This window comes from Sitodiplosis mosellana, unplaced genomic scaffold, assembly GCF_009176505.1.
Source record: "Sitodiplosis mosellana isolate CC-2019 unplaced genomic scaffold, AAFC_SMos_1.0 Smas_scaffold_6062, whole genome shotgun sequence".
NCBI lineage: Eukaryota > Metazoa > Arthropoda > Insecta > Diptera > Cecidomyiidae > Sitodiplosis > Sitodiplosis mosellana.
This window is the reverse complement of record NW_022601303.1, coordinates 2,151-74,239: the sequence shown is the minus strand read 5'-3', so window position 1 is coordinate 74,239 and position 72,089 is coordinate 2,151. Positions and strand designations below refer to the sequence as shown.

At 35.8% G+C, this 72,089-nt stretch overlaps 5 protein-coding genes across 6 annotated transcripts in view; 2 read left to right on the top strand and 3 right to left on the bottom strand.

Annotated features, from left to right (window-relative positions):
- The window catches only part of LOC129573385 (long-chain fatty acid transport protein 4-like), a 25,796-nt gene extending 21,460 nt beyond the window's left edge, over positions 1 to 4,336 (bottom strand). The window contains exons 1-2 of the mRNA XM_055453866.1: positions 3,820 to 4,336; positions 1,303 to 1,488 (exon numbers count right to left, since the gene is read on the bottom strand). Of these exons, the coding sequence (XP_055309841.1) occupies positions 1,303 to 1,320 (18 nt within the window). The 5' untranslated portion in view covers positions 1,321 to 1,488; positions 3,820 to 4,336. The remainder of the gene's footprint in view (positions 1 to 1,302; positions 1,489 to 3,819) is intronic.
- Positions 4,337 to 18,797: 14,461 nt separating this feature from the next.
- LOC129573329 (leucine-rich repeat neuronal protein 2-like) lies at positions 18,798 to 24,017 on the bottom strand. Its single transcript, XM_055453723.1, has 9 exons — positions 23,719 to 24,017; positions 23,137 to 23,586; positions 22,012 to 22,174; positions 21,664 to 21,815; positions 21,017 to 21,586; positions 20,416 to 20,632; positions 19,869 to 20,056; positions 19,541 to 19,674; positions 18,798 to 19,131 (listed from the first exon to the last, which is right to left on the bottom strand). Exons 3-9 carry the CDS (start codon positions 22,084 to 22,086, stop codon positions 18,983 to 18,985), a joined length of 1,485 nt encoding a protein of 494 aa, XP_055309698.1. The 5' UTR covers positions 22,087 to 22,174; positions 23,137 to 23,586; positions 23,719 to 24,017; the 3' UTR covers positions 18,798 to 18,982.
- Positions 24,018 to 34,454: 10,437 nt separating this feature from the next.
- Positions 34,455 to 44,329, top strand: LOC129573328 (protein twist-like). The gene is made up of 3 exons (XM_055453722.1): positions 34,455 to 35,000; positions 37,893 to 39,183; positions 43,381 to 44,329. Exons 1-3 carry the CDS (start codon positions 34,907 to 34,909, stop codon positions 43,535 to 43,537), a joined length of 1,542 nt encoding a protein of 513 aa, XP_055309697.1. The 5' UTR covers positions 34,455 to 34,906; the 3' UTR covers positions 43,538 to 44,329.
- A 10,009-nt stretch (positions 44,330 to 54,338) lies between these two features.
- On the top strand, positions 54,339 to 57,863 carry LOC129573350 (putative ankyrin repeat protein RF_0381). The gene is made up of 12 exons (XM_055453757.1): positions 54,339 to 54,389; positions 54,650 to 54,830; positions 54,917 to 54,929; positions 55,489 to 55,520; positions 55,589 to 55,699; positions 56,272 to 56,379; positions 56,445 to 56,543; positions 56,897 to 56,995; positions 57,071 to 57,169; positions 57,241 to 57,339; positions 57,413 to 57,502; positions 57,653 to 57,863. Exons 1-12 carry the CDS (start codon positions 54,339 to 54,341, stop codon positions 57,724 to 57,726), a joined length of 1,056 nt encoding a protein of 351 aa, XP_055309732.1. The 3' UTR covers positions 57,727 to 57,863.
- A 1,508-nt stretch (positions 57,864 to 59,371) lies between these two features.
- LOC129573337 (mitogen-activated protein kinase kinase kinase-like) lies at positions 59,372 to 64,158 on the bottom strand. Of its 2 annotated transcripts, XM_055453739.1 has the most exons (4): positions 63,788 to 64,158; positions 63,535 to 63,653; positions 60,526 to 63,345; positions 59,372 to 60,460 (listed from the first exon to the last, which is right to left on the bottom strand). In XM_055453739.1, the coding sequence occupies exons 3-4, from the start codon at positions 61,310 to 61,312 to the stop codon at positions 59,736 to 59,738; spliced, it is 1,512 nt and encodes a 503-aa protein (XP_055309714.1). In that variant the 5' UTR covers positions 61,313 to 63,345; positions 63,535 to 63,653; positions 63,788 to 64,158; the 3' UTR covers positions 59,372 to 59,735. The 2 variants fall into 2 exon arrangements, with proteins under 2 accessions (XP_055309714.1, XP_055309715.1); XM_055453740.1 differs by lacking the exon at positions 63,535 to 63,653.
- Between the last annotated feature and the right edge of the window lie 7,931 nt (positions 64,159 to 72,089).

Sequence of the window (72,089 nt, the reverse complement as noted above, 5' to 3'; positions counted from 1 at the left end):
TTAGTGGAGTAAACAGAATTTTTCTAAAATCAGAGGGGGGGTAATTTATTTAGCGCACTCAAGGGGGGGGGGGTAATGCGGACCCTGCGGATCCTCATCAGAAGCTATGTTCTCTGTTGTCATTTGTAAAAAATGATATTACATCACAGCCGACGAAAGAACACGATCGACGAAAATATCCCACTGTTGATAGTACGCAATTTCGAACTTTTTTTTCAAGAGTGAATGGAGTATCAGAGAAAAGAATACCACAAAATGGAGTATGTCAGAAAGCCCCAAGCCAAAAAAGAACTCAAACTTGAATATCAATCGAGAAAACCTTCACAGAAATGGATTAATTAATTATGATCCGAACATATGGAAAATTACCAGAAAAATATCAAAAATGATCAGAAGAATATTCAAAATGATCAGAAACTTTTTTTTATTAATTTGATCAGAAAAAAACCTTATATGATCAGAAAAATTTGGAAATTAGCCGAAAAATATCAAAAATGATCAGAAATGCTTTTTCCAAAATTGATCAGAAAAAAAAAGTACAATAATCAGAAGTATATTTAAAATTATCAGAAACTCTTTTCAAAACTTGATCAGAAAAAAAAAACGACTTTTCGGTTACATTGTCCCGTAATAACTAATCCATCATCAAATGAATGAACATGGGCTGGTTGTTTAATTTAATGCAAAATTCTATGACAAAATAACTGTTGTCAAATGAGAAACTTTATCAAAGCCAATTCTCATGTTTACAGCGGACATAAAACTGGTGCATGCAAAATATGCATTTTACGACGTCATTTTTGAACGATGGCGTCGTAAAATCATTTTGACTAAAATGCATGTTTTGCATACATCAGTTTTATGTCCGCTGTAAACATGAGAATTGGCTTTAAAAAATTTAAAAAACAAATCAAGTGATTCTTTATTTGATTTGAATAACAAATAGAAATGAATGATTTTTATAGATAAAAAAAATTCAAAAAACTGGTTTCAAAATAAAAAATTAATAGTAGCTAACAAAGAGAGATAACTTGTGTCAACTTGTGTGCAATCAACGAAGTTTCTTTTTAAATCAGAAAAGAAAAACTTCATTCGAAGAAGAGATTGTTACCGACCGAAAAGAGAATTGTGTTGAGATAGAAAGAGGCACTTTTCACAAGCACATTTACTTGTTTCAAACATAAGTATAAATATGGCTATGTTTAATATCCATGCTAAAAATGGTTACATGAAATTAGAAAAGTGCACGGTGCATTTGAATGCAAAGTCATTGAATGCAAACGAGAGAGTGTATTTGCTTACCTGTCGCTTGTTGTCCATATTGCTGATGAATATGCGATAGTAAAATAGCTTCGATGAAGAAAAAAAAACGGTTTGCTTGGTTTTTCAGTTGAAATGTTCGATCGTCATATGTGTGTATTGAGTGGTTTCCAAATGCTAATTTGTTGAAGAAAATGCGCAATGATTATGGTCGATTTTACATTGGAGCTACACAGAGTAGAAAAAAAAGCAAAACAAAGTGAAACCCAAATTTAGCAATTCAATTTCATTCAGTTTGTTTGAGGCATTTTGTCGTGGTTGTTATTTTATTTCTAAACGAATACAAGAAATGGAGAAAAGTCGTTTATTTGAAAATGCAGTGTGCATCGCACAGGTGATAGTTTGTTTGTTTGAGAAAATCGCAGTCGGTTGTTGATTCGATGAATCAACCGGTCGATACGCGTTACGTGACAAACAATGTTCAATGCGCCGGCATTTCAAGTCCGCATCATGCGCCTCTCAATATTAAAATTGTCCATTAAAAGTATCGTTGGATATTAATCACGTTATTGCTTCAATAATATTTGTTTGAGTAGCAGAAAAAAAAACGACTTTTCGTTACATCGTCGATCGAGCATTCGGCCAAATAAGCAGTATCGATTGCAAGTGGTGACGCCGTCTTGCATATGCGCGCGTAATAATGCTCCAATTATAATTATAATTATGATGGCGAGCAATGAACACGAACTCTTTTGGCTGCATAATCTAACGGTAGGTTTTGGAAAAGTGTGTGAACGAGTTAATGAGATACAGAGACAGACAGCGTCAAACAGAGAATGAGCGACAGCAGCAGAGAGAAAGAGTGAAAAACCGAGTTTGTTTCGAAGACAAATGCACAGCGAGATAACGATAGATAGAAAGAGAGCGTTAGAAAGAGCAAGAGTGAAAACCAATTGAAACGAATGATTAATCTCAGCTCGTATATGGCCATTTGGTGTCTGTGTGTGTCAATTATTTTGTTTATTACGTGGTGGATCGTCAAAATTGACTCGACAAGCGTGCTAATTTCATCGTTGTTGAACACAAAGAAATGATCTCTCAGCGATCACACGATCTTTGTTCCACCAATGGTGGTTGATGGACCATCATTCAACTCTAGCTGAAGATAACATTTCAATTGAGTTGCACAAGTGATTTCGATGATGGCAACGACGATAACGGCGGCAAAAGCCGTCAATTCATGAAAATATTTTTATCAACGGTCTGTATCAAAAGAAGAATCAAACCCACGGTTTTTCTTCACTATAAGTCTTCAATTGAAATTATGCAAAAGTCGGTGTCCGTTTTTTTTTCTTTCCATGACGATTGCACAGATCACCTGAACATTCCGTTAGTTTGAATCTACCAACAGTTAATGTTCAATCACGGTACTATCACACACTCACATTACTAGCTGTTACTGTCTTTATCTTATTTATCTCGCACCGTTTTGACCAGTGAAGACTATTTGAAATGAAGTATCTCATGAGTTCGTCCGAAACATTCGACCGGAGAATTTAACTAATTTCAGCAAATGACCAATTTTCCACTTTTAACCATAATCATGTTAGCTGAATGTAGTCACCGCTTTTGATCATAGGGGAAAAAGTGTATTTGAAACAATTAACACTGTTTCTTTATTACAGCAATATGAGGAGAGAATGTAATCATTTCACTCGCGGCGCGCTAGTTCTCTCTCTCTCTCTCTCTCTTGCTCTCTCGCTCTCTCTCGCTCTTTTTCTTGCTCACTCTTGCTCGCTCTCTGTCGCTCACACTCATTATCCATTTCGCACGACATTTGTGATGGAAAACCATATTTCATTGCTGAATTCCATTAAACCAATTAATTTAACCGGTGGCTTTAATTCGGTTTTGACTGTGTTTTTAAGCCATGATTAAGAAAAATGTTACAAAACGGTTTTCTGTGGTCACTTGATTAGTGATTTTGGTCATGCGTTGTGTGTCGCTTTTCTTTCGGATTTTCGTTCGAAAACATAACGGATTGCGGAGAAACTCATATATTCAACTGCATAAATAGTTCTTAGTATGTTGACTGGGCCCGAATCGTTGTAGCATCGTAATTTTTCATTTTCTTTCTCTATGTTTTTTCTTACTTGAAAGTAGAAAGTTTTTCATTGGACAAAACAACAGCAAAAAAGGCATCAGCCGCAGCAATGGTAGCAATGCCGTTAATTATTATAACAACTAGCCACCATTTCTATAGATACGGCCGCCGTATATGATTGAATGCCATTTTTATGATCGTCAAATGATTGTGTGCGAAGAGAAAAGTGTGCCGTTTTGGCATATAGATGGGAAAATTGTAGTTCACAGCCGCTGTTGTAGGGCTACAGTACGAAATTCTCAACAAACAAATCCACAATGCGAAAACATCACCATGAAACACAAAGAAAAACTCTTGATCGACACCACTTGAAAATGACCGATCGTCACTAATCTCCATTTCTGTAGCACAAAATGCACTGAACATTCAACAAATTCACGAAAAATAAAACTCACTCATTTGCTCAGTTGATCAACAAATTTAATCACTTTTCTTTCTTCTTCTTTTTCTTTTTTACTCTGAAATCAAATATTTTGCTGCGATGAATAAACAAATTCGATTGGCGAAATAAAATTTGTTTGTGAATTAAAAGTGTGAACAGCGGAAAAGTCAATCACTGTCTCGTTTGAAAAATTGCGCTCGTTTTTTCGTCAGTCTTTTCGCTTGATTGCACTGATAACACTTAAGCAATTGGCTGTCTCTCGTCTCATTTGATTCTCGAACACTTTCATCACCACATTTTAGTCAAAAACTTACGTTTTTTCTTATTTATCAAATTTATTTACGCCTTTTCGATGTCGTTAATCAAATTTTTGTTTGTTATTCAATGATTAATCAAAGAAAAACCCAACGAAATTGCAGGAGCAACCGAAAAAAATAACAAAATTTGTATGTGCGACCGTAAGTTGGCTAGAGCTCGCGCAGACTGTATGAGAAAGCGCGTGCGAATAGTCTTAGTATTTTAACCATACTACCGTCGTGTGGCCAGCATTGTTATTTGTTTTACCTGTTGATTTGTTTCATTCTGCCGTTGTATGCGAGTGTGTATCGTATCGTTCAACGTTGAATCCAACGTGCCAACCGTTTTCTGCTATTCCGTTGATCGTGTGCTTCGGACTGGGTTTCTTTCTATTTTATTCTCTTTCTCTTTTTCTCTCGCTCGATCGCCCCGGGTTCATTCGGTTTATAGCGTGTGAGCGCGCGCGCGCGACTCGCTTTTGCATTGCTGTGTTTATTGGTTTCGTGAGAGACGAAAAGAGACGGCGTTGACGATGATGATGATTGTCTCCTGTTCCATTGCTTGTGTACAATAATAATCGTTGCCAATTATTATCAAGACAATGGTATATACAGTTGGTTTGCAGTGATTCTATGCAAGTGCGTTTCACTCAGGAAAAACATGAAAAGCGTTCCGATCGAGGCTAACATTGACGCAAGCATCAAAGTGCATTCAATCGCGGCATATACACACAACACCGTTCAAGATGGATGGATATTTTTGGTTTTAGGTTTTAACAGGTTCAAAATACATCCGCTCAAGTGATATTTTCAATTTTTATGAAAAATGTGAAATAATAAATTGCCGTTACAATCGGTTCAACCGCATGAATCAACACTGTTGGTCCAACGATGACCGTACCATTTTGCTTTATCAGATACGGGTCGAGAGAGCGCAAAAACCAAATTGGCCACAACAATGCCAAGTGAAATAGAGAGGGTTTTCATCATGTTTTGAAACACTTCATTTTTATAGATCGAGAGCAGAGATTACTATGGGATATTTTTATTCATATGGGATAAAAATATCGCATAAAAATAACAGATATTTTTCGCGCGTTGTGTTCAACGAAACGCATAAATACACAATACCGATTCTGCACACACAGAGTCGCTGTTTTTTCATTATACTCTTCACACTTACGATGAGCTGCGCGATGCATGCAGTTATATGTTTCGCACTTTTCTTTCGATCGACACTCTTCATACCCAGCTCATTGACGTCGTTTACAAAAGACGGCACAAGCGATACACACACAGACATTGTGTTGACACACGAAGAGTGTTCAAAGAAAGAAGTGAGCGAAACATGTGCATGCACGCTCCGCGCAGCTCATCGTAAGTGTGAAGAGTGTAACGAAAAAACAGCGACTCTGTGTGTGCAGAATTGCTATTGTGTATCTATGCATTTGGTTGAACGCAACGCGTGAAAAATATCTGTTATTTTTATTCGATATTTTTATCCCATATGAATAAAAATATCCCATAGTAATCTCTGATCGAGAGCGTGATCATATCAACAAGTTGCCGCGCGCACACTTTTCGTCGCGTTGCTTTGGCTTTTTTTGGGATTGTCATTCGTGTGCACACGCGATGAGGTCAAAATTCGGTCACAAAAAAAAAATTTAGTGTGTCCGGCACACACGGGCATGTGCATCATATTGTTTATAATACCTAAAACTGGTTTTTTGGTCTAACATATAGACCATAGCATATGCAAATGATAAAGTGTGCCGTGAATTTTTTCGATCTAATTAACGAATAAAACGAAGGAATTTTCGAGCGACTGGCGATGTGTTTGGCTGGAGACTTTTTTTCAGATTGAACTTTGTCTTTGACGAGAAAGTCTTGGGCTTAGCAAATTGATTGTAGGGAATGTGATTTAGATCAATGGATTTGGTGAGGGAATGGGCTGATTTAAAGCTGTATTGTATTTTTTTTTTTTGGACAGATCTTGCACTGAACCGTACTAAATCGAACTAACACAAATCAACGCCTCTTCTTGTTCAATGGTTCTTCTTGGTCAATGGATCTCCTTTAGTCTCAATTCAACGCTTCTTGGTAACGAGATCTGATTTTGATCTCCGTCAGATTCATATTAAAAATTTGAATTTCATTTCAGACGAATTTATACACAAAATTTGCTTCCAGAATGTTCAATTCATATTTTTCATACCACAAATACCGGATTGAATCCCAGAATTTTAATCCATAATTTCCGATTCCGACTTTTCTGTGTTTATTCCAAGAATGTTGTTCCTGACATACATGCCCATTGCATGGACATAATGGATAAAATGCACGACAGTGTCATGAAAGCAATTGCTTCGACTTTCTGTTTCAATCTAGAACTGAATGACCAGACTTGAATCATATTTTGGTTAATTTTGGTTCACTTTTGGTTCAGTTTTGCTTCAGTTTCGCTTCATTTTGGATCAAATGTTGATTGTATTCGACTCAAAATTTATTGTCAACAAAAACCGACACGTAATTTCATCGTAAAAGACTCGATAATTTTCTATCATTCATTGATTGTTGAACATAATTACGAAATAAATTAAACGCCGGACACGCGACAAAGTGCACGTTCGCCTATGATCGCTTACCGTATTCCCATAAGAAAATATAAATGTTAATTGAAACTCATTACGGAATTAATTTGTTCTTAGCAATTATTGAATCAATAATATTGATTCTAAATCGTTGCACTGACTAATATCCACGATGTACGCGTGCGCCACTTCTGGATTAGAATTGTTTGAAAGAAGCATACGTGACGAACAGCATGCATTGCGGAATCAATTGAATTGCAGATTCAAATCTCAATTGAGATCAATCGATATGTGTACATGTCTGAGATAGCGTTTCCATTTCGTTTGCATGCCAAATACGCATCCATAAATTGACGATGCTCTGTGCCGCCCCAGTCTCTGCGACTGGAAAAAATGGAGCTCATGATAAAAGGGACAAATGACGAAATGCTCGTAAATTATAAAGAGGTTTCAAGGTAAATTTTCCGGTATTTTTAAATTTGAAAGTGATTGTCTGTCGACTCAAAGTGAATTTCCCTTAAATTTTCTGTGCGCGATGGCATGCGCGTGCGCGCAACCGTGGTTAAAACGAAAAAAGAGAGAAAAAAAATGGGTACAAACAGCAGTGGCTCTCATAAAATCGGCTATTACGAGTGCCTTAATTCATGCATTCTCGTTGTTCACTTATTAACGATAAAGTTGTAAAACGAGATTGCCCAGTTCGTGGGTTAAGTGTGCTCTCTTGGTCAGCACACAAAATTATTTGGACGACAATGTCAATTTTTTCTCTCGAACAAATCAACTTCTCGTTGCCGTGCAATATTGTACCATGTAATGTGCTTTACTGTGCAACCGTTTAACACGTATTATTATCATTTCGTCGGTGGGCTGACAACCACTTGAATGTGATTGTGTGTATTGGGTCTGGTTAGTTTCTGGCAAAACGACTAATGTCTTCTTCGAATGTGCAACGCGCGGACATATTTCATTTATTCACGTTTTTATTGTTTGTTTCACCATTGACATAGCCAATTAGCACTTGATGATATCGAGTGAATGATACTTTTGTAGTTGCTCACGGAAGGACACTCATTGCTTGTTTTGTACTCCGGCTTTGAACAGAAGCAGAAAAAAACAACTTGGAGCTGAAAAAAAAAGCGTGAAGCAAAAAAAAAAACTGGGGACTAAATAAAAACTTGAAGCCAATACTGAAACTCAATCAAAAGCCGAAGAGTACGAAAATTGTAAAAGTAAATCAAGCTGAGGTTTGCCGCTATTTGCTCACTGTAATTGGCTGAACGACCTTTTAGAATGTTTATTTGCATTCGAATTAAGAACAGTTTCGTTTCGTAAGCAAATCTCCCACGAGATACTGATGAATGCTAATTGTTGATTAGGAAATCGTCGCCAATTTTAACACGCTATCACAGAAACAACAAAGGAAGGAGAATTGAAGAAAATATGAATAATAGTAGGAGAAGGTAAAAGAAGCCGCAGCAGAAGCAGAAGAAGAAGAATAAAAAGAAGTTGAAGAGGGAAAAGGAAAAGAAGCTAAGAAGAGAAGAGGAGAGGAAATCGGAAATGAAATAGAAATAGAAAAATAAGTTCGTTTCACCGTAGAAAACTATCGTAGTTGATACAAAACATCATCGTTTGTCGAAAAGGAAGTCCAAAGTTGGCGGCACAAACTTTGCGCTGAAAATGATGTGACGAAGCTGAGAATGAACTGGACAAATATAAACAACCATCGAAATGGATTGCTTCAATGTCGAATGGCGTAATGGACGGTTTTTTTTTTGTCGCGCAGTAAACCGCACAACCAACTCAACAAATATTGTCAATCTTGCGGCACTGTAAACAAAACAACCAACAGCTTGGGTACAAGCTAAATGGTCAAGTGTTGCTACTTGGCTCAAGTGTTGATATGCAACTGCTAAAGTTTGTTGGTATGCAACACACCGAGAGCTGCACACGTCATGCACACACAATGTTCCGTGTGCATTTTTGCACGTCGATCAAATAAGAATATGCAAACAATGGCACACCGACACCGACCCCAACCGCAATTTCATTCATGCTCAAACAGTGCATATGCAAATCGAAAATGCACAATCACGATGGTGGCATAACGCGAGAGAGGGAGAATGAGCGACAAAGAGAGAGAATTGGATCGAAAAAGAGAAAAAAAAGAAAGATAGAGAGAGAGATAGACAGAGATAAAAGAAGTTTATATCGAGTTTATATAGACAAATTGCAATTGGTTTGAAACGAAGATCGCCCGATTCAAGCACTAGTCTAGTGCCACTAGAATTATGATGAGCGAAGAAAGAATGGAATATTAATTTCGATCATCGCAAAAAAAAAACACACATACATAGTCGAATAGAGTCGAGCGTGTGTCATGTTGAGCCGATAAAATTATACATAAAGCATTTTCGACTCCATGTCAACAATCTCTCGATCGTTGCTTGAACTCAACCGTTTGCGAACGCCACTTGGACTATGACTATTCTTTCTTTCGTTACGAGTTGCCCGGCGGAATAAAAAATTGTGTCGATGCCAAAAAGAGTTATAAATTTGCACATTACATTTGAAAAATAGATCTTCAATTGCTTATGATGAAAAGAAAATAGTTTTTGGTAGTCGTCAATTGATCGAAAAATTTAATAAATCGGATAGAAAAAAAAAACAGATTGTCAACATGATCTGTGATCGATTTTTTTCCCAGCAGATCGATTAAGTTTAAAACAGTTTATTTTGGAACATGTTATTTTTAAATCGATTGGAAAAAGCTCGGTTGTTTTCGATACGAGATCGTGTGAGTTGTTGAGAGATTGGAATTGTTCGTCAGCAAAAGCGACGGAGTAAAAAAAGTGCATTCCGTACATGAATTCACGGTAATCTAATTAAACGGTAAGTAGCTTGTGCCATCGATCGCACACCCATTGTTCCACGCTGAATTGCTGCACCGAAATGAAAGACGAAAAAAGAGCAATCGAAACCAAAAAACGAGCAGTGAAAGGCGCACAATCCCAAGAGCACACAAATTAACTGTCTTCGATCGGTTCGCATTTCGATTTAAGGAATGTCTATAGCGAGTTGCTTTTATTTCGCTTATTTTTAGGCACATTTTTTTTCTTCAATTTTCGTGTATACATTTGTGATTTCGGCGGATTCATCGTCGACATTGAGACCAAAACTGACTGACCACAACACAAAACTGGTTTGACTTTTACGCGACCGATTTGATTTGATTTTTATTCAATCAATGTGGTTAAAATAAATTATCATGGATTTTGAACGCGCACGCTCGCATCAGTGAGTTACGACGCATCTGACGATTTTGATTCGCATAACTTCAAGATCATGACGAATTATCATACGATTCTTTTTTTTTGACGCATGATAATTACTTTTGCGTACTGAGATAAGCCACGGCACGTTAAATTTGTTGCCATAAATTTGACGTTCATTGGAAATGACGTATGGGAAATTATGATGGGTTTTTTCTTGTAAAAAATAACGTTTTTGACCAGAATCAACGAATCGAACAATTTGCCCAAGAATTCAACAGATTAGTTTACATTTTTTTTTATCACCAAGCAAAACCACACGGTTTCGTAACAAATTTAGTCTAGAAGCACGATCACACGAAATGAACGACGTTTCTCGAATGTCATCAATAATCTTTAATCATCCGAACCTATTTAACATATTTACAGAAGAACGAGATTAAGGACATAATCAGTGTTCATGAATCAAAGTGCCCAGCCGACAAAGAAGAAAACAATTTAAAATTTCGTTTCGAGCATTGTGGCTTTTAATTCGAAGGAGGCCTTTTTAATGCTATGTTTTAATGTCAATTGTCTTTATTTGAATCTACCATGTTCCGTGCTCAGGGGGCTTAAAAGAACAAGACATGACTTTAGATATTAACACCTAAAAATTTGGAAGAAAAGGTCAGAAAATGCCAGAAAAAATGACTTAATTTCGTTAAATCAACGAAAAAAAAATCAAGAAAAAGAAAAGAACGAAACAATGAAGCAAAGAAAAAAGGAAAAAAAACCAAGCGAATTTCTTAAGATACAAAAAGTTGTTGAAAGTCATTGCACTTTGAATCAGCATAAAAAAAATGAAAAAAGGTAAGTAAAAATGTTTCAGAAGAGACTAAAAATCAACGACAGCAAAACATGCAGTATGATGAACTTATGATAACAGCATCGTGAACAAACTCTTTCGCTTGAGAATACGAAGATTCCCGGTTGTGAAAAAAGATCGACTTCAAGTTGGCCGAACTTTTTGACTGGATTATTGTACGTAGTGCGATTGGAATTCCAATCGATTCCAATTTACTTTGAACAAATACAATGAAGTTGGCCTATTTAGTCAGGGCGGCACTGCTTTCGAACAACTTCTAGATCCGTCACCGATCAAGATGTTCCGAAATAGTTGACAGTTGCAATCACTAGTCATTCATAAATTGTATTGAGTCGAGTTATTCGAAAAATTTTCACAATGGTTCTTATCGCGAACTTCGCATTGACTCGCAGAGAGATAAATGCGTCTAGAAAAAATCGAAACAAAATAAAAGAGAAAATATTTTTTTAAATGCAGGAAAATTCCGAAAAAAATCACTAAAATGGCAAAAGATATCAATTCAAAGATTCTTAAGAGGATATGATAAAACAAAATATCTGAAAACTCCAAAAACAGACGTGCCAAAAATACGAAAAAAATGGGACCTAAAATATGTGTGTGTACTTGCAACGAATACAGGATCGTTCTTGCTTATACGTATAAAAAAAATCGAAACTGATTTATAATCAAGCGGCGAAATCGTCGAATTTAAAAGCGCAAAAGCGTTGATTTTTTTTCCAATCATTTGGCCGTTTTTTTTAAGTTTATTTTTGTGAAACGCCGTTTAATATTTATAAGATAAACGATGATCAGCGAGTAATAAAAGATCGTTCATAATCATTTGTTTGTGCATCGGTCGTTGTTTTCTCTTCTGTATGAAAACAGTAAATAAAAACAGTGGAATAAGTCAACAAACTATTCGATCTCGATGACGCCCGGTGTTTTGTGGCTGCGGTTTCCGTTTCTCTGTTCTTTTAATTTCTATTTCATCGTTCGCAGATAATGGCTTGTTGCGGATGGCTGCGAATGTCGCCTGAATACCGGTTTAAGTACTTGGCGCACTTTTGCTGCATATTCACGAATTGACTCGGAGCTACAATCAGTTTCAAGGTTGAATGTTCACTTTTCAATCCACTCACTTTTGCATTTGTCTCGTGAGAGAGAGAGAGACACTTTCAACATTCAGGAATCGTATACAAGTTTTGCGGCTGAAGAGTTATAGTTATTTTTGGTGAGCTGGTTGTGTATTGCTTACGAAAGAAGCACGATTGTCGTTTGCCAAGTGAGAGACGGTGAGGCGGTGGCACAGTGAGAAACGGTGAACAAGAGACGGTCAAATAATAAGAACCGATTGTTCAGTTCGACTGAGATCGATTGATTCTAATAATGATGCGGGCATTTGGCTCGACGACGTAATTTTTCATCATTTGTACCATTTGTACAAGTGACCGCACACCGGCAAAACGGTCAAGTTCAAGTCATACCACCTTATAAAATACTCGTTAGATCGTTTTACAGTCATTGAACAGGTAAACAAAATACACACAGCATCATCATTTGTGTATTTTCAATTGTTTGTTATTGTTTTTCATTCGAATTATTTCATTCGATCTGTGTACGATGGCTTTTAGCACTGTGTCACGCTTTTTCTCTCTCTAAATCGCCCATGATCGCTGTGTTGCTCTCAGTTTCTTGATCGCTGCCTCTTACTCTCTATCTCTTTGTCTCTTTTCCTCTCTTTCTGTCTATCGTTCTCTCTTACTCTCTAGCTCTGTCTGTATGTGTTTGTCTTGCTTTTGGTATCTATCTCTCGATCCTTCTTTTTCCATTCCATTTCTATTTTATTCTTTTCCATCCTGCTCCCCATTCTCCTTTTGAAATTGTTTCAAATTTGTGTGCACATCACCTCTTCTTTGCACGGCACTTTGCGGTGTCTTTAACATCCAAATCACAACCAAGACATCACACCCTTTGACATCCCAATCATTTCGCGAAGTTTCACTCATCGAACGATATCGAAGATTCCACCGAATTTCATTGAAATTATTCGGTCGTTTGATTATTCGTTCAACTTACGACTTTTCCTCACAAAATGATTCTTTTCATTGACCCAGTGACAAAGTGCGTTCCGTACAGCACATGCACGGCATACACACACACACGCGTTTTCATTCATTTCAAACGAAAAGCCATTTAGCATTTATTACCTTGGTTTTTCTGCTGAATCTAAATACACGACTAATCTATTGAATCGACGCTAACGATCCTACACTGGTGCACGTGAAACATTGTTAATCGGAAACAAACAAACAATTCACTTGCATTTGCCGAACAATACAATTTCTGTAAAGAAACATTATTCACAGCGGAGAAAAAATTAACAAAAACGCGACACAGTCAAGCACTCGAGAATCGAATCAGCAACAAACATACACATCATTTGATATGGTCGCTCATGTAAGGTCGGTTTCCACTGTTCAAATTGAGGCAAACACTTTTTGCTTCTCTGTTAGGCAAATTCGAATCGTATCGAGCGTAAAATGTACAACGTCATGATGTGCGTTGAAGCCTTCATCCAAATTAGCCGTTCAATTCGGCATTGATTGATTGGAATAACAATGCCAGATTAAGACGAAAATTTTTCGATTTGGACTTGAGAAAGTGCGAAGGCTTATAAGCCTCTGTCATAAGCCATATATGAAATGAAGAAACAGAAGAAAAAAATAGTGAAGAACAAAAACACTGTCAAAAATCTTGATGTCTTCGAAAATCGCTGCACAAAAACAGACGATTGAAAGGACTGGATAAAGTGTTGACAAAAAACACATTTAGCATCAGGACGAACTTTGGACATTCTTCTTCTCGTTCTTCTCATTTTTTATTCTTCTCCTTCTCCTTCTCCTTTTCTTTTTCTTTTTCTTCTTCTTCCTTAACTGCTTTTGACCCCTTTGTTCTGGTTCTACTCCTGCTTCTGCTTCTTCTTGACGATAATTTTTCATGCGTTACGATGTTTTAACGCATTCGCAGTACAAAATTCATATTCCCTGCCAAGTCAAATTTGAGGCTGATCCCAGCCGAATTCAGCAAAATTGTCTTGGCACCCAGAAGAGAATTTGAACTTTGTATTGCAGAAGCGTTATAACAACGCAACGCATGAAAAATATTGTTAAATTTATTTGATATTTTTAATTTATTTGAATAAATCTATGTGAAGACATTCTTCTCTCTTCTTCATCTGCTCCTTTCTTTTCACTTTTTCTCTCTTTTCTTCATTTTGCGGTATTTCTCTCTCATTTTCCTGATTTTTCATCTCTTGCTTCTAATTTTTACCTCTCTTCAAGCATTTTTAATCGTTTTTTCCCCCCATTTTCTGCCCCATTCTCTCACTTTTCCGTCTCATCTCCTCAAATGTTAAATGATGCAAATCACTTTGATTCTATTTTTATTCGCCACTTGAACCAAGGCCTGCCATTGACAAATTGATCATGAAACAAAAGAACTATAAATATCAACGACAGATCAGCGCACTTAAACACACTTAGTTGCACTTTTGTCTCATATACAAATCGTGGTTGGTGCGAGTGAAAAAGATTCATTGAAATGGAAGCGACGAAAAAGCAAAAGTAATCGAAAATATGAATGACGATAGCTAATCATACTAATGATCATGTTTAATGGAAATAAAATAAAACAAAATGATGAAGCAGAATTCGTTTGTGCACAAAATCAATTGTGTAGTGTGTACAGTGTACACAGCACAAAAAGTTATTTGCAAATAGCAAAAAAGCGGTCAATTAAGAATTCTCGAAAAAAAAATTCGACTCGCGGGCAATTGATATCATTATAATGGGCAGAATACACACACGTATGCCTCTCTCTCTCTCTCTCTCTCTCTCTCTCTTTGGCTCGCTCGCATACATTCTCAATTCAACGATAATTACCGCGATTATGGCCCGAACATCCCATTTACTAGTACAAACAAATTAAACGAAATAACCATTTTCAATCTCAGTTGGATGCCATTTGCATTACGTTTGGCCGTTGTTTTAGCTTCGGATATCTTTGTACAAATTTTGATAGAGCAGGCGAGCGATCGAAAGAAAGAGAGAGAAACGGGGAGCGAATCAGCGCGAAAGAGCGATCGAGAGAAAAAGCTAGAGAGATAGAGAGGGAGAACGAGAGAGAGAACAAAGTCTTTTGTATAACACATTCGATCAAAAAAATCGTAAACGTTTTTAGCCCATTGAATGCTAATGTTAGTTACAGAGCTAAAATTAGCTAGACTGTCTCAGTTAGACAACGGCTATGGTTTTCACGTCGATCTTCAGTATTTCTGTAAGCAACAATGTTATTCATTTCATGTCAAAACAATATTTCTTTGACGAAAATTGCTTTTTTGCTTGTTGTATGTGTTCGTATCGATTTTTTGTATGACCATGATCCGATTACAAAGTAAATTCATACCATTTTCTGCACAAACACACCACAACTACGCCGTCCCAAATCAGCACTCAGCCATTTCTCATCGCAGTTTTTGAGCTTGACTTGACACTTGACATCAAACCACCAAAACGCGAGTGAAAAATACACCGTTTGACGTTGGTTAACGAAATCGAGCAAAAGAATATGATGGACAAAACAAGGGAGACAGAGTAAGAGAAACGGAGCAATAGAGGTAGAATAAGAGAGTCGGATCAAGAGGATGAGGGAGCAAGACACTGATTGAACGAGAAATTCAAGACAGGCTGACAGAGACAAAGACAGAGAGATGCGGTGAGAGATAGAAAGAGAGAGGGAGGGAGAGAAAGACGGTGATCGAATAAGATAGCCTGATAGCGAAAGACAGCGACTGAACAAGATCGAGACATAGCGAAGGAAAATTGAAAGATAGCAATTGTACGATCGATAAAATAAAAAAAACAACGCATTTTCCATGTAAGAAAACCGAAACAGTTTAATGCACGTTAATTAGCTGCAGATGTATCCATTGTTTATTTTCTTTCGTCTTTTTTTTCTCAGTTCAGCACCAGAAAAGCATTTAAAAAAAAGTCGACTCTGAGCCTATGAAGATAGGGTACCCAGTAATAAAGTCTGGCAAAAAGATAAATAGTGTGTGTTTTGCCGGAAATTGCTGCTGTTGATGCTACGACGGCGTCGATCTCTCGTACAGCAAGTAATTTGAGACACTGTGACCTTTTCTAATGAATTGTTCGTTGCCATTGATACATAGTAATCATTTTTGAAAAATAGGAGGAAATAAAAAACCAACGAAACAAACGCAAAACATTAGTGCGAAAACCATTTTGTTTCATATCCATTGACGCTGTTTGTACGACTCATTAAATGGCATTACATCACATTTTGCGTCATAAAACACATATATAACATAGACAACGATTTTTAATTTCTATAACCCAAAAGATTTATCATTTTCAACCGAAAACACACACACACACACATTTTGATGATAATTTACACCAACGGCAAACACTGCGAACAATAGCAATTCAACGAAATTGTCATACCACATAACCACTGTTTCATTCAATTTTTGTTTTTTTTTTCTTTCTGTTTGAATGAAGTTTTTGTGTGGCCTGTCGAAAATATGCAAAAAAAAACAGTTGAAAAATGTGGCATTCCGTGTGAGTAACAACACACAATTCAATAGCCAATTGAAATCACCAGAGAAAACATCACACGTTCAAAGTACATCGTTCACTTGTTACACTCACATTTACTCGGCTAATGAAAACATATTTTTTTATTTATTTTAGACAAAACAAAACGGAGAAAAAACAGCGAAAAAAACGTGAATGGAGAATTTTAACTACTTTCAACGGGCGATGGATTTTATTTATTTGGCAATATTACTAGCGCAGATAATAGAGAAATCATCGACATTAACTAAACGAATGTACAAACGGATGGTAAACAAACGCAAATGGAAGCCGAAAATGATTTTTTCAGCAGTTTTCATTCATTTTGCCAGATATAATTTTACGAAACACTTTCGGAATATTTAAGAGAATCTCTTGCGAATCCCTGCAACAATGACAAAAAAAAAACTAATTAATTTCAAAAAACATCGAAAATCAATGAAGACTTGAAAAGCATTGAAGCATTTTGTCGGGATTACGGAATTGATATCAATCCGAACAAGTCGTATGCTTTGATCATTTCCTCAAAAAATAATCTTCATAAAATAAAATATGACCAAATACCAAGCATAATGATAAATGACCAATTAATTGAGTACGTTGATAATGTTCGTGATCTCGGTTACCAATTAAATCGTACATTAACTAGCGAAGATCATATCAAGGTTGTGCAGAAAAAAGTATATGGGGCAATTAATACAATTAATCCTTTAAAATCAATAATTCCACAAAATATTAAATTGCAACTTTATAAATCTCTAATCTTGCCAATATTTGATTAGATGGACATAGTCTACCACAACTACGGAATACATGGGACAAATGGTGAGAGTGAAAAATTGGAATTGCTTCAAAACATTTGTATAAGATATATATCAAATGTCTGCAGAAGAGATCACATTACCCCTCACAGAGAATCATTAAAACTTTTAAAACTTTTTGATCGACGCACGTTTCACACCGCTTGTATGATACATAAAATAATAAACGGTGAAGCTCCTCGTTACCTTTGTGATTTAATTACAATTAACTCTAATAACACTAGATCTCAAAATAAGCTAATAGTACAAAAACCAAAGAATAATTGCCAGAAAACTTCTTTTTATATTGGTACTCCTGATTTGTGGAATGAAATTCCAGATGAAATACGAGTGATTATATAGATTTTAAAGAACTTTATAGTTCAAATTTATTTAATAAATAAAAATAAAGCAATAATTCACTGAAACACTAGAATTAAGAAAAATGTATAACCCAATTGGCCCTATGGGCAGCATGTGTAATGATTGTAAAATCTTATACCGAATCAAATAAACAATAAATAAATAAATGCCTATGACATTGAAAATCCAATGCTGTGTATCAAGTCATTTCATGGAATTTTCATTGGAAAATGCATTTTTAACAGCTTGACATGAAATTCAGCATGTTTCTGCAGAAATTACTACCAATAAAATCCAAAATGAAAACGGCTGCACATATTTATACCGTCTTCCACTTGCTGCTGCCAAGCAACTTATTGAACAGACGAATAATTCGAATCGGTTCGATTTTGAAACTAAACGTTTTCTTCACCTTGTTCAAATTAATTCTTTGGAAAGTTGCATCAGGATTATCTTTGTGAAATTTTGCAAATTTCACCCGTCGTGAGTGCAGTTCAGTTGAAAAAAGACGCACATCAAAAGAAAAAAAATTGAAGCGATGCAAATCAGAACAGAGTCTGAATCAGAGATTCTTCCGAATTTATGTGAAAAGAGGCTTGTAGAGTAGAGTGACAAGCCTCTTTTCATATAAATTCGAAAGTATCTCGGTTTTTGACCTAAACTAGACTCATTTTCCTTAGATGTTTATGTCAATCAACCTTTTCAAATTAAATTACAGAAAGAGTGTAGGCTTCAGTAGTCGCCTTTTGCTGTATTTCATCACACCATATGCTGTACTTGCATCAGGTTTCATTGACACAGTTTTAAAAATCATTTTGACTAAATATATTTCACTTATATGACAACTCCTCCAGAAAATGTTTGAATTGTGTGAGAAAGGTTGATTTACCTTCAAAAAATGTCCATTTTGAACACAGCCGATTGGTGTAATGTCACTTTCCAAAAAAAAAAAAAACGAACAAAAATCAGTGAGATTTGCATGAAATGTAATTAAGTACAAATTCTTCATGTTCTTCATTTGTTGGTGAGAAGAGCACAAGGAAATTGAAAAATGATCATGAAATACCCATCTCATTGAGCAAAAATTCAACCAAAATGATCAATGGTCATTGAACATTCATTCAACAATCTGATCTCCAGTCATCCAAATTGAATAAAACAAAAAGAGTCACTGACTCATGTATATTGTATTTAGCTAAGGTGTGAAATCATAATCATAATCATAATCTAAATGCACATAAAAATGTAAAAGTGTGTATTTGGTTGGAATTTTTGGTAAAAAAAAATCGTTTCTTATATGAAAATTGAACATTGGCTAGTTAGCCTAAGCCGAATGAATGGCTAGGCATTTGTTCAAATGTGTAAATTCTCTCGAAGTTCTGTTCGCTTGTAGAAGGCTCTGCCATAGTCAGCTGGACTAGGACGGTAGCCAAAGATACCGAAGCATCCACGTCGATACACGAACAACGCAGCCATCGTCACTGGAATACCAACCATCAATCCTAAAACGGGAAATAGACACAGAATGATCAGTTACTTGAATTGGGTGTTAAAATGAATTGGATTTTAGACAAATTTCAGCAATTCGACAAGAAATCTCAATAAAAAAATGCAAAAAAGAAAGAAAAACGGGAAAAATCGAAAAAAATACAAGAAATCGATTGAAAAATCGGCCAAATGTGACACCTTGAATTCATAAAATCAATTTAAATGAAAAAAATACATCGAAATACCAAATATGAAGAAATAGCAGAAAAATGATCCAAAATGGAAGAGAATCGGAAAAATCACGACAAAATTGTTCTTGAAACAATGGAATTTCAACGTTTCTCTCCATTCCAAGGATTGATTCAATGTGATTCTTCCTGATCAAATGTAGAAAAATCATTGAAGAATGGTTGGATGACTCACCAATGAAAACGCCAACAAGTATTGGTCCATCCCGTTCTGGATGACGTCCATAATAGTCTTCGCATCTCATTCCGACGTGTTTAAGACTCATGTCTGTGAATGATCGACCCTTCATTTCAACTGGATGATCGCATCTAATAAAATCACAATCGAATTTATTTAAATTAAATTTTCAGTTAAAATCCGGATTATGTTTATCTCAGTTATGAACGGAATGCTAGCTCGCATCAAACTTCGATGGAAAGTTCCAATCATCAAATCATAGTTCAATGGAAAGTTTATGAAATACATGCATGAATAAATCCCATTTTAAACATGCTCAACTTACTTCACATCTTCAGACATCGATGGGTTTTTTGATTTATTTTTAATTATTGGCACTAATTTGTCGACCATCCATTGATTTTCGCATGCACATTTCCATGGATTATAACGAATGTCAATCTCTTCAATATCGTCCCATCGTTCCAGCAATTTTTCACTGATTGTCGACAAATTGTTGTTATACAAAATTAGCTGTAATATCAAATAAATCCGTTAGTGTGTCATATCAAAAAGCAAGAAGAAACATAGAATAATTTCAATTCATTAGAATAGAAATCCATTTCAACTACAAAATTATAGTAATCATTGAATGAAAAGGTTATCAATACGTTGAATCACCATGATTCACATGAATAATAATATGAAGAATTTATTTCGCCATTTCATGTCACACTTCACTCCTTCTCGAATGGAATGGTTGACGCTTATCGATATCTTTCTCGAACAGATAAAGGCGGCATTTTTCTGATCACAAAATGATCGATTGCGAATGGTTTTAATTTAGCCAATAGAGTGATTTGGCTGCTTATTCGTAAGAATCTTTTACTCACACTTTGAAGTGGTGGCCATTCAACGTGCGGTTGTAATTCAACATCTGGATTGGCAAAGGCATGTGGATGAATTGAACTGAAATGCATGTTACTGCGAATGGAGAGATGACGTAATGCTGGCAAATTTTCGAAGGCACCTTCTTCGATCGACACCAATCGGCTCATAAATGATAGGCTCAGCGTTTCCAATTTCGGCAGACGAGGGAATCGACTGTAACTGTTTTTACGGTGTAAAAATGGACAAACGGAAAGATGATTAATTGAATTGAAGAAATATTTTTGATTTGTTCAATTTAAGGGCCTTTTGGCCTTATTAATTCGTTTTTGGGGCCATGATGACGGTGTAAATGATCGACCATTTTTTGAAAACCAAATAAAAACTAAAAAAAAAATCGACGCAATTTCCAAAGTTATCAAAGAACGCCCAAGACTTTTGCAAAATATTGCCGGTGTCCCTCTCGCACTAACATGCTGTCATTGCACGTACTCGTTGACAGACTAGCTGTTATTACTATTAGACTGTCATTGGTGCGAGCGAATACGTTACATGTCACCGCCAAAATCTTTTCTTTTCAAAAAGTGCAAAAATACGTTAACTTACTTGCCACCAATGTGTACAATGGGAACATCGTCCATAACAAGTTCCACCAAATTTCGGGCTAATCGAATATCATCTGGTATTTCGGTAAATAAATTGCCGGTCAAATTGAGTACTTTCAATTCGCGTGGTCCATGTAGTGTTGTTTCTGGAATTTTCCTCAATTCCATGAAGCTCAAATCCAATACCTTAAGGTGGGGAATACTTGAAATGGCACCAGCACTGTTCGCATCCATGATGGCGAATTGATTATGGCACAAGAGCAGCGTTTCCAAATTGGGCAAATGATCAAACAAATCGGGATCAAGAGTGTGCAAATCGTTACCAGCAAGACTCAACCACTTGAGATTGATGAGCGGTTCTAATTCCTGTTGATTGTAATGACCTTCAAATACGTCTCTTTGCATTGCAGCATGCGTCAGTTTATTGTCGGACAAATCGAGTTTTTCCAATAATGTCAAATTGTAAAATGCTCGCTTTTCAATTTTCCGAATTTTATTTCGACGTAGACTCAATGTATGAATCTCCAGAGTTGGGAATTGCGTCACAATTTCAATACCATTGTTATCGAAACTGGAAGGAAAAATGATTCATTGGTGACAAATCGCTTGATAAAAAAAAAAAAAAACAGATAGAGTAGTTGTACATACTCGACATTAGCTAGTGCAGCCGATTTGTTGGCCGAAATAACCGTGTCCCAGTCTTTGACATTGAATAATTTGTACAAATTTTCATTGGCACAATTCAGAAATTTCTCCTTTACATTGCAATCACAAATTTGACAAATGTCTTGTTTAACCACCTGAAAAAAAGGCCGAACAAACACATCGAATGAAATTGAAACCTTATTGATACGGAATCCAAAGAAACACATTCATAAAATGTTTTCGCTTCGAATAAAATTCGTTTTTGGTAAAAGTCTTTGATTTTCTCGATGAAATGATGATAAAGTCGGTTTTCTCAATGAAAATCACCCATTGATCACTCATCCAACTCACCGTTTGATTATCATCCACACCCTGTACGTATTTGCCCGTTGCAAATAGCACTAAAATACCCCAAAGTAACTTCATTGTATCGGATTCAAAAATCTATGAACTCAATTGCAAAATCATTTATACGCAAATTCCGTGGCCGTGTGCGCTCGCTACCGACACCGTTCTGCGGAAAGAAATAAAGTAAAATAACGGCATATCAGTGTGATTGATGGCAAAAATCAATTAAGGCGAACAAAAAATCCTATCAGCACCTCAGTGCTTCGATAACATTGAAACGATCGTTTATCGCGCTTTGTTTTTCCAAAATGGATGACAGCAACGATGTGCGCTGATAAAAAAAAAAACGAAGAAATACTACGCCCTGAGATAATTTATTGAATCTCCACGAAAAAAATTTCATTGTTCACCGTGCAATTCCGTTTTCATCAACATTTCAACGCTGAGAATTGAACGATCTGTGTTTTTTTCCACTGAAGTTTCTTTCTTCTCCATTGCGTGCAACAGCACAAATGCGGGCGACATTAATTGAAACGTTTGTCCTAACAAAATATTTACAATTGAACAAAATTGCTTTTTTTGTTTGCTGCTGGTGCTGTTGTTGTTTTGCACAGAGAGTTGCTCGTTTATTGCTTGCACAAAGCAGCTGATCTGATCGTATGACTCTTTTCTCACTCTCTTTTGCTCTATGCATTCCATTTGAACTGTCAGTGAAATTGGTGTCAACAAAGAGAAGAAAAAAAAAACAACGCTTAAATCGTGTACCCAACACACAACCTCATTTCAAATTTATTTTTTTTTGGTATGAATTTGCGAAACTTTCCATTTTGCATGTCAACCAATTTGGTGGTTCTCGCACAGTTGCGCGCAAACGGCCGTAGTTTCTTTTGAAATTCATAATTCCAACAGAGTTGCGCTTTGCAAATATTTTTTCGGCTTTTTCGCCTGAGTTTCGGGTTGATTTCATTTTTTTCGCCGAATTCCATGTTCCAAACTGCAGTTCAATTGTATTTTCTCGATGAATTTCAGTCAAAATTCCATTTTCTCATTGAATTCCTATTCAATTCAATTTTCTCGCCGAATATTTTAATAACATTCTTAATTTTTTTTTCGCAAACATTGTTTTACCTGTAATATTGTCTGGCCGAAATTGCTTCCAATTACACGATTAGAACGCCCTATTTGTTGTCAGTGAGACCTTTCTTCGAACCCAAAAAAAAACAAGTACACTCAGCGTGAATATGGCACAGATGTGAATTCAAAGCACGCACGAAATTTTAATTACGACAATTGCGATGTAACACATAGAAAAATCGAAAATGAAGTGTTTTTGTTTAGTGTATTCTCAAAAAGACAGGTAAAACGACGATCACTTCACGTAAACACTCATTCAAGCACTAAACTGTTTACACTCACTCACACAAACACAGTGAGGAAGATTCAACGTCGTCGTCATCGCCGTTGTTGCAGTCATATCGCTATTTCTCTACTTCAATTACTATTATTAATTCAACTTACAGTACGTATTTTTTCATGTTTGTTATCAGCTCACAATGAGATCGAGATAAATACTCTCGCCTGTATTCGGTATAAATGGAATGAAGTAAAAAAAAAACCAACGTATTGATAAAAATAATACAAACGCATCGATAAGATAAATCGCACAAATACATGTCGAAATATACGACGAGAATTTGGGTAGTACCGTACTTTTGGTCGTCGTGTCTTTACTTTGCTGTAGACAATTTCGAAAGGTGTTCAAGCATCCGATAAAAGATATAATCTATTGATCTCAGACGAGCAAAAGCATGATAAGAATGCAAAGAAACACGTTCAGAAAATGTTTTCGCTTCGAATAAAATTCGTTTTTGGTAAAAGTCTTTGATTTTCTCGATGAAATGATGAAAAAGTCGGTTTTCTCAATAAAAATCACCCATCGATCACAAAGTTTTTCGCCTGTAATCGATGTTGAGTTTTATTTCTTTCAATTGAGAATAAAACTAACGAAAGAATCAGCCCATGTTGAAGACGTATCAAAAGTTTTGATACTTTGGTCGTTCTTTTTTGCTCATTCTCGCTCTTTCTAAAGTTTTCTCTCTTTTTTCTCTCTCCCTCTCCATCTCTCTTCGACATTCCCAGTTACATGCGATACTGAAATGCGCAGTAAATGCCATTTTTCAAGTCGATTTTTATCAACAAAAGAAATGGACTTAATTGATTTGTCGCCGCGATAACGATTAGTCAACAAAGTTTTGCAAACTCTTTGAATTATGGATTGGTACGACGGTTGAGAAGTTATTTTTAATACTTCAATGTTACACCCCTGAACGTTTGTTGTTGGTTTTTTTTTTGTTTGCTTCGATAGAGACAAATGCCACAAAACTCAATTACGTTGTTCATACATTTCTTTTCACAATTGATCTCTAATGTTTGGCATTTCGACCATAGATCTCAACGTCGACGTCAGTTTTTTTTCTTCGTTTTTTTCTCTTCGGCTTTTTGTTTGGCATCTTCGTTTGTTGTTTCGGGGAAATGTTTCATTGCTCATGTAAGCTTTAAAATGCCTTGCAAAATGTATCTTGTTCCGCCGAGCAGCGGTCGAGTGAGTAGAAAAAAAGTGTGTTGCTGTGTGCGTGCGTGAAGATTTTCATATGAAATTCAATTGTCGGCTCTGCTTTTCTGTGGGAATCCGAAAATGTATCATTTAATTTGTCGTTCGATTCGGTTCGAAAGAGATGACAGCACCGCGAATGCAGTAACGCTGGTTCGCGCGCGCACGCACCCATGCGCTCACACTAACAGAATTCCGAAATGAGACGGAAAACAACACACAAGTGAAAAATCCAAACGCAACACATAACCTTTTTTTTCTTCGGTCTTTAGTATGTAAATAAACAGTAAAAACAACGAGAGAGGGAGAGAGATAGATAGAGAGAGAGAGAGAGAGAGAGAGAGAGAGAGATAGAGAGAGGGAAAAACAACAACAGAATAAAACAAAAAAAATTACGACGATATGTTGATTCACTGAAACACCAGCAGATGTTCTATTAAATTTTTTTATTAATGTGTTTGGCGTTTCGGTGTGTGTTTCTTTCTCTCTCTCTCTCCTCTCACGAGCATTGTGCTGTTTGGTTTCGCCTTGAATCTTTTTTTTTTCCAAACAGAGAGCATCTTCAACTACTGTCATGTTTCCTTGCGCCGACCACAATACTAGTTCATTTTTCTCGTTCACGCTTTTCTCTTGCTCACTCAAACTGCGTTTTTCTCATGTTCGTTCTCATTCACTCGCTTGCTCTCTGATCTCCAAACAGTTTTTTTTCCCGAGCTGTTGTTGTTGTTATTCGTTTTCGCTTTTTGTATATTTAAAAAGTTTTGTATCGTTTTTTTTTTCTCTCTCCTGCTCTGTTGCTGTTGTTGTTATTTCTACGTTTTTATGTGCTCGGTTTTATTGAGCGCGTTGTTTTATATTCCTCCTCATGATGTTAATACGAGCCAGTTATTTTGATGTCTCATGAGTCGATGAGGGCCAACGGTTCTTCGAATGACGATACACAACATTCTCTCTGTGTGACTAATGTGTAATCAAAGATGATAAACAAATCCATGTGAATTTTCCACCGATTTTCATCCCGGCAACAACGCAGCTCGGTTTTTGGTTGGTGTTTTTTTCTTTGTTTACGCATTTGTAAACACAAAACATCGAGAAAATCACTAGGGGCTTCTAACTCCAGACGAATGTTTCATACAAATACGTATAACCGCGTATAATTGCCGTATATTTTGTGCATATTTCATAGACAACCCCGTATATTTTAACTATTTTGCATATAAATTTGTATTGGCGAATAGAGATAAAAGCCCCTTGGAAAATCATGCAATCAACTATTTTCCATAGACTCTGTCATTGTTCCACAACGCTGAACTCGGTCCGAACGGTGGCAAAGATACATTGCCAAAGAATTTTGCATTCAGTTTTAAACCAATGCATACCATGTCATCTTTTTGTGTCACTCTTTGCACTGGATAGTATGCATTGGTGCATCGGTGTGCATTTCATGCTGCTCTTTGCATAAAACGAATGAAATTAAAATGATTTTTGTCATTTCTCAAACGATGACAAAAATAAAGCGAAACGAGTGGAAAAAAAAAGAATGAAATATAAAATGAAAACCATAATTATGGATGTTTCCTCTTTCTGCCTTTTTTAATTGCGTGCAAGCACCATTTTATGGTTTCGAGTTGCAGTGCAAATGACGGTACGCGAACGTGAAAAGAGACGGCGCAAAAAATGTGCCTACATGGAATGAGGTATTTGGAGGGCGCGAGAGGGAAGGAAAAGATGGAAAGAACGAGGTAGAATGGAATAGAGAGATAGAAAGAGAGACAGAGACAGACAGAGCGAGGTAGAAAGAGGTAGAGAGCGAAAATTTTACTTAAAAGAAACAACGGGAACCAATTCGAAATGGAATGTCTCCAGAAAATGGAGGATTCGAAAAAAAACAAAATGAAATTCATTTTTTTTTGCTCACTCAACGAATGATGTTGGTCCAAAGCAATGGGCAAAGTTCATTTTTCCGTGAAAAAAAAAAACCAAAACATCGTTGTTTCCAAAATTTGAACAACTGATAGGCATAAAAAAACGAACAATGCCCAAGACTGCGTTGCTAAAACGATGGGCATAAAAAAATTGATGGTCAAATTATTCCGGGCGTTATTAATGTAGCGTTGCAAATTCTTCCTTCGGTTGCCGAAATTCGGCAACGCATACTCACAGGCATAAGGATCAGCACGAGACAAATTTGAAAAAGGAGCAGTACGTGTTCTTAGTCGAACATCGTCCGAGAGACAAAACGAGGCGCTAGAGCAATTGATTCCTTTTTGCACACATATGGTTGTACTCAAGCCTAATAAAAACTGGGCCCTTTCTTCACTCTCATTCTCAGTTTTTGAACATTTTCGACGAACATCGATTCCATTGAAATGGTAATTTTTTCCTCTCGCAACCAATGGGCAATATATGCGAGTAATATGCATAACAATGCCAGAGATGGAGCCAAGTACTAACACAGTCAGTTAGGAACGGAAAAATAGGAGAGAGAGAGAGAGAGAGAGAAATAGAGCCGAGGACAATTGTTTTTGTTTCGGCTATTTTCACACGAGCCTTTAAACAGCTTATTTAGCGTATTTCCTTCGCAGGCGCACTGTTTTAACCATTGTTCGAACTTGAACGACCATATGTTCAACATCGCATCGACACACGCTGCACGATTACAAACCGGCAAACGAAACGTTCTTTTTTCTTCGGAAAACGGCTTTGGACTTATTGCCTTCAATTGACTTTTTTTTAACTATCCTTTTTACATTTTGTTTTTCCAACTAATTGAAATTGCTTCAGAAAATGCCCTTTTCATAGAACAAATCATGGCCGTGCTCGCACACAGTTTTTCATTGTTTATTTTCTTTCGGTTCATTTGTAGTGAAACGCTCATTCTCCGTTCTAGGCTGAACATTTTCAACAAACAACTGTGGTTAAAACGATTTTTTTTTTAACCATTGTAGGCCCAGAAACAGTATTGAAATGGCTTCGTCGGAACAAAAAAATTGCACAATTTTCCATTAATTTCGAGAGTAACATTTAAATTGACCCGCATTTTTTCATTCCATTTTATCATTTTTTCTGCAATTTCGTTTCCGTGTGTCTTTTTTGGCTTTTTTTCGATTTGGTTCGGCATTTTTTCATTAAAATTTTCCGTCACATTGTTTCCAAGCATCCATTGATATCAAAATCATTTCGGATCCATCAATCTCAAAGTCATTTCCAACCGAAAAAAAAAATTCGCGACTTCGGAACGCGTTCCAAAACTGTCAGTCGATCATACTTCGGTGCATTCGAAACTGTTCATTTGGCATTTTCCGGATTAAAATCGAATTTGTGTTAAAAATGTTGTCCAATTTATATGGTGAAAATGGGTGTAAAAATGACAAGAGAATTACTCAGAGCGTATAAAACTTTCGTCACACTAATCCAAAGAGATAAGAAATACGCAATTGAAACTGGAAAGGGCATAGAAAACCAAACGAAGTAGCAGCAACAACAACGAAACGAGAAAAAAAAACCGACAACCGAATGATTTATACAATGAATAAAAATGGCATAGCATTGAAAATGCGTAATACATGGTTGAGACTGTTTGCGAATGAGATAGATATTTTATTACGCGATCATTGAACAGAAAACGACAATTTTTTTTTTCCCATTCTGTATGTTTTACAAAGGGAGAATGGAACGAGATGGGAGATGGTAACGAAAGCACAGAAGAAAAAAAAACTGTTGAGAAGATTCATTTATTTACGCGCCAACTGCATATTTCAAAGGCTTACATCCGACGTGATGCGCACTGTGTCATTTCTTTTTTAGTTTTTTCTTCTTCTGTGTATGTGTTGGCCTTTTCGTCACTGTCAGCCCGAGCCGGAGACGAGAGCAAAAGCCGTAAAAACCACGACAGAACAACAACAAAAAATCCAACACTGGAAAATATCTCGCAAGGCACGGGAGCAATGAATTATACACAGTGTGTATTACACAGACACACCAGAATCGCAGAGGAAAAAATAATAAACAAAAAAAGGGAGTTTCAAACAAAAACAACAGACTCGAAACACAAAATAATCATTAAATAAAAATGATCTTCTTCAAGTTTCATCATTTTCGTAGAACGGCCGCATTATTACTCGTTCGCCTCGTTTTTTTTTTGTTATCTTTTTGTTTCGGCTAGAACAAAGCAACATCACTCATTCGATGGAACGGGTCGAACAAATCGATGGACAATATACGATTTTCACCCATTTATTTTACGCTGGCTTTTTCTGAATCAGATTTTCGATGAAAAATAGCGGAATTTTTACTTTTTCCATTTTCATTTTTGATTTTTTCTTCTTTTTTTTCTATTTTCATGTTCAGTTTTTCGTTTGTTTTTTTTTTTGTTGTAATTTTTGCAGCGGAATAACACTTCTTCATTGATACTGAAATACTGTTTCCATTTCTAAATTGAATTGTCAGTTAGCAAAAATTGTGTCCACATTTCGCAACTATTAGCGAAAACGGAAATTCATTCGAAATAACAGTCAGCATTACTTTTGATCGCATCACATCGAAAAAACGTCGGATTTTGATTATTCTCGATAGAAATCAATGTTAAACGCCGTTATGAAGATCAAGGAATTTCTCTAAACAAACTCATGCTATGCGTACACTATTCGAGCCAACGCTGGCTGAGTTGATAAAGAGGCATAAATAACACCAACTAGAATCGTTTAGATAAACAATCGAACGACAGCCTCAGAGCAAATACAGCAGTTTGGATAATTCTACTCTTCAGTTTTTTATATTCACGATCTATGGGATCATCATGGTAAAGAATGAATTATTGGGACGATTTTTTTGCGTTCAAATGTTGACCGCCCAAAGGAAGTTGTATGCACTAGAGAGTTAACCAATGCATTTTTTCAACGAATTTCCAATCGGTTTTGTACAAAATCGAAAAAGAAATAGCTTTTTTCTAACCTGAGTAGAAATTCAGTCAAATTCTAAACCAACCATTCCCATTTTGCGATCAATCGTGCCAACTGTGGTGTTAGTACCAGTCTAGAAATTTCTAGATCATCATTCAAATGATCGCGTTAAAGATTTCGTTTCAGACTAAAACTTTCGGCATTTAAATGTAGTCTGGTTGTTGTTTGAGACTGTTGAGCGATTGAATCGTGTTGTCGGCTCCCAATCAGTAGCCGAAATGCAGTTATTGAGCGATTAATGGAAAGACCTTAAATTTCTATTATGTTTATTTTTCCAACTACATCTTCTTAATATCTCGTTTTCTTCTCTTTTTCATTTTTTTTTCTATTTTGCTTTCGAGGTGGGAGGGGGATGTAGATAAACATTAAAATTCCATCAACGCGTCGAACGATCCCATATCTCAACGGTATAATGCAATAAAACAGCACAAAGGGTTTTTATTTCAAATGTTCTATTTTCTTCATTTTTCAGTTCAGAAAATGTTCGTTTTGATCAGTATGGAAAATGGGATTTATATTCAAATTGCCGCCGATGTCGGTTTCGAATGTTGAGATTGATCTTGTAACCTAATAATATACAATTTCCTTCAAACTGGAAAAATCAGTGACAAATTTATGTTCAAACTAAGAAAAATATGTTCACATTTTCATTCAATTCAACATTTTTACCATGACACATCACCCTGTCGAAAAGAAAAACATCCACGCGGGTGGTCATAATTTCAATATTCCCCGCTATTTACAGACTTAACTGTGACGAATTATTACTCGAGACGAGAAAAAGACGAAAGTGTTTTAAAATGTTATGAACTTGAAAAGTAAACAGAAAAAAGGATAAAAGTCTTCGTATTTTTCGTTCTATTCTATTGAAGAGATGCATCTTTCTTTCCTTATTCTATTCGCTTTTTACTTGATGAGAAAAAGCTTCAAATTTCAACTTACAAAGGTGTCAAATTTCTGGCGATCCAATCCATTTAGCAATGAAAAACAAAATAGATAGTTAACGAATGCGAATCCAAGCAATCCACATTTAATTTTCGCAATTTTTGGCTTGCAAAACACATTTTGTGATACATGCCAAATTTGCCTATGGCCACCTCATATCCATCATAAGGACGATCGAAAAGAAATGTGCTAATTGTCGTGATTTTGGTTAGCGTATGAACAGCGATTTAAGTTAATTTTTGATAAATAACCGCGCTGCTTATCATTGGCTAAATAGAATGAAAACATTCACGCTAATTCCGTATTTGTTGGTTAATTTAGCGATTTAAACGTCTTGAGTGAATGGATATATGTATGCGAAAATTCGCGATATTTATTGTTCAGAGAAAATTGATCGTTGAGTGTGTGATTTCGTTGTTTTTTATTGATTTGAAAATATGCGCCGAAGGAGTGATGCGATGCAATTTCCAATCAAACTGAATGATGCGCGCAAAATCGCCCGAAAATCATGTTCGCACTTTTAACGAAGTTATTACATAAATAAGTAATAAAATTGGAAATGCAATATGCTATTTTTGAATCATTTAAATTAAATTTGCATAAAAACGCGCGCGCACACACACACACATACACACAGTCACAGACAGCGAACGGTGGTGCAGAGAGTTGGTGTGACGGCAACGGGGCAACCGATTGTAACGGTCTTAATTTTGCACAATTTGCCATAAAAAATGGTGAGCGCGCGCGCACGGAAGGAGCGAGCGAGCGAGCTGAGTCGAGCCGAGCAGCCAGCGCATGTGCAACGAACAAAACCAACAAACAAGACGATATGGTGTGTATGATTTACTTGCAGCTAGTAATTATCATGGTCGCACCGTCTATAGTTTTAATAAGTATTTATGATCAGTTTAACGGCATTTTTCAGAATCACACACACCAGCATGCAATATTTTTAGATTTATGATCTTCAAGAAAAGCAATTCTTCTCTACGGTTTTCCGTTGTGTTCGTGTTGCCTTTTTTTTCTTTGTCGCTCATTCTCTTCCTTGTCTTTTATTACCGGGCCCGCGCTAGTCGATTGCATTCGGATATGATGATTCCATCGATTTTCATCATCGTATTTCAATCATTCGCAAATGCCGTTCATTTCAATACCACCGCGATTTCGAATCGATGACGGCCACAATTTTCTTCTGCTGTAAAATAGCGTGGAACGCACAGCAAGCGCACAGTGTAGAACACAGCACACCATGCAAACTACCATCGAATTGAGCACGATCGAAGGATACACGGGGATGAATGCGATGAAGAAAAATGATAAATGATTTTAAGCGACGTTTCATGTCGTTCGCATTCACAGACCACGGGATTTTTCTCTTTCTCTCGTCTCTGCCGTTGCATCGAGACGAATCGACATGAAAGCTGTGGAAAAAAAGCTGCGAAAAATCTACGGCGACGACATAATCATGACTCTTAATTGACTCTAATGTAGGCACTTCCCTCGCCTATCACTTCCTCTCGCTCATCTCGACTAATCAGCATCAGCTGCTCGTAAACGATACATGCACAACTGCTGCGCCTATGACCTTCGAAATATAATATGAACCACACGAAATTCAATGTTTGACTTACATGCATTTCGAATTCGAAATAGAATTTTTGGATTCGAGCAAAACAAATTGAACTCTCCAATGTCTCGAACATTGGAAATTCTCGAATTAAGAGATTTCACCGTCGAATTTTGGATTGAGGACGATTTGTGTAGAAACTTGTCGATGAACAAAAATCGACAAAAATTGATAAGGTTACTCGTTTCCTATAAAATTAGATTTTCTTGGCAAAAAATGGCCGAAGTTGACCAGAGTTCATCTTTTCACTTATTTTCAAGTTTTCAATATCTCCAAAACGGATGTGCGAATTTAGTGCATTGACTGGATTAAATGTTAAACTTTAGCAATTGATGTCGTATAAATACTTACTTTTTTGCCAGAAAATACTTACCTATTGTCGACGGTACAATTTAACGCTTCATCGACCATCTTTGAAGTCTTTCGGCTCATTTGCTCTCTCAAAAATTCACTACTTTGTTTTGTTCAAGTGTGAGTTCGTTCAGTGAGTAGTAAAAGTGCTTCCGAATTTGGAACTACTTGAAAAGTTTCTTTCAATTTTACCGTGCATTTTCCGTCTCAAGCGATGAGAAGATACCCAATTAAAGTGCAACCGAAACGGCAGCGAGTCAAGAGTAAGTTATTAGCTGCCGATATGATATTTTGTAACAAAATGAGTGAAGAAATTCGTCACAAACCGAGTGAAGAGCGAGTGAGTGAGCGAGAGAGAGGGATAGGCATATTGGTAAGGTTCATAAAATTTAATTTCGATGTGCTTATGAAGAATCGAGAGATCGATGTGAAGAACAAGAGGACACAAAAGAAATTGGCCGAGAAAGATGCGTTGTAGCTATGGTTTGATTAGGTTTTCGTTTTTCGTCGAACCGAGCAGCAGTGTCAGTCGAGCGTTGTTTCGGTTTCAAATTACCGACGCATACACAAACACACACACAGAGAGAGAGAGCCAAAAGAGTGTTCTGAGTCAAATGGCATAGTCGAATCAAGCGAGATCCAGCCAAAAATGCCACTGACAACCACAAATCACTGCCAGAACGAAAGGGAAAACTATAGAAGGAAGAAGATGGAAGCGAGAGTGTAAGAGAGAAAAGGAGAGAAGGAGAGAGAAAGAGTGGGTGGGATAGAGAGATAGAGAAAGAAAGTCGAAGAGATAAATAAAAACAGGGATGGAAAAAGGAAGATTGAACTTGGAACTAATTTGCTCTTGTCCAATGAAGAAAATGAGGTCAAAATGAAAATAAAAATCAAAATATTGTGTGTGTCATTCGAAAATGATATGAAAACCAATTAATCATGAGCACTGTATCCAATGGAGAGGAAAAACAATGAGATCAAATCAAATGCTCTATATCCCAATTGTTTAGCGGAAATATGATTGAAAATGGTCCAATTTTCACCATTTCAAATAGAAATAGACTATTTCCAATACTCCCACTGATCATTTTCAACGATTAGATGGATCCAATGTTTATCCACACTGTGTATTTACAATTTTATTACTCGAATCCAGTTGGGATTTTCCTTTGCACAAAAAAAAGTTGTCTCAGTCTTTCTGTAATTAAAAAAAAGCCGTGGTACAAATGGTTGTCAGGTTAGTAAGATCGAAGTATTTGTATTGGTGTTTCGTTTGCCTTTGAGGATTCCAGTGACGACACCATCACATACACACAAGCCATGGCATCGCGATCGTGTCTTTTTTGTACAAATTCGTCGGGATTGAATGAAAAATCGTGTGTGTCGTCTGGAGTTGCACTGAAAAAGGAGGTAAAATGAAATGAAAATGATGCACACCAAAAACAAAGAATGAAAAACGCACGCACACACGCACGCACCAGGCGAACGACGACAAAGATGCAGAATAACAAGGAAGAGAGACGCAAAACCGAAGGCAAAAAAAAACAACATGGAAAAATAAGAAAAGGAAGATGCGAAAACCGTTATTGTTTTTATGAATAAAGGAAAAGGCGAGAGAGAAGAGAGAGAGATATTTTTAAAAATACCGAACGACCGAAATGCTTCGAAATACTATACAAATGGAGAGAGAGAAAAACGTAAAAAAGAGCATTCGGCGACAAGCCGATGCAAAAGGCACAGAAACCATAAAGCACACACAGTAGCGAAGTAAGAAGAGAGAGAGAGAGAGAGAGAGGAAAAAAGAAAACGAAACAGATTTCCTCACAGAGAGTATTCGGCTGAGCGGCATGATGATCGTGTATATATATTTCCATATAGTCAATTGATGAGTGAAGTGAACATAGACTCAGTCGAAGATCGCATCGTCATACACAACAATAACATATTCGGCATGTTATGCATCCGTATTTGCTCGACTAGCTGCTCAGTATTTTCGTGGATCTGATCGAGAGTGAAGCTCGTCCGTCGCAGCCTCCTGCGAAATGCTAATTTGTGCGTAGTTTTTATTTTTCATTCATCTCATCCAATTCTAAATCTATGAACTGGCCCACAATTCATTGGCCCAATCTTCCTTTCTGTTGTACACCAATCGGCCTATCTTCCTTGACAAAAAGTTATTCTTCGAAGAGAATTAAGTTTTTCGTTCGTGCGATTTTATTTCATGTGATCTGTGTGATACCAAATATCCTTCCGGGTAAAATACATTTTGACTAACTTGATACAGTGAAAAACAGCGAGATTCATCAGAGTGAAAAGAGTTTTAAGAAGAAAATTGTTGCTTGTGGAAGTGAAACAAAGAAAAAAACGGAAAGTGCAGTGAAATTGAAAGAAAACAAATTCATTATGTCAACCACAACAATAGCTCGAGCCTGTTCACCAAAATTGATTTTGGATATAAGTAATCACAATATTGCCGCGAACGGCGTAAATATTCTAGGTAAATACGATTTATTACTTCCTGTTGACTTGATTCAAGTCGGTTTTGAGAAATGCGCATTGCGAACGTTTCAAAGTTTGAAATTCAAATCAAGAATGTTTAGCAACAATTGTCATGGGTCAAAAGAATTTACCGACGCATAAAAGGACTCTTTTAACGAAATAACAACGCAATGAATTAAAGAAGTACCAAAGCTTACACTTTTGATCACTTTAAAAGGGGGAATCTGTATTTAGACACCCATTTGTATTGGTTTCAGTCTGTAGCAGCTTTCGCATAGTTTTTTGTTTTTCTAAGAAACTTTCCCATGTCTGGCATTTCAACACTCTTTCAGATTTGCCCGATCTGAATTTTTCTTCTATGACTCATTTTTTATTAATAAAAGGACAACGCATGGAACTTCATGAAAAAAAAAAATAATAATGAGAAAGGCAAGTTTTTATAAACACATTCTTGTCGCTTTGTCACACGAGCATTGCTGAATAAACCCTATATTTGTACAATTTGATTGAACCATTGCATTTCTTGTTTACTCAGAAACTCATTTTCATTTTGTTGAAAAACTGATTATTCATTGCCCTCGTGCAAATGTTTCGAATATGTCTAGATTTTAGTCAGTTGATCATTTTTCTCCGTACAATTCATGACTAAGGGACATTTTGACTATATTTGTACGTACATTTTCATTCATTAGACACTCATAGTTGATAAATTCGGATGACCTAACCGGCCAATTTGGCTGAATTTGTTCAAAGTTGATTGAAATTTATTTAAACTCCAATCACAGTACGTACAAAAGTCCAATCAAAATGTTCCAAAATTTATAAAATATTTAATTTTTGCACAAGAGTATCGATGATTTAATTCATTAGTCCTAGTATATATGAATGCATGAGCACAACAGAGCAACTTGGATTCGATATATTTTGAAGTGGAAAACATATAAAACACACTTTTATATGGAGATTTTCCACTTCAAAATATTTCGAACCTGCTCTTTTGCGATCACACATTCATATCTCCGGTTAACAAATCAATTAAGTACTTGTAAAATAACGACTGATTGCCCAAAAGATCGTATATAAAAGAGTGTTATAATTTGACAGATTTAAATTGATTTCTTCCTCACTCCGTGTAATCTTTCATTTTGAAAAAAATTAACTTTCGTCCAGAGTTCCAGAACATGGGAATATCCATCAATTTTTCTTGTGTTAATGACTCTTGGAAGCAATATTGTAGTTGAAATGATTACTTTTTATTCAAATCTGTCAATATTTTGGAGAAAACTTCGATTTTCCAATCACGCTTCCTTCATATGAGTATCCAAATTTATGAATTTTCAAATTTTACAACATTTCCGTCAATTACCATTCAATTTATTAATTAGTTCATTGCTTAGATTTTAAGTTAATGTGAATTTGTGCAAACAATAGTTTGAGGCTTTTTAAAACAATTTATTCGTCATAAAAATTTGATTCAAACCCCAAAAAACGGACATTTTTAGAGAGATTTTCATAGGAAAATTTGAAATAACTTTCCCCTTTTGCGTTAACACATCCAAATGTCCCTCTTTCATGATCAATCATCGCCTTCAAAAATGAATGGGAAAAGTATATCATTTTCGATGAATTTATTGATGAAAACAGAATTAACAAAGAATGATTAAATCAGCAAAAAGAGATATAATCGCAAATTAATTTGAAGCCACTTCGACATTTTCCACGAGTTCATATTACAAATCACCATTCGCCTTGATAGCACATGGAAGTGATCAATGATATCATTTATATGATCAAGTTATCAATCGATAGTGCCGTCAATAGACGATGGACGCATTAATGAAAAACAGTTTAAATTTACGTTTTTTACTAATTTGCATTTTTCTTACAATAGTAGTATATCGAAGTTGTCGAATATCTGTATGCATTCCGATTCAATTTTACCGATTACCGCCGCATGAGTAAAATTGATAAAATGAGACTTGACAAACAGTTCTGAATTCATTTGAAGGATTTGATCATTTTGAAAAAAAAAAACTTATTTTTATTTTTTACAAATAATGCTTTGATTCACCGACACTCCCGATGATAGATACTTGGAATAAAATCTAAAATGATTCCCAATTTTGGTGCAGTCTTCCTATTAGTTTGAGATAGGGCTTTATCCAAATTGAAAAAATTATGACGCAATCGCCATAATAATCATACCATGTTCGTTGGATTGGGTTTGTTGCGTTATTTGGACTTGGTTAATTGAAACATTGGCACTATGTTGGGAACAGTATCATTTGTACCGAGAGTATCACACCACAAATGATTTGGTTAAACACAGAACAATAAAAAAATAACTCTTATTGCCGAAATCAAACGTAGATACTTTTACAAATGGAATAGACAATGTATGATCATATTTCTCCCAATCTTCCATTTAATTTGGGCCCAAATCAAATTGTTGTTAACGAGAAAAGGATTCAAATGTGAAAATGAATATTTTTAATCTATGAAAGTTCCATTTTTAATAAAAATGTAGCTTTTCCGTGCAATCGATTGAACTCCTGCTTGACACAACACGAGGATTGTAATTGATGAAACTAAATTCGAAGCATGCGCTGTCTAGTTTCGATTTGAATTGATAAACTGCATGAATTTAGCCATTTACAAAATGAAATTCGCTCAAGAGTTGTCTTAAATTATACTTCGAAATCTCAATAGCCATAACAAGGTTCGGTTGTCGATTATTTTCGTAGGACATGTTCATGCCTTCATTATTTAATGCAATAATTTTGTATTATATTCGTCCTTATTTTACAAAACCAAATTCTAAATAAAAAAAAAAAACGATTTCTTTCCGCCAATAAACCGTTCTAATTCCAATTTCAATTTCATTCCACAGGTCACAGTGAAATAGCCAATCATTCGTTTCATGCGCACAATCTGTATCAAAGTCATGGAAATCTGCAAGCGATCAATCACCATCATCATCACCACCACCATCAACAGGCATTGCCGCATCAATCGGCCCTATTGCAACAGTCTCATTTTGCCAAAGAGCATCTCTTGTTAAAATTGAATGCGCCCAACTATACGAATGGTTTGAGTGACTTTGGTGCGTTGCAAACGATAAAAGTGGAGCAGCCGGACTACGATGTGAATTATCGATCGCCAGCATCAAGCTGTGGCCGAAGTGTGGTAACACCAACCGATTCCCAATCGGACGAAACGCAATCGATAATCGCCGCGCCCATTCCAAATGGATTGTGTAACTTTGATTCGCAGTTGTCGATTCATCCATCGCGAACTCTAATCGAGGTGTCAACGGTATCGAAGCCAAAAGCCAAAGAGTATGATATTTACTATATGTCCGAATCTCCGGCCGAATTGGCCGCTCTCAATGGGAACAACAACACCATAATGTATACATCAGCCACAGATGATTATTCCATGGGCGTAGCTCAAACCAATCAAAATCTGTATTACAGCACTGTCAACACCAATGGACATCATGATCATCATCAACACCACCACCAGCACCACCACCAGCAGCAGCAACAGCAGCAGCAGCAACAACAACATCAAATCGCAATGACAACGATTTCACATCATTTGTCGCCGAATTGTAACACTCAAATGGACATGCATTTACATAGCAATCGCACAAATTCCAGTACAAATCCATTTTCCGAGCTAAATGTTATGCCGCAAACCGGTCAAATCAATCTATTGAATAACAATAACAACAATCTCGAGGTGAACAATCAATTTGATGGCAAAACCAAGAGCGGTAACACGAAAAAACGGAAAAATAACCGATCCAAATTGAAACACGTTGACAATCAAATGCCAACGGCAAAAATTCCCAAAGAAAATGAATCATTCGTACAAAGCACACCGATCAACAACAACAACAACAATGCACCGACGACAACAATGATCGCCACCGCCACTGCTGTCGAATCGACGAACAACTCGATTGGGAAAATTCGCAAGTACAAAGTGCGCAACCGTAAGAAGCAAATCAAAGAGACAACATTCGATGATCTTCAGTCACAACGTGTTATGGCCAATGTACGCGAACGGCAACGAACCCAAAGTTTGAATGAGGCATTTGCATCATTGAGAAAAATCATTCCAACACTACCAAGTGATAAGCTCAGCAAAATCCAAACACTTAAATTGGCATCCAGGTAAGAAATTACAAACAATCATGTTAAAAAAAGAGAAGAGAGGTAGAAAAAAAACCCATAAGCCGATGGATTATGGCTTTGACACACGCCAAAACGCTCTCTTCCACCCCACAAAAACCAACAATCATTATGCACTCTCGTTCTCTTTCCTTGATGTTTCCGAACTGTTTTGTATTTTCTTTAGCTCATACATCATTTTATGGCTGCTGGATTTTCACGGCTATTTATTTCATGAATATTGATGTTTGCCTTTTTGTTACTACTCTGGTGCCGTGTTTGCCATCGTTTACTGCTCTCGCTGTTGTTGTTGTTCATGGGATTTTTTTTTGTGACAATTTTTAATGGTTGGCGTCTATGTAAATTCTCACTGTAAAATGCCGGTTTTTCCCATAGCCAATCCGATTTTATGAATGAAATTTGCATCGAATGACCGTTTTTTTTTGTCTTTTTGGGACATTTTGAATGGATGTGAATGGTTTTTTTCGGTTCTTGTGTTGTATCTTGTGATGTTTGCTCCTTTTTCGACGAATTTTCAAACCTTAAAGGCTTTTTTCCATCAGAAATGGTAAATTTCAGCTATAAATGGGCTGTTTTGGCCATAAATGGTCGTTTATGCATAAAGGAATGCTCTTGCTGCAGTTGCAATGAAGCGTACGGTATGAATTGCTCCATTGAATGAGACTGAGTTGAATTTTCGGTTGAAATATGTGCCTTTTTTAGCTTGGAATCGCAATGATTTTGTTTCGCTTAAAATCGACTGTTTTGGGCATGAATCAGTTCCCTCTTGGAAATGAATAAAATTTGCTGATTTGAAGCTCTGTTGAAAATAATCGAAATTTGCTCAGTGCTTTGTTCTCATTTTAATTGAATTCAGAGGTTGAAAAAAAAAAACATAATGGACTTGACACTCTCTGGTTTGTCTCAGATTGAGACTCTCAGTCTTTTTTTTTTTGCTTAACTTGAAGTGATTTGATTTAATTTTTCAAAGTGGTTGTTCTCAATTTTTGGCAGAAGTCAAAGTGTTCTGCCTCATATTTTGACGAATTCTACTTCAATTTTCGGCTCAGTTCAAATTTACTGTCCCACGTGTACCGATAAAATTTGCTACTTTTCTCGAATGAACACGAAAGTAAAGTGTTTCAACGGGCGAAAATGTTGATTTTTTCCTGTAAGTTATGGCCAATAATATCAGACACCCCATTATCAGCCACTTGACATTCGTTTTTTTTTTCTCCCTAGACACACTCAATGGAAATGAAGAAACACTTTTACGCCTTTACTCGAGATTTCAAAAAAAAAATCTCATTTTTAGATACATACAAAAATTTGTACAACAAACCGTTCGAAACACAAAATCTAAAGCGATTTAGTCGATTTGAACAGCGCAACCGAACGAAAAAAAAAACCATCTAAGCACTTAAGCTAATCATAATTCATTCAACACCCTTTCCGCATCTCTACTTTCTCTCCGTTTTTGTGTGAGTGAAATGGAAAAATCCATGGTTGCAGTTTGCACTTTTGTTTCTACATGCGCAACAGTAGCATTTTCGTTAGTATTTTTTTTAAGTGTTTTCCGATGTTGTTGTTGTTTTTTTTCGTTTCTTTCCAAAAAATATGGAGATGTTTCATTTTTTTCTGGTTAAATTATATTTATGATAGTCTCGCGAGACAGACACGACAAGACATTTTTTCTTAAATAGTGAACGTATAACGTAGCATGGCCATAAATAAAATTAGAGTGAAAATGGTGTGTTGTGTCATAAGAATGATCATGAGGCATGATGCAGTCTCAGTATTTCCAACACACTAATTATGATTCATCTGTCGAAGAAGAAAATGTGCGCCTAACACATTATTCACAGCCCACAAATAAACCATTTCTCGTCCAACGAGAAAACCACTTTGACTCTTTTCTTGAGAGAGAACGAGAGAAATAAAATGAGAGAAGAGAGAAAAAAAGAGAGAGAAAGAAGGAGATAGAGAAGGAGGGGAAAAAGAGAAAGAGATATCGTACATAACTTGGCAGAAGAAAAGAGAAATACACCAAAAGGATATATTAGAAAAAGTGTTGAGCATCAACCAGCTTAGAAAGCAGACAGCGATCTTGTCGAATTTATGCGTTTTCGTCTCGCTTTAAAATCCATTTTTTTTCGAGTGTTTCATTTCATTTTCAAGTTGTTGAACGGCCAATGCATCATGGCAAAAGTGTTTTTTCTTCTCTAAACGACGAATTTTTTTCGTGTGACAAATTTTTATTTACTTAAATTGGTTTTTGAGTAATTAAGACAAAATAGAAAGACAAAACAAGCATGAGGAATCACAAATAAGAATTTGCAAAAAGGTATCAAAATGGAAAAAAAAGTCGATAACAAAAGAAGAAAGACATTGAAAGCAATCAAAATGTTAATGTTTGCATGCTCAATGGTTAAATACTGCAAAAATCAATCGAATAGCGCCATACAAACTTTTTATGTACTTTGAATAACAAAGTTGTCAAATGCACTGAAAATGCTCTAAACAAAACACGAAAAATTGTCAAAATCATCAAAAATTACGGCAAGTTAACCAGAAAACTTGGATCGATTACATTTTGGGTCGGTAAAATTTGCCACGATTCAATAAAAATAGTCAGAATTAAGGTAAAACTGGGTCACTTTGATGTATACAATGATCCAATTTGGATTCTAAAACGGTCCTAGAAGATTCCTTTTGGTTAAGTTTGTTAAAAAATAAGTCATAACAATGATTTACATGAAAAATTGAAAAAAAAATGAAACCATAAACAATTGAAAATTCCATCAAAACTAGCGGAATTGAATCGAAATCCGCGGTCTGTGAGATATTCCCAGTACCGATGAAATAATCCCGTGTACAAAATAGCAATACGTGAGTATCAGTTAAAAAATCAGCGAGATCTGGAATGTCAATTGATTTTGCGCAGAGAGTTTCCTTAACTGACACTTGCATCTGAGTGGTTAAATCAGAGTCATTCTTATCGAAAATTCGATCGGTCGAACGTAAACGTTTGAATTGTGCATTGTGTGTGCATTTTTTTTTTCTCATTTGTGTTCCATGCTCGCAATGAATTCGCCTATTTGTAGGCGCTGCTGCATTTAACCCAATTAAATAATTTAATGAATGATTTCAATTTCAATTAGAGTTTGCAATGGGATTGGTGTGCGTGTACATAGCTCGTGATATTGCACTCGAGACACTGGCCAAGACATGTTCTTGACGGGTATTTCTGTGTTGGAAGCGCTTATGCACACAGACAACCGCACGAAGAAAAAAAATAAACAGGAATAAAACAAACCGAAATGAAATATATAAAAAGCGCAGTGCACAATCAGAAATGAAACGAAATTAAATGCTCAAATGGTTGTGAATAATGGGCGCCTTTCATTTTTCGGGTGGAATAAAATGCCAAAGAATTTGCGTTCGCTACACAAACGCTTGCTGTGGCGAATACATCAAGAGCCATTTTGATTGTTGTACGGACCAAGATCGCGCAGATTGACGGCCAATGAATGCAAATCTAGTTGCCGCAAACGCGTCGCGACAGAATTTCATTCAGACATTAGAGAAGAGAAACGATAAAAAAATGCGCTTAAATACATTGTTAGACGATATGCATCCGAAATGAATGGCTTTGTTTGAACGGAGATTTTTTTTTTCAGTTGTTGTTGCCTTTTTCCGCCAATTTTCCATGAACCGGAACCGCGTCTCTTTTACTGGATTGTATGTCGATTTTTCTTCTTTTTTTCTCTCTCTCTCTTTACTCCACTCTCTCCTTCTCTATCTGTCTCTCTCTCTCTCCCTCCCTCTCTCTCTCCCTCCCTCTCTCTCTCTCTCTGTGTGCGTGCGTGTGTGTCTCGCTCTTTTGAAGTGTCACTCAGTGTGATGGCGAATACTGAGAACTCATTCCATTTTATGGCCAGTTCGTAGGTTTTCTTTGCTTTGTCGTTAATTTTAACGTTTATGGAACGACGCGCGAGCGAGCACCGTTTCCACGTCAAAAATGAAGATGCGCACGATTGCTTGCAATTTTTTTTTCACTGAATTGAATTAGAAACACATCAAAGAGATCAAAAAGGATGCACAGTATAATCTCTGCTATTCGCCTCGTTGACGTATTCAACAAACAAACGAAAATTAATCATTGTCTTTGTTCTTTTTTTCCTTTCATTTTGTTTTCAGTTACATTGATTTCCTGTATGAAGTGATATCTACCAACGAAATAACATTTTTAAAGTCCATGGAAAATGAATCGACGGCATGGCCATCGCAAGAGGAATTGAGCCGATGTTTCAGCGTTTGGCGCATGGAAGGCGAATTAAATACCACGAAAACATAAATCAATTCGCAACTTTTGCACAATAACGGTAACGAATTATCTCTTTTAGAACATTTCCCAAGAGGTAATATCGAAAATAAAGCGAATATTTCTCAAAAAAAAAAAACCACGAGCTCAATTACACAGTATTAAACGAAACGATGGAAGAAGGAAAAAAAAAAGAATATTTAGAAGGCATTAAGCGGATGACAATATGTGAATAAATCCAGATCCATATTTGAATCATTTAAATGTAGTTATTGTTGTTGTTGCTGTTGAGGAAGCTAGAATTCAAGTGCGCGTTTAAATTTTCATTCTAGATTAAGAGCATAATTTAGATTGAAAATAATGTGAATTATATGGAGTTTCGATGGGTTGCGATGCGTTGCAAAGCGAATGATTTATCTCTCCTCACACACACACTCTAACTTCCACTGGTTGGATCAGATTAAGCGATCTCTCTATCTCTCTCTCTCTATCGAAAATTGCGCGCGCATTCAAACACATCATCATTCCGTCTCTCAATCGCACTCACTCTCCCGCCTCGATAGAATCACCAACACAAAACAAACAACACACAAATTATTTCGTTTCGACTGTCTTTTTCTTTTTGCTCCGAACGAAAAAAAAAAAGAGAGAAGAAAACACTAATTCGTTTAATCATTACAATGATATACGGTTTGAAATGAACACAACCGCAACTATGATTCCACAATTTTTAGAATTATTTTAGCTTGTACAACATATATTGAATAGAGAGTATGGAAAATGTATGCTTTATTTTTGTATATAAATTAAATGAAATTGAAAGAATGACAGAAACAACGATTTGTTTTTTTTTCTCATCTCCATTCTTCAGCGGTCTTCTGCGGCCGTTTTTCTCTTTCTTCGTTTGGTCTTTAGCAAGAGTTGGTCTTTTTCTTTCTCTTTTCCTTCCTTTTATTTATTTTTTCTCTGTTTTCCTCTCGCTCTCTCTCTTTTTCTCTTTCTCTCCTTTTCTCTCTTACACTCTCGCTTCCATCTTCCTCCTTCCACAGTTTTCCCTTTCGTTCTGGCAGTGATTTGTGGTTGTCAGTGGCATTTTTGGCTGGATCTCGCTTGATTCGACTATGCCATTTGACTCAGAACACTCTTTTGGCTTTCTCTCTCTCTCTCTGTGTTTGTGTATGCGTCGGTAATTTGAAACCGAAACAACGCTCGACTGACACTGCTGCTCCGTTCGACGAAAAACGAAAACCTAATCAAACCATAGCTACAACGCATCTTTCTCGGCCAATTTCTTTTGTGTCCTCTTGTTCTCCACATCGATCTCTCGATTCTTCATAAGCACATCGAAATTAAATTTTATGAACCTTACCAATATGACTCTCTCCCTCCCTCTCGCTCACTCACTCGATCTTCATTCGGTTTGTGACGAATTTCTCCTCTCATTTTGTTACAAAATATCATATCGGCAGCTAATAACTTACTCTTGACTCGCTGCTGATTCGGTTGCGCTTTAATTGGGTATCTTCTCATCGCTTGAGACGGAAAATGCACGGTAAAATTGAAAGAAACTTTTCAAGTAGTTCCAAATTCGGAAGCACTTTTACTACTCACTGAACGAACTCACACTTGAACAAAACGAAGTAGTGGATTTTTGAGAGAGCATAGGAGCGGATAGACTTCGAAGATGGTCGATGAAGCGGTAAATTGTACCGTCGACAATAGGTAAGTACTTTCTGCCAAAAAAGTAAGTATTTTTACGTTATCAATATTGCTAAATGATCAGAAACAGATTGTTTTTGTGGGATAAATGTTCGCAGTTCATTGAGTCAATGCACCAAATTCGCTTATTCATACTGGAATTGCAGGAAGAAATGGCGATGGTGGATTTGAATTGAATATAAAAATATTATGATTTTAATATTTAAAAATATTCCCGACAAAGGCTCAAGTGAAGAGCTGTGCTTATGGTGTGAGAACTCTCAAATCGATCAAAACCATCATTTTGAAAAGAAATTCGATTCAACAGCAAACTTTCTTGGTAGGAAATTGAATTCAGTAGAATTTTATATTTGACGAGTCGACGATGACCGAATAGGCAAAAGTTGAATTTCGTGTTTTTATAAGGAAGTCCTAGCCCTACAAGAATTTTGCGATACATTGAGGTTTACGTCGACATGTCGCCGTAAAGCAAAACCTTCCCGCGACATTCCGCATTGCGATAGGTTTTTCAATGTACGGATTTACGCAAAATCATAACGCCGACATATCTGCGACGTATCGCATTGCGTAAACCTGTAAATTCGAATTGTATCCAACTTCATTACATTGAAAAAATAATTCCAAATGGTTTTATTTAAACTTTTCATGTTGCTCATCGTTGCTAATAAGAAATAAAAACTTATTCAAAATAATTATTAAGTAGAATAATCAGCCATTGCAGCCTTTAAAAATACAACATGCTGAATTCGAATGAAGTTGATCGCAGTTCATGCATTTTGTGACAACTATTGCGGAAGGTTGGCGATACGTTTGCGTAAACTTGTCGCAAAATTCTTGTAGGGTAGGTGACAATAACAGGAGGCAGGCAGGTGATCCTTTTAAAATGAATGAAAAAAGAAAATTAAAAAAAAAATCCAAATCGACTTCCGTTTCATTTTTAATTCAGCGCGGAAAATGTGATGAAAACTCAATATTGAAATTGACATGTAATTGAGACCTTGAAACGCTTTTAATTTCAATAGTTCTGATATTTTACCGTTTTTCCCATTTTCGACTGCAAAATACTTTAAAACACTAGTACGAATTCGCTGATTCGTTCATCACAACAAAATCAACACCATTGCTGCCTCAGAAACTGGGCGGTCGCCACGGATCGAAATGAATAAGTGCGGTGGCTTTACGAAGCAGCCAGCTGATCTAATCCCTTTTGTCATATGCGCACTCAAACATCATTTGAAATCGCGTTGTATTTTTAAATACGACAGTCTGAAATTAGGTTTTCTCATGTCTATTTTCGATCGCATTCGAATGTTGAATTGTGGTTCAAGTGCAACGAATTTGAAAATAGTATCGTTTTTTTCGCATTTCAATATCTCGTTCAGCCACGTTTTTTTTTCTTTCTCCTTCCTTCGTTTATTTGTCTGCATTGCTACACTGCACATCTGCCTCCTGCTGCACATTTTGCAACTTGAAATGATTAAAGTCTCTCGCTCTCTCTCTCTTTCAGAGGCAAATGTGTCGCTAGCATAAATTACAAGCCGAAGCAAAAAAAAAAACAAACGCGCACGATCGTAAATGGATTTTGTTGACTGAAAATAAAAACGGAATTAACGCAGCGACTTCGTTTGTGTCATGATGTTTGTGCTCTCGCTCCCGGTGCATGTAATGGTTATGTGGTCCGTATCATTTAAAAGCGAAAAAAGGAAATATCATTAAACGCGCACAGTGCATATTGTCTGAATTATGGTGACGAATTTTATATACTTCCCTGTCTTTGGCCTCTTCTTCGTTGCGACAAACTTCACATACACGTGAAAACTGCATGCAGTCGAATGATGTTCAACTCAAAAATTCACAATTTTGACGGATTTTTATGCTCAGAACATTACAGTTTGTCATCGCAATATCATGACTGGTTTTAAAAGAGATTTTTTATGACTTTTTTTAAACAGATTTTTCATTTTTTCAATAAAAACTCCTGATTGTTCTACCAATACTTGTGTTTTTACATAAAACCACTCCATTTGTTGAACAAAGTTGTCTGATTTCTGGAGAAAAATTGCCGAATTCTTGCAAAGCTATGAATTTTTTTTGATTAAAACCAACACATTTTCTTCCAAAGAGGATTCCAGCTCTTTTGGCATACATTCCTTAGAACATTCCTCTGACATCGATCAGGCTTTTCAATTGGATCGGATGAAGAACACTTGACTCTTATGCTAGAAATGCTAATAGTTAAAAGAAAATTACAGTTACAGAAGGAACTAGGGTTGAAATCAACAGAAAAATCGAAAACAAATTATTGAAATAGAAAAAATGAAAGAAAATCAAAAGAAGCTAGAATAAAAAGAGAGAAGAAAAGGATAAGAATTTCGCAAAGAAATAGTTGAAAAGAAAAGCAACGAATCTGTTGAAAAAAATTCAAGTAGAATCAGTGAGCAATTGGAATAAATGACTCAATTCGTTTGAGCATTGCTTTAAATTTGATATTTCCATTCAAAATTGAACCACTTCTCTCTTTCTCTCTCTCTCGCTCTCGCTCAATGTTTTAATTGTGTAAATGCCTTCGCCTGCTCAAAAGGTCGACTTGCGCTGAAAATGTTGTATAAAATGTGCAAAAATGTGAATTTGGCTTGGGATACCGATCGAAGCACACATGGTAAACGTTTTGCTTGCGAATCATTTTACCGAATCGAATCGAGAACAAACAGCACCGTACCAAACAGCAAACAGGGTGGTGACAGATACACAACTAATGAATGCACAGTTCAGTACAAAATCATTATTTGCCAGCGTTGGTGTGTGCGACCGCCCGTTTTCGCTTCGACAGCGCAGCGCAGCACAAGCAACTAGAACAGAGGAAAAAAAAAGAGCCCGAACGGAAACTGTAAACCATATAAAAAATTGTTTATTTAGTGCGCGGAACAAAATCAAAAATCGAATTGCATCGATATGTGTTTAGTTGGTATAGAATGTGTCGAGCAAAGCAATTATGTCGATTGCAGTGTGTTCGATATGATCATAAATGAGTTGGTTCACGAAAATTCGCTCAAAGAACATTGTTATTCGAAATGAACACAAGAACGAGGCGAACTTCTGCCAGCTCAAGAAGAAGCTCTTTCTGCAATTTTTGTGTCAATGAAGACTGAAGAGAAAAAGGAATCGTTTTTGGTTTGTTCGTCAATTGAAAATTTCAATTGGTTGGATCTAAGCAGCTGGTCGCTGTCATCGGCTAACAAAATTTAATGGCATGCATTTAATGTCATGTTTTCGGTGTAGTTTAATGGCATGGCAAAAATCTATAATGTTTGTCGCTCTTAATAAACAAAATAAAATGAGATAATTTCGTGTGATCGTCATCGTCTTTCATTGTTTCTCTCTTTTTCGTTCTCTCTGCCTATCATAAAATGTTCCTTTTCTTCTTTTTTTTTTTGCAAAAATAGGCGGACCGAAACAACAACACTCAGAGCACATTGTATCTCTTATTCACACACAAGCATTTTGATGTGTTAAATCTTGAATCGTGTCTCACTCTCTGTGTGTGTATGCATACGTGAGTTATGGATACAGAAGAGAAAACGACACAAGCAATAAATAATGTCGAAATGGCAGAATGTGCGTCCAATTATCTGTTTCGAAATTTCAATGAATGTACTCGCAACATACTCACTCACTCACAGTAAACACAAACATTTTATGATATAAGAGATCACAGAAGACATGTGACGTCGGGGGTGTGTTGCGAGTCTCTCTGTCGATCAACAACAGCTAAACAGCTACATGCACATACACACATATACAGTTCAACAGTATTGGCTCGTACTAGAAATACAGTCTCTTGCGACGAGTACTTGTAGATAGCTATACTGACACTGGATACATGCCATATCGGTTCATGATCGGGGTTTAAAACTTTACATTTTTTTAATTCCAAAACCGATTCTGTTTTTATGCTTGATTTTCATCTGTGACTGACTACAAATTTGAATTAAAATCTAATTACCATGTAATGAATTCTACAATTTTTTGAAACCATTCTCCATTCGAAAAAACATTTGATTCATGGAAAATTCGTTTTTTGACCAAGATTTGAGTATTCCCATTTAGGAGCGGTTTTTCGATAGCCGATTACTCAAAAAAATTGTTCCTACATTAAAAAAAAAAGTAAATACACTGCATTAAACTACATAAAATCTATAATTGAAATCGCCCTACCCGGAGACATTTCGGCAAATTTGCCAAGATTTGAATATTCACCTACCAAAACGAAACTTGAAAATTTTCATTTCCATACGTTATGATGTAGTGTATTGGTTAGTGTGGTAGCATTGAATTTAATATAAAAGTTTAACTGATTTTTTAATTTTTGGTGACCTTAACTTTATTGTACTGTGTATGCTATCTATCTAATCCATACATTGTAATGTAGTACATTTCATGTAACACCTCAGTTATATTCAATAACAAACTAAACCTAAATGCATCCTCTTCGTAGACTCTACGCTTACAAACTTTCTTGTAGTTAACAGATTTTTGTGCCATTCTCGGAATTGGTTGAAGCTATCGGAATGATAAATACCTTAATTTGTAGGTAATTGTAATTGCTTTCGATCTCGCCTGGCCGATTTGTGATATTTGATCCACACAGAAGAATATCCGTAGGAATGTACATGATGATATCAATCATAATTGGATTTATATGACAAATCGTGTAAAACGTTAAAATATCATGTAACACATTTATGAATGCGGTGTGTGCTGTGCATTTGGCTGATATGGGAAAATTTCGACGCGGATTTAAGGCACAATGGGTTATTGTTTTCGTGAGCACTATGTGAAGTTTACTGGTTACCAATCGGAAAGTTGTCGATGATTCTTGAAACGCCGCAATATATGCAACCGCTATGATGACTATAACTAACGGCTTATACACAAGTCGATTTTAAGCTTCTTCTTACTCACAAATACTCGAAATAATACCGAATGAGGAAAAATTGAGTAAAACGATTGTTCGTTGTGGAAATAAACTCATGAGGACGACATCCAGAATTTTGCGTTCAGCGCCGGTATAGTTCGTAGTGGAAAAAAAAGTAAAGCTTGCTTGTCACCAATATTGATGTTCACGGACATCAAATTGTTTATGCGTTATTTCGCCCACTTAAAATATAAAGTTCTTCAATTTCTAGCAAATTTCACATATTAATTCATAAACACATCTAGTAAACACACCTTTTTTTAATATAAAAAGCAAAAGCAAGATGATTTTTTCGTTGATGGTTGTTCGATCCTGGATCACTTGCGATTCATCGATGATTTGCAACGCATCTATTTTTTAAATCGAAAGTCCAACTGAATACGATGTTTTGTATTGATTAAATAATTCTATTTTGATCACAAAATATTTTTTTATTATTTTGTTGAGATGGCAATTGAATTGTTCCACTTCACTGAAATGACAGTTGACTTCACACAAATTGCATTCAACTGTGTTTGAAATGTCAAACTGCCGATACGATTTTAATATATAAATAAAAATCGATCCGGATATTTTTTTAACATTGAAATGACTTTGACTTTGACTTCGTATACCGTGAAGTTTAAAAACATTTCCATATTCAAACAGTTAAGTCAAATAAACACCACACAAACACCACACAACACTTCAAAAGTGGAAAAAAAAATTTCTCGTCATTTTCTCCATTCTGACACCAAAATAAGTGACATCATGTGACGTCATTGGTGCTGGGGTGAAGATTTGAGCTCTATAAATATAAACCAGGCAATAATGGTTCCAAAAGACTCCAATAAAATGCTTAAATTCAACCCATATGTTTTAGTTACACTTCGAGTGCGCCACCCTCGATTCGTATGTTCATCAAACGGTTCGTCAATTCTTATCAATTGATACGTTTACAATAAACTTTCGATAGTTCGAAGCTGGAAAAATGTTGAGTCGAAGATCTTTCACACTGATGCTCATTGGCTTGGTGGTATCCGAGGTGAGTCGACAATTTCAGTCACATTTTTTGTCATCCTGAAAATGTTCGTCCATTTATTTGTAACTTTAATGTTGCTTGGAATTTTTTCACTTGTAAATTTTGGATCGAATTCGGTACCGACGATTTGACGATTAACTTTTCAATTAAAAAAAAAACAGTTGTCTCAATCGAATGAAAGACAGTTGAAAACCATTACAATCTCATCCGTTGTTCCCATTCCAATTAAATCACTTTGTTTTATTTGCACAGTTTTTAACCGTGAATGTGGGTGGAGGGAAAGTAAAATTGCAAGCCAAAGCAATTGACAGTCTCGCAAAGACAAATGGTTTTAAGACTGTACCTCTACGTCCAAGCAAGCCACGTGCGCCAAACAAATATGCCAAACCTTTGATGAATCCGGCTTTTCAAATCGTGAAAGCAGGAACAAAATTTTCGAAGTCTGAATCGAATCTTAATGATGCAACGCCTGTTTCAGTTAAAGATCGAATTGGAAAAATCAATAGTCTCGCAAAGAATAACGGCGGGGCACCTTCCGAGCGAATCCCCATCCTTGAAAACAAAAGTAAGTAATTTCGATAAACTGAGGACATTCTTTTTGATAACATACATTTTCGAAAATTTTCGTTGATATTCCCCCATCAATCTGGAAATGTTAATAAATATTTGTTCTCGATTAGGTATACTTTGTGTAAAGTACCTAGGGAAGAGCAAGACCGATCGAAAGAAAACCGAAGGTATGTTTTGCTGTTAGATCAATTTCTTTTCATTTTAATTTTGGTTGATGGTGAAGTGTCTTACCAAAATCGGAAAATGTTTCGTTTGTTCCAGTCCAATGCTATCCTTGTTGATTATATTGATCATATCAATTAGCTCTTTTCAAGCTACACAGGTGTTTGATTGCCTGACATTTACGATAGATCGTAATGATGTGGAAATATTCTGACTGAGCAGCCAATCGATTATTTTGGGACATGGTCGACTGCCTGAAGTAATGACAGTTAACTGCAATCACAAGTTGACTGCCGTCAAAAATGTCTCAAATTAATCGACTGGCTAAAATTTCATTGCAGTCAACCATTTTTTTCATAGAGAACATCTGCTGAGCTAACTGAAGTCGCTTATTAGTAGATTTTAGTCACAGTCAGTCAGTCATTTGTTTTCCACACGATTATTATCGTATTTTATTTATTTATTTCACCACAGCACAGACTGAATATCGTTATGAATTTCATTTAGAATTTGAATTTTACACAAGTAGTGAGACACTCCCGAATCGCACGGCCCAGCCACCAGCCCTAATGGCTTCGAAGTGGCGTTCCGTGGCCCCTGACCGTGTTCACCACTATTCACTATACATACAATTCTTTGAAAATACTGTTGTCTAAGTTGAACACGTTTCTACTAAATATTTGCCTTGATGCTGAGTCTAAGAACGATTGCCTTACTTTGTTAAAATTTCTACACGGCAATGGCTGATTACGAGCATAGTCCGTGCCATAAGTTTCAATTCTAACTAAATCTCTATTTCTTACATTTCTTTGGTTTCTGTTGTCTAATCGTCTTGTATACACAATTCTTTCTCTAAGTGCTGTGCAAATCAACTTTCCAAGGAGGAGATCATAGCAAATAGGAAATACATGCTTAGAAAATTGAAACTGAAATCATTATCCATTACTCGATCAGTAAACAATGATTAAAAGCGCCGACAAATTAGAAAAGATATCGTTATCAATTGACTCCGTTATTACATTGTTTTGGTTTAACAGCCGATGAGTCATATTTACCAAACAAAAAATAAAATCAAATGAATCACTCAACTAGTTCGTACAGTAATCTGAGATACTATTGCTAATGATTCATTAAATGATTGAGCGTCAAGAGCTATGCCATAATTGTCATCAAACACTTGAATATGATAGATATCGAAGTTTATTTACTTTGATTGAATGCGATCAATTGACAATCCCAAAACAATATTTTCGCTGCGCACTTTTCCTCTTGCAGGGAATCAATCAATCAATCAATCAATTCAAAATTCGTCTAGGACGTGTATGTCAACATGGGGTAAAAAAAAACATTGGCCACGCGTCTCACAGATTGTGTGACACAATCGCTTGTGTGTGATATTGAGGAAGCAATGAATACTCTATCAAATTCACTACATATGTACAGAAGCGAAGCATTTCATACAATGTGTGGAACGTGTGTCCGATGTGCTTGAGTTGATGAGGCTAGATTATCATACAATCATCATTAAAAGTATATAAATAATGGCATTTTCAACCAGGAGTTATCATTTTCCGGTTAGAATTTCAATCGTTAGGTTGTATACCTTACTTTCGTAAAATGTATTTACTACGTGGGCTCGTCCAATTCCTTATATTGTTTCTTTATTTAACGCGACCGGTAAATTCGGAGAGATTTGTTTTTTTTTCATTAAAATTCACTTAAATACAATTCTTCCTCACTCAGATTTTCAGCGAAATAATTCGTTTCAACGATGGTGTAATTACGTATGAATACGATAATTCAAGTAAACCACTTGGTAAAGGACTCTTTGGAGCAGTTTATCAAGGTATTATTTTCTAAAAATTTCTCTGCGACTGAATGGAATGTAATTACATTATGATTTAAAATCAAAATTAAGGTAAAATAATGGAAGGAAATCGCACGGAAAGTGCTGCGTTCAAGCAACTACATGAAGGCAGCAAGGATGATGAACTGTTGAAAGAAGCAAAAATATATGAAATGATGGGACGTCATTGTAAGCAGAAGAAAAGTTTATCTAAAATTTAATTGAAAATTCGCCAGAAGAACATATATTTTGAATAATCATTTAGATAACTTGCCTCGATTCTATCACTATTTCCCGAAAACAAGTGAAACTAGAGGCGTTTTTGTGATGGAACTAATGGGAAAGACATTGTCTAAGTTGTGGGATGAATTTCGGCCATTTCCTTTCGTATCTGTCATGAAAATTGGCCTTCAAGTCGTGAGTATATGAGTTGATTTCAACACTCCAAACACTATTTATCATTATTCAAGAAATAATCTTTTGTAGTTGGATGCATTGGAATTCATGCATGGCAAGGGAATTACCCATAATGATTTACACTATGGCAACATTGCTGTCGACTATAACAACAAGTCAAAAATTGTTGTGTTTGGTAATTTAACAGCGAAATAATCATTTGTTACTTCAAATTTGGTCTACCTTAGAAGGTCTTAAAAGAGATTTTATGGATTTTTGTATAGATTTTGGTGAGTCCGAGGTGAACAAAACTGAAAATTACGATATGTGGATGCTATCACAAAGTCTGAATGAAATGATATGTGCGAGCAGGAATGATAAGGCTAGCTGAATTGTTATCTGATTATTTCTATTTCATTTTTGTGAAAAATTTTGCTATCGTGCTTTTCAACTTAGGCATATGAACACAACAATGTTTTGAAGGAATTCGAAGTAGTCGCCACTAAGTACAACAATATAAGCGATGATGGATTTAGAAAAGAGACGTTTGCTAAATTGAGAAGCATTTTGAGAGCTGAATTGGAGAGTCATAAAAACGATACTGATTATGAGAAATGTGACATTGGTTACATACAAGGTAGCTTAAAAATTCCAGAATCATTCTTTGAAACCGTTTTTAAAAGAGACTGATTAAAATTTCTTGTTTTTCTTTTGATATTTTAGATGCAGTTGATGCGTAAGCAAAACATTTTTTCGTCAATTAAACTGCTGAGAATGTTCGTTGAACATTTTTCGATGCATATATACTAATAGGGAGCGTGGACAAATACTGTACCAAAAAGCAGAGAGTACATATTTGCTGGTGAGCAGACATGAGCTGAGCTGATTTTGCTGACTCAGGCGCCTGAAGCGGTATTTTAACACACTTACGGTGCAAATTTGCTATCTGAGATCCACCTCAATATAATTGATTAACAACGTGAATCTTAGCTAGCAATGACAGTTTTGCATCGTGAGGGGCCGTAAATTACCGCTTCAGGCGCTTGCGTCATCAAATTCAGCTCAGCTCAGGCCTGCTTAGCAGCAAATATGCACTCTCTGTAAAAAAAATAGGGGAAAAGTTGTTGTAATCACGGCTTAAAAACCTCCAGCTAATTTTTTGTAAGTGTCAATTTTTCAAGATGAACATATGACAACGCATCGAAACACCTCCAACGAATATTCTCAGCAGTTCAATGACTTCATAACTATCTAATCGTCTATGATTCCTTTTCTTCCTTGTTGCCATTTAATAGAATGAGTCAGTTACGAAAATTCATCAGACAGAGTAAGTCGAAAACTCTTTGCTGAAAATAAAGGTTTTCAATTTCACTAAAACAGTTCCATCTCATTCAGATGATACGACTGCAATCGAAAATCTGATCCAGTCCGATCCAGGATTGAATATTAACGCTGGATTTGGAGGCAGTTCATACTTTAAACCGATTCACTTGGCTGCCGAATTGGGTGAGAAATTTCAAACGAGAAAATTATAGTAGAATTTCGTAAATCAGGAGCTGTTTAAAAATCGGATCAGACCTACACTGGTATTCTGTGACACAATTCTGAACAATTTTTTTTGGAATTATTCCAAACAATCAGTTGACTTGCTAACCAAAAGCGTTAAATCATTTCCCAACCATATTATCGTAAATTGAACTAGAAAAATGGTTGAACAATCATCACGCTTGATAACCAAAATCCAATTGATCGTTTGGAGCTGCAGAATTCCCTAGGGGGTAAGAACACAAGCGCTTGAGACGGATCCGTACGAATATTTGTGAATTCGTGTGATTGTGTATAAGAGACATTCACAGCGCAGTCAGTGTACAACAACAATAATAAAGCCACGAACGCATGAATATATGCGAATCTATGTGAATCTCACAACTTGTTCCTAGCCTCTAGAGAATTACAACATTGAGTCGGGATTTTTTCTTTATTGCTTTTCCGCAAACAAAGTTTACAAAAACATAAATGATAAGAACATATGAGTGATGTGAATGTAATTTCAAGGTTTTGATCCAATTACTGCATAGGCAATGTACGTGTGGTTGAAACTCTCATAAAACATGGTGCCGAAATTAATGCCAAGCACAATAATACACATTTGGAATATTCGCCGCTTCATTATGCAGCGTCCGAAGGTAACTTCTCCAATGCTTGCTTTGAACCATAAAGAATGACTTGGATTTGATCCAATAATATGTAGGTAACGCCGATGTAGTTCGATTTCTTTGTAAACGCGGCGCTGACATTAACGTAGAGGATGTTCATGGAAGAACACCAATCCACATGGCAGTTTTATATGGTAATTTTCTCCTGAATTCATAGTCAAAATCCAAACATGTGTTTTAAGATTGCTGAGCATCTCAGCATTTCGTAAGGCACGGATATATCCGAGCATATCGACGACGCATACTGTATAATACAAAGTGTGTTCAGTTGATGTGGCTGCACGCAGCAACAACATACACATTCCGGTCGAGTCGTTGCGGCTGCACGTAGCAACACACGCCACTGTATTATACAGTATGCGTCGTCGATATGCTCGGATATATCCGTGCCTTACGAAATGCTGAGATGCTCAGCAATCTTGAAACACATGTTTGTCAAAATCACAAACAATCGACAATTGACTTTGATTCAATTATCCATATGCAGCTAAAGCCGATGCGGTTCGAGTCCTTTGTAAATGCGGTGCTGAGATTAACGCAGAGGATGATCATGGAAGAACAACAATCCACTGGGCAGCTTTATATGGTAATTTTCTCCTGAATTCATACTCAAAATCACAAACAATCGACAATTGACTTTGATTCAATTACCAAAATACAGAACTTGCCGAGGTGGCCCGAATCCTTATCAAGCACGGTGCCGATATCAACGCTAAATGTCTTGAAGGAAAAACACCGCTTCATTATGCAGCTATGAGTGGTAATTTGCCTAAATTCACAAACTTGAAATCGAATAAATCTCTTGATTTTGATTCAATTACCAAAATATAGAAATCGCCGATGTGGCCCGAATCCTTGCTGAATACGGTGCCGACATCAACGCTAGGTGCTTTGAAGGAAAAACACCGCTTCATTATGCAGCTATGAGTGGTAATTTGCCTAAATTCACAAAATCGAAATAAAAAAAAAATCTTCCAACTTTGATACAATTATCCATATGTAGGTAACGCCGATGCGGTTCGAGTACTTTGTGAATGCGGTGCTGAGATTAACATTAAGGATAATGACGGTAAAACACCGCTTGATATCGCAGGTATGGGTGACAAAGTTTGATTCATTTACCCAAATAATTATTTTGATTTTTTGGAGAACCTTTCTCAGTGAATCAATGGTTTTCTTACATTTGAACTCGAATCAGATAAATTTCAACGATTTTAAATGAACTGTTCTTAAATTATTTTAGATTCCGATGAAGTTATCAACATCCTTAAAGAAGTTGAGCAAAAATGGCCAAAGTCAATGGGACTTGCTGCATAGAGAGCATTCAAATGTCTTCGCTATGCAATGTGTGCAGATTTGACTGCCAAACAAATGCCTTTTATTTGCATCCCAAATGTATCCTTGTTGATTTTCTTCAAACATAAATCTACGAATTAAATGCATTGAGTAACAAATTTTTCCCATATGTTTTTTTTTTCTTCGAATATTTCAAATTCTCTATTACGAATGTAAAATTTTTTAATTTCCTCAAGGTGAGTGTCTATTGTTATTTTCTACATATCAATACCTTAAGACATCCTTATCAACTGACACTGTTACTCCATTGTTTTGGTTTAATAGATAATTGAATAATTGAGCGTCAAGAGATACGACATAATTAAGAATTTGCATATGATGTGGTAATCAAGAACATGAGACTTTCTTCGCTCGATACACAGATACGAAACAAAAATAAAGCAATCCATTAAAGTGGAACATGGGAAAGGAATCCGTAAGTATGAAACATAGGATGTGCCGTTTTAAGTATTTCGTTTTGCGATGTTTCGTTTTGATAGATTTTTTGTCTGCAGTGTGTTCTCGCATTGTGTCATATCAATGGATCTATATCACATTGTTTCGTTACTTGAATGCTTTTTCGTGTGTTTCATTTCAATTCATTCCCGAGCTATTGATAACGTCACTCGCATTTATCACATGATGCAAATTAAGTGATAAAGAGCGCGAATTTCGATGTGGCGATAACACCAATGGATTGGGCACAAAAAATACTGTATGAGAATCGAAAAAAAAAGTTTTTTTTATTTCGATTTATGCCTGTTTCGGATCGTCTACATGGGAAGTTTGTATGAACACCTCGGAGCGCCGGTGTTTGACCCGTATTGTTATACACATCAACAAAGCAGTCTGCTTCACCGTAGAAAAGAAGTGCACAGTAAACGAACAAGAACGTACATGTTTCGGCAACGTGGCTCCACTAGTGATTATGAATGAACGTAATTTCTCGTTACATTTCTCATTAATAACGATAATTTGCAACAAGCATCACGAGTATGAAACAAGACAATCAAAAAGACTGCGCAAAATTAAACCCAAAAATAATTGGGGAAAATATTCTATCATTAACAGGGGAACTAATTCATACAATTCTTTGCCATCGCCAATGAAAAAAATTCACAAAATACAAACATTTAAAAACCAGTTGAAAAAAATTACACTGGAAGAGCAGTCAAAAAACTTGCAATGTAACAAATTAAGAAAAAAAAAAAAAACAGAAATATATTTACAAAACAAACAGAGTCACTACAAAACATAAGAAAAAAAGTTAATTATTTATTGAGATGTAACTATTTAGTTTTAGGGGCGTTCATGTATAACATTTGCCTGAATAAATAAATAAATAAATAATTTGTAATTGTGCCAAAATTTCACTGAAATCTTCAAAAAATATTCAAATGTACATTATACCGTGTCACATACATTTAAATGAAATAATATTAAACTAATCTAACAAAAAATAATAAACAAAACCATTTGCCTTTTGTTTGCGTAGACATTTTTTTCAACTCGGGTAATCGTTCCTATCGATAAAATTCCCAAAGGGAAAGCGATAAAATGTAAAAGAATGAGTGAACATGTGTATATTTCAGTCTTCCATTCTTGAAATCAGTAGAAAACGTTGCAATTGAAATAAATCGCGAATTTTGGTTCCAAAATAATTTTAATTTGTGAACTGGTCAAACATACATTACTTTAAAATACAAAATGAATGAAAACTATAGGTAAATATGAAAACGTAACAATTCCTCCATCATACAATAAAGTTAATTCAATCATCTTACTATGTGAGTGTGATAGGGCCTACTAATCATACTAATTTTAAAATGTATAAAGCGAAAATAGTTTTTTTGTGTGATTCGACCAATAATTGCCCACACAGAAATAATTAAATAAATAAATGAATATATAAATGAAATAACTGTATGAAATTAATATAATAAAATGAAAAGTGAAATTTCACTCATTCTCGATGTGTACATATTTATGTGCTATTCTTCTACACTGGAAAGGCTGCTTTGGATTTTTACTCGTCGTCTGGGTGACACACCATGCAAATTTGGATCGCTCAGAACTGTATAGTTCACCACCATTGTGTTAGTATATGTCGGAAGTTGGTGACGAAATTTGTCCCACATCTCGTTCAGTCTTAATTTGCTGAATGTGCTGCGTTTTTTCTGCGGCTTTTGTGTATTCTGAATATTGATTATTTCCAGTTCATGATGTAGTTTGCGTGCTTCAAACTCCTCATTTTTTTCCAGTAGATCCTGTTCGAGTGCTTCCAATTGGATCTGTTTTTGCTTTAGTTCATCCTCTTTCCGGGTTAGTTCTTCTTCTTTCATACGCATCTCATGGACAATTTCAGCGATTTCTTTCTTCCAACCATCTTGCATCGTATGGAATGTATTATTTGGTGTTTCTGAAAGACCAGATCGATCAACCGTGTCCAGTTCGCGCAGAATGTCTTTGAACGAAGGTCGTTTGTGTGGATCTTTATCCCAGCAGCTTTTCATCAATTTTCCCCAGGTTTCTGGAAATGATTTTAGTATCGGTGTACCAAAGTCCGATGGCCGTATTTTGTTGCCACCAACACCATACATGATTGCACCATAATCCAAACCTTTATATGGAATTTCACCCGTGAGCAGTTCCCATAAGACAACACCATAGCTCCACACATCGGACGCTTTGGAAAATTGTCCGCATTTAATCAGCTCTATAGGGGAAATTATTGTGGGTTAAATCAAATTTATCGTTATTTTAATGTTCTGTAAAACCAACCAAGTGACATCCATTGACACGTGCCTGCAGCCGACATTTGCATCGTGCTGTGAGCCAATCCCAAATCCTCGTGAGCCAACCCAAAATCCGTAATTTTAAGCGTTTTATTCCGTAGATCATCATGTTCGTCAATTCGTTCGCTTATCAATACGTTGAAACTTTTTAAATCACGATGTAACACCGATATCGGAGCCCCGTTATGCAGGTAGTTCATGCCACGTGCGATTTGTGTTGCCCATTCGACCAGTACGTTCGGTAGTATTTTGTGTTTGGCCAAAACTTGTTGCAACGAACCGCCGTGCGCCAATTCCATGACTATACAAAATTTTGGCGGTGTTAGGCAGGCGCCGTAGAGCGAAACGATATTCTCGTGTTTTAAGGAAGACAATAATTTGGCCTCTTTCATAATAAATTCAAGTGTTTTGTCCTGATTTCCTCTTTGGTTTTGAATTTTTATTGCAACTTCAGTTTTTCTCCAGTAACCACGTTTCACTTCGCTGTAACCACCACTACCGATGGTCTCTTCGAGCCTAAGTTCTCTGAAGTCAATTTCGAGTGGCTGAGCTCCGCCATTGATTTCACTTTGATTCTCAGCCATCATGGAATCGCAATCTGTGACAAAACTTGATGGGAATATTCCGATTTTGTTGCCGATTCGCCCCGTCCACCAGCCTCTATAACCGGATATTTCACTATCTTTCGTCAGAAGCGTAACAATTGTTCCACGCTTCAGTGATAAATCATCCTCGGTTTGAGGCTCATAATCGTAGATCGCAGAATACTGCATGGTTGGTCCTTATTGTGAACTTTTTTTTTACTGATATGATGTTCTGATTAACTGATGATGCGGCTGGTCAGTTATTGTTATCGTTCTTCATTCATCGACCATTCCATTGGGTTCGCACAACATAAATCTAAGTCAGTAACATATTCGAATGACACGTTTATTGAAGTCACGCCATTCAGTAACTGTCTAATGTCACAATTTAACTCTTGGATTGGATTATTTTTGAGGTTAAGTGTTTTCAATTTGGAATTCTGTATAAAAGCGTCTTTTGGATTCTTTTTGACTTTATTAAAACTTGGATCGAGTACTTCTAAATCGGATAGCTCACCAAATAAACTCGCCACTATTTCTTCGATTTGATGATGCTAAATGTTTATTGTTGATAGCTTGGGTACTTTTGAAAACGTCAATTTGTGAAATTCTTTGATTTGATTGTGTGAAATGTCCACTTCCGTCGATTGTTTTGTTTTGTAAAATAGAGAGACGTTTACTTCCATTAAATTATTGTGTGACACATTAAACCACTTCAAATGTTCGAAATTCAAATGTATAGTTTGATGGAGAAACGTCCAACGTGTGCGCATATTGATACTTTAAAAATTCGGACCCGGTCAAATTAGCACGACAGTTCTGAACTTCTAGCACATTCACAAAATTCATCATTACACATTGGTTTCATTGCAAACAAAATGCCGCGATACACGGTCTTGTCTATGTATTATACCAGGAAAATTATTAAATTTTTTTTTGAGTATGCACTTCTATGGCCAAAATCAAAATCAACTGCGTGTTGAGCTACAACTAAATTTTTTTTGGTCAAACAGTACACGAAATTCAACGTTATCGGTCCATGTTTCAATTTTGTTTGTAAACAAGGCTTTTATTTATCAATTACAAGAGAAAGCGTCGCTTGATAATTCCAAAAAAAAAAACCGGATATCTCATTTTGTATACTATACGGCTACATGTCGAGATATTAGTAGTTGCAATTTTTTGGCGATAGCTGTGGATATTTATCAATAGCAGCTATCGAATGAATGCACAAACAAAGACACAGCAACGGAGAAAACACAAGCAAGAGAATGTGCGCGCTCGCGATATTTGAAACTAAAACACTGGATGACTTTTACATGGCAAATGTAATGCCGATACATTCTTTATGGGGTTTTTCGTTTTGTTTATTTTGTGTTGTTTTTTTGTAAACAACTCTGCCCATCTTTTTGTCAAAATTTTTCCTGCATTGTCTCCGCACATTTCTTATGGACATATACTTGTGTTGTGTCTTTGTTTGTGCATTCGTTCGGTAGCTGCTATTGAAAAATATCCACAGCTGTCGCCTAAAAATAAGAGGCTACTAAGATCTCGTGATATAGCCGTATACAAAATGAGATCTCTGAATGTAACAAGCTACAAACTCAGTGAATCATTTCACTCCTCTTTGTGTATCTTTTCGCAATACATTCGTATCGCCCAATTTCATGTTATCAAAAAAATCGCTGATAAAATTGGATGTTGCCTTGTCCGAAATTCAGGGGATTTCCGTTCAACGGTTCTCTGTTGAGTCATACTTCTAGCCTTTCCTTCTTCAGTTTCTACAGCATCAGAATAAGAAGCCTTTCCGTTAGTCTTATAATAAAATAATCTCATTTTGCTTATCAACAACAAACAATTTCGAAGAAGAAAAAACGAAAAGCATTTCGAAGTAATCTATTTGTCATCACCCATATGATCGCAATGCGTTGAAACTCAGCCCGCCATCGGCATTTCCATCGACCCAAACGAAATCATCAGATGATATTATGTAGTTCGATTTTTGATTGCAACCAGATATGTTTATGCCAGTTTATTCGTCATTTGTGTGTTTTATTCGCAGTATGCGATGTCTATTCGTTAGAGTACCACGCATTCGATGTCCGTGCACACACATGAATAATACACATAAACAATTTGATGTGTCTTGCGAATAATTTCGCATAAGCTCTACTAAAATCTTTTCTTTTCTGATTTCTCACCAAGCACGATATCAAGAATTCCTGTGGACAAATCAAAGAAAATCAAATTCAATACAATAGAGATTCACGTCGTTCATTCCAAAAGTTGAAAATTGTTTTTAATATACAACTATTTAATATCATTTAACATAATGGTATGTGGAGATTCGTGCTTTTCTTTCGATTTGTTTTGTCCCATACGAATGTGCGCTGGTACGTATGCTCACTCACTGTGTTTCAACTATTATTAATTTGATGTTTTTACTCAATTTCTTGCTATCTCCATGCAATAGAGTACATTTTATGATACGAACAGAAAACGAACTCTGCCTCTATAGATGTATTCAAGCCTATGAATTCAGAAATTGCAAGCCTTACTTTAAATTTCGAAAAATAAGGAAAAACTTCATTTATACAACGAGATTGTTCACAAATCGTTTGAATTGCCTCAATAATAACGCTATCACAAATTTGGTGAACTTACGTGAACTTTCTAGGTCAGTGACGAGTACCAACACGCTACAGACGATGAGTAATAATCTCATTCTTATGAGAGCAGCCGTTTTTTTTTTTAATAAAATCGATCGAATGTGGTCTTAGCTGTACAGAGCCCGGTTGATAACTAAAGTATTGTGATTTGAATATGTCACTTTTGCATGGGGCAGCATTTAGTCAGCGCTTATCATTTTTTGTACACAAACACAAAACTGATAAATAATCATGGGTAGTCTGTGTAAATAGCTATGTGCCGGAGCACATCTGATCGACGGATTTTTTGTCATTTAAACTGAAAGATAGGTACTTCATTTATACTTTTGTTTATGTTTTTGGCATCATTTCGTTAACAATACACACAGTAGCTCGATTATCGCTACTGTACGGCTTTGTTGTATTTTTAAACTGTAGATATTGATTCGCTGCTATAGATGGTGATTGTACTGACTCCAATACGTGAGAAATTCAATAGAAGGAACATAAATGTGTGTAATTCTTCATACATTGATTATATTTGAGTATTTTTTTGGGATTCCCCGTCTGCCGAAAAAAAAATGACTTAACCCTCTAGTGCATACGTGAACTTATAAGGTTGGTTCATTTAAACCTTTCTATAATGCGAATCATTGATTATGTCACAAAATAATGTATGACAGTTTTCGTTGGAGAACACTAGCGCACATTTCTTTCTCATAAAAATTTTGTGTGCGGTCAATCAGTGTCAAGTTATGACAACATTTGTACAAGAAAACGACGTTTCCGTAAAAATAAATTATTTTCGTTTCGTGTCCTGTTTTTGAAACGTGATTAAATCGAATAAAATTATTTTGTTGACCTCAGGAATTTTTTTCTGCTTATTTGGAGTGTTTTTAACCAAATTCAATTCAAGTTCAATGATTTTTTACAATTGTGTAACATTTGTCCGTCAATTTGCATACTGTTCTTATAAGTACAGCCATGCAATTTGGATTTCTTTTTGTTTGATATTTTGTGTGCTTGGTTTAGTGTGGAATTTTATTTTCATTTTATTTTAACCTATTTTTATCACAAATAATCCAGAAAAAATGATATTCACGAATTCCGATGTCAACATCACTCAATTTGCAAGCTGTTCTTATAAGTACAGCTATGCAAATTCGGTTTGTTCATATACTTCGCAATTTCCATATTGGTCGTAAATGCATGACTGTACTTATAAGACCATTTTGATTTTTGCGATTTATTGATAATTCCAGCATTATACCAGATTATGAATATTTTTTTTAAGTGCTTATGAGGTAAAATAAGCATGGAAAAAAATTCCCAGCTCTGTATAAAATATATGCATTAGAGGGTTAATCATCTTAGAATTGAATGCGATTATGGTTGGCCAGTGAAAGTTCCTTTGACATAGTGAAGGAAATGACTGTTTCATTCATTTTTGGTCCATTTCAGTAAAAAAAATTCGAATATGAGTCAAATGACCATCTAAATCAACTATTTTTATGACATTTCAAACACTTGTATAAAACAAAAGTATTGTCGGTGCAATTAAACAGCATGGACTTTATGATTCATGCAGACATGTGGATCACAAGATATATATATCTTGTATCTTCATATATGAAAATTACAAGATGCATATCTTTTTATTTCAAATGATGTTTGAAACTATGTTGACATTTGCAGTAACAAAACAAACAATGCAAAGAATTCACAAACAATCCGTGAATTTGGAACAAAATGGCAATGGAATTTAAATTCGACAGCCGTAAAAACCCCTAGATGTTGACTATCACAACATAAAACCTGATGAAGTCAACGACTCATTGAAAAGAGAAATTGGCATTCAAATCGGGTCCAAAAACAAATATTTCATAGCATGAAACTTTTTCGTTCAAAAAATTTGAAAAAAAAAAAACAATTCTTTTTAACCGAAATTATGAAGAAAAGTTTCGATTTTCACAAAATTCTTGTCGTTTAGAATTTTACAGGTGAGGTTGAGAGTAGTGTATCCCAAGCGCGACTCCACACTTAGCTTCTAAATGTGACACCGTAGTAAGTGTGGGCATACGTTTTGCGAATAAGCGACAAAGAGAATGGAAACAAGTGCGCGTCTATTAGTCGCCACATTGAGAAGCATCGCATCAGGCTACTCACTACCACACGCGCACTTGTTTCCATTCTCTTTGTCGCTTATTCGCAAAACGTATGCCCACACTTACTACGGTGTCACATTTAGAAGCTAAGTGTGGAGTTGCGCTTGGGATGTTTCACTGACTTTGTTATAAAAAAGAGTTTCTTTCGACTTTAAAATGGCTAAAGACGAGTATGTTCATTTTTGGCGACGCGGTTCTCCACGGTTTTCGCGAAACTGATAGAATATAACGGTTTGGTATATTCAGCAATGTTGACAACCCAAGGCATGTAAATATACTCTACTTTAACGTCAACAGAACCATCGAAAAACATACTCGCCTTTTCAAAATTGAAAGTCGAAGACATACATACACTCATCTCAATCTCACCCATAGAATTATCAACCAAAAATTTTGTAAACTTTCACGGATGCTGTTGAAGTTGAACTCAGTTTTAAGCGAAAACACATACGCAAACTTTTGACTGGAAATTTGCAGAGTATTAAAAAAATTGAATTTGGAAATATTCTTTTCATGCGCCCATATCTGTGGAAAAATCGAACGAAATTTGATTATTTAAAAAATGAAATCAAAGCTGATCATTAGAAGATAGAAATCATTTGTGAAATACTGAAAAGCGGATTTGGCGTGAAATTTGAGCGTTTTTTCCACTGATGCTCTATGACATCTTTGCGGCAAATGGATTAAACGATGGATGATACGACGATACCATTTTTCTTCAATTCTTTCCTCATTCAATAATTGATTGCGAAGGAAAGGGTCACCAGATTCTATATACGACCGATTTCATTTAAACCATTGATCTTTTTTAAGTTTTACAATCTGTCTGGTTAGTTGATCAATGCTTGTTGTTTATAAACACTTTTTCCATTATCAGTAGAAAGAAGTAGTTCCACTTGAAACTGGTTTTACTTCGGATCAATAATAATGTTCACTGAATAGCAATCGAACCAGATCACTGTTTATATTGAGTAAATGTGTTGTACTGTTGGTCGATCCACATGAAAATCAACAAATCGAATACAAACAAATTGAATTCGATTCAATAGTTTTTGTTCAATGTTTATCAGTTAATTTAATTTTTTTACTTTCATTTAATCGCTGATAGGTTTAACGCCTTTTCAAATATCAGCGAACAAGTTATTAAATGAGCACTGTGCCCAAGGCATTATTTCTACCTGATTTTGTTCTACATAAATAGGGCACGACTTTATTTTTGCCTTCGTAACCACAAGAGTATCAATTTGAATGACAAAATTATTTTTAATTTGTATTATTTTTTTTACGATTGATGAATTTATAGTGAACCACAGACGAATCAAACAGGATTTTACTTCTAACATTGATAATCTTTTGTTCAACATTAAATGTTGAATTTGTGCTACATTTGCCGCGATAAAAATGAATCATCTGGCTGTATACTATTAATATATCAGTATTTTTCTGGTGGCACTACTTTGGGCAACTTGTAGGCAGTCAATTAAGAAGCAAGCCGCACACCAGTACGTGACATGTGTCAAACAATGAAGCTTATTTCCATTCATGTTCATTGTCTTCGATCCATGTTCATTTGGTATAAATTATGGTTTATCTCCATCGATGAATATGCATTTTAAAAAGGAATTTCAAACTGTCCAGATCAATCAGTTGCAATCGATCGTTGTTTGTGCCAACATATCCATAAATTAGTCGTGGACTATCATTGAATGTGTTGTGTTTTTTCCAAGTATCGATAGTTTCGAATTTGAAGTGATTTTTCATTTGCTTGTGATTTATTTAATCGATCGAATCACGTTATTGGACTGGAGAATTGCGAATTTTCATTAGGGGAACCGAAGTCATCAAATCGCAAAGAAAAACCCAACAAAAAAGACAAGCAGAAAATCTACCATCACATCAAATATGTCGAATCAGCAAACGCTAAATAACTTGCCCACTTACATTCAAACGAATGTAGAAAATGGTGTTTGGAAATTTGCTCCACGAATCGCAAAAACAGGGCTTGACTTGTTGTTAACAATAGCACTCGCCTATGCAGTCGTAAAAATAATTTTGGATGGAAAAACGGACGTTTGGACTTTTGTGGCATACTTCAGTGTCCTAACACTTTGCCTATGCATTTGGATCAGAAAAGAATCAAAATTTGTCCAGAAATTAATTCGAATGGACAACGTGCCAGAGGATCTTTTTCGAAATTTCATAGTATTATAGACGAAAAAGTGTCATTTTGGATAGACCATTTCAATTCATATTTTGATACGTTTTCAATCATGAAGCATCACACCAACAGATCAAACATAGCAAACTTTAGGAATGCAACAACTATTTGGAAAACGAATTAAGTTTAGTTAAAATGAAGTAAGTAGACTTTTTTGGCGTTTTCAGGAGAAAAAATTTCCTTTTTTGCCAATCATTAATCAATTTTGTCTTTTTTCAAATGATTCTTCTTCAGTATTTTGAAATCAGAGCTGACGAAATTGGCGGCATCCAACGTATGACTGGATGCTGCAGCATCGCCAACCACTTTGTAACAGTTAATCCATAGAAAATTTAAGTCAAAAAAAATTTTTGGCATGCATTGAATGTTTGCACACAGCGGAAATGAACCGATGGGAATAGAAACAGCGTATAGAAATAAAATTTCACAGGGGCGTGAAATTCAAGAAATAAGGTAGTGACAATCAATTCATTAATGCCAAAAGTGATATGGAATTTTATTCCATTTATTTGTTGTTGCGTCACATTACTTATATCACATCAATAACATTCACCATTTAACTCTTTAGTGCATTAATTTTTCTTAGGGCTAAAAGTACTGGTACTTGGTTGATTTTTGGCCATAGATAATTAAAAAATATTTTTAATCCTGGATTCCTCATGGTTTAAGTCAGGAAATGCGATTGACATAAGTCAGAGAATAATCAAATCCATTGTTCAAAAGTGTCAAAAATGTGTCTGATTTTGGAAGAGAATAATTGATTTCATCAAATTTTTGTTTTTGCGCACATTCTTGTTCATAACACGACAACCGCTTGATGTAAACTAAATAGTGCAAAAGACAAAATTATGGAGGACACGGTTGTATGCACTAGAGGATTAAAAGTCATGTAGTGCGAAAATTTTGAATTACAAAAAAAAAACTCGAAAAAAATTTAAATTTATCAAAATAAAAAAAAATTGTTAAACTGGTTTTAGCTGGTTTTGACAAAATTTATTCGAAGAAAGCAAAGAAGAAGTGAACATCAATTCTCAGTGGCGGTGAAGATTGGTGTTCAGGAATAAACAAACGGGAATCAAATGAAAGAAGAATTGGATGAAAATTGATATGTTCACAAATAAATTTATAATAATAGTTTGTGTTGACCACAGCGGTCAATGCACTCATTTGGTAAAATTTTAAGTTTATAAAATTTGTATTTAGACAATAAGAATTTGAAATAAATCTCAATTGTTAAATATCAACAGAAAAAGATGTTTTTTAATAGACAGAATCCGTTTGCTCGCCCATTGTTCCATTGTATAATATCTCTCGAATGAACCAAAATCCAGTATCGTTATTTTTAGCATAAAAATATTGTCTATCATCGATGACAAATGGAAATTGGAATAGGTAAAAATCATTCCAGATACTATGATTTCTTACTTGGCCCATCAATTCACCATATATAATAATTCTCCAATGAACCACGCACCAGTTGTAGTGTGACCATAAAAATATTGATATCCAGCCCTAGAAAATGGAAACTGAACCGGATAGTAATTGTTCCAAATGAGTTACTTTGGATGCATGCCAAGGATTAGGCTTGATCAAAATCGTCGCCTTGACATCATTAGACTTTGGTTCTTTAGTAATATCATACGCACTTATTTTAATCGTCACAAGTGTTTGACTAGACAGTAATTTACACAAAGCTGTTGATCCGTCAAAATGTCGACACATAATTGGTACGATTTCAGGTAGATGCTGTTGAAATTGTCACTTTGAAGTAAAAACTCATCAATTGAACGACGATAGCATTTTTCTTTTGTTCTTTCTGTATTCAATATTGATTGCGAATGGCAGCCAGATTTACCACATGACGGGTGTCATTAAAACTTTTGGCCGTTTTCAAGTTTTACAATCCGTCGTTAGTGGGTTAGTGTGTTTGCGTTTATATTCTCTTGTTTTCATTATCAAACAGTTCCACTGAAAACTAGTTTTATGTTGGAACTAATAATAATATTCACACTAACGAACTAGACGACACTGCTCATATTCAAAGAATATGTTGTACCGAAATGATTAATCTGAACAAAACAACAAAATTGTAACAAAAATGACAACAAAACAAGCACATTATAGTCGCTTAGAGTGTTTTTTATTCAAAAACATTTCGACACTCGCGTTTTCGACATTTTAAGCGACTATAAGGAGTTTTTGTGACTCTTTCTCCAAATAGTTCTCGCCGCTCAGCACTCCAAAAACCGCTTTTTTATTCAACTATTTACTAGAATAGTTTTTGTTCAATGTTTATCAGTTAATTTAATTTTTTTACTTTCACTTGATCGCTGATAAGTTTAACGCCTTTTCGAATTTCAGCGAACATGTTATCCAATGGACACTGTGCCCAAGGCATTATTTCTACCTGATTTTGTTCTACATAAATAGGGCACGACTCTATTTTTGCCTTTGTAACCACAAGAGTACTACTTTTAATAGCAAAATTATTTTTAATTTGTATTATTTCGTTTGTGATTGATGAATTTATAGTGAAGCACTGAGTCAATGTCACTGACGATTCAAACAGGATTTCACTTGTATCAAATTCACAATTTTGTTGTTCAACATCAAATCAGCCGAGTGTATATGACTTTACCTATAAATGTGAATATTTCACTTTAAATGTGGTGTATGTAAATGTATACATTCAAATGCGAAGATTTATCTAGTGGGATTACTTTGGGCAAGTTGAATACAGTCAATTAGGAAGTAAGCCGCACACCAGTACGTGATATGTGTCAAACACATTGTCCTTAATGAGGCTTATTTTCATCCATGTTCGTTGCCTTCAGTGCGTTCATTTGGTATTGTTTATGGTCTCCATCGATGCATATGCAAAAAGGAACTGCAAACTGTCCAGATCAATCAGTTGCAATCGATCGTTGTTTGTGCCAACATATCCATAAATTAGCCTTGGACTATTTTTGAATGTGTTGTGTTTTTTCAAGTGTCGATAGTTTTGAATTCAAAGTGATTTTTCATTTGCTCATGATTTAACATCGATCGAATCACGTTATTGGACTGAAGAATTTTCTTTAGAGAACCAAAGTCATCAAATCGCAAAGAAAAACCCAACAAAAAAGACAAGCAGAAAATATTTCATTTGTTCAACAAACGGAAAATTCGAATCCAATTTTTGCTTCTTTTGAGAAGAGAAATTCTCCACCAAGAACATCAAACAACAACATCAAGAGCGCATCTTACGATCTACCAGTTCATCAGAACATGTCGAATCAGGAAACGCAGCAAACCCAAAATTACTTGCGTACATACATTCGAACGAATGTAGAAAATGGCGTTTGGAAATTTGCTCTGCGAATCGCAACAAGAGTACTGGATTTTTTGATAACGATGGCAGTCGGCTATGAATTCGAAAAAATTACATCGGATGAAAAGAAGGACGTTTGGACTTTTGTGGAATTCTTCAGTGTTCTAACACTTTGCGTATGGATTTGGATCATAAAATGTTGCTGTTTGAATCGGTTCTGCATAACGTGTTGCTATAGATGTGTTCGAGGCAAACGAGACGATGAAACGGAAAATGGGCAAGAGGATGAAGCTACGGAAAAAGTCGGAATTGTGGAGTCTGTACTGACGAAATTGCATATGATATTGAATAGGCTAGCAATTGGAGCAATTGGATATGAGTTAAGGAAGCAACTTTTCAATTCCAAACCGCTATCCACTTGGGATCATATCGAAATCTCCTTGATCGCATTATTCTGCATTTGGATTATGACGATAAAATATTGCATTCTGAAGTGTCATTGTCTCATTTGTTGCTGCTGGTGTGTTAAGGGATGCTGTTTCCGAAAAGACGACAAGGAATCGAAAATCACTCAAGACGAATCGGATATCGATGATATTGTCGAAGTGCACGGTGAAAACGAAAA

Excerpts from the sequence above, each read along its gene's own strand:
- LOC129573329 (XM_055453723.1), bottom strand. The coding sequence starts at position 22,086 with ATGAAGTTACTTTGGGGTATTTTAGTGCTATTTGCAACGGGCAAATAC. Across the intron at positions 20,057-20,415 it reads AATGGCCACCACTTCAAAGT|CTAATTTTGTATAACAACAA; the intron begins GTGAGTAAAAGA and ends TTGATATTACAG. Across the intron at positions 19,675-19,868 it reads TCGATGTCTGAAGATGTGAA|ATGCGATCATCCAGTTGAAA; the intron begins GTAAGTTGAGCA and ends TGATTTTATTAG.
- LOC129573328 (XM_055453722.1), top strand. The coding sequence starts at position 34,907 with ATGTCAACCACAACAATAGCTCGAGCCTGTTCACCAAAATTGATTTTG. Across the intron at positions 35,001-37,892 it reads GAACGGCGTAAATATTCTAG|GTCACAGTGAAATAGCCAAT; the intron begins GTAAATACGATT and ends TTCATTCCACAG. Across the intron at positions 39,184-43,380 it reads ACACTTAAATTGGCATCCAG|TTACATTGATTTCCTGTATG; the intron begins GTAAGAAATTAC and ends TTTTGTTTTCAG.
- LOC129573350 (XM_055453757.1), top strand. The coding sequence starts at position 54,339 with ATGGCAACATTGCTGTCGACTATAACAACAAGTCAAAAATTGTTGTGT. Across the intron at positions 56,996-57,070 it reads CCACTGGGCAGCTTTATATG|AACTTGCCGAGGTGGCCCGA; the intron begins GTAATTTTCTCC and ends ACCAAAATACAG. Across the intron at positions 57,170-57,240 it reads TCATTATGCAGCTATGAGTG|AAATCGCCGATGTGGCCCGA; the intron begins GTAATTTGCCTA and ends ACCAAAATATAG.
- LOC129573337 (XM_055453739.1), bottom strand. The coding sequence starts at position 61,312 with ATGCAGTATTCTGCGATCTACGATTATGAGCCTCAAACCGAGGATGAT. Across the intron at positions 60,461-60,525 it reads GTGTCAATGGATGTCACTTG|AGCTGATTAAATGCGGACAA; the intron begins GTTGGTTTTACA and ends TTTCCCCTATAG.